Genomic DNA, 51,932 nt, shown 5'->3' on the forward strand with positions numbered 1-51,932 from the left:
TTATCAATCTTTAACACCCCATCGGCTCTGTCCGGTGGTCTCTGCCCGACCGTGAGCTTCACTCATTCACACACGCAGTAGCTGGTCACAACACATGCCTCCATCAAGATCTCGTCATTTTCAGGCCGAGCTCCTGTTGACCTGCCTCTTCATGTTGCCCTCTATCGAGGGTTAGGCCCACAAAGTGACTCAAGCTAGGCAAAGGTTAGCTGACCGTGAGCTTTAGAGCACCTTAGTTGTTTGAGAAGAGTCAACTTAGCAGGAGATGATTCGTCTGAAGGAACTGATTGATGGTTCAAAGAATGCCTTCTCTGAGTCCCAAGAGAGAATCAATTCTCTAAAGATTGAATGGGAGCAACTGCTGACGAAGCTAGAAGAGATCATTTTTTTAATTCAACTCGAGGAAGCCAACTCAACCCAACTCCCCAAGACAGCGAAGGAGAAGAAAAAAGAGATGACTGCCAAGTACAACGAACTCATGACGATCTGGAGTCAGAAAGATAAAGCCATCCTTGGGTCAGCTGACGAGAACAACCGGCTAATTGCAGAAGCCGATGCCGTCCGTCTGGATGCTTTGAATGCAGTTCGTGCGGCACTAAACTTGTAATCTCCACCTCCTCTGTGTCTCTAGCTGGCGGCGTCTCCATTATAAATACTTGGTTGATGAAACTTCCATAGAATAACAAGACCCTCAGTAACTATCCGTCTTCTTCATATGACTCGTATTTTTCTTCTTTATTTTTGCACTATAGGCAATGCGTACCGCACCAGCTTTTGCCTCCTTAGGCTGAATTAGGATCTTCATTTTTTGTTCTAAAGGCGATTCTCTGTTAGTACCGGCTGTCAATCCTGGCGATGATCCAAAATCGATTAAACTTGAACAATAACCTTAATCACCAGGGTCAAGGTCCCATATCGAGCGATGTTTTCAAAGATAGCTGATGATGATTCAAGTATTAAACCAAAAATCACCGGCTATCAAGCTTCTTAAAAATGTTGTGCAATTAAATCTGAATTTGACTCCTTGAAATAGAACGGCTACATTCTGACGAACTAGTCTACGAGAGCAATTTTTAGTCGTTCTATAAAAACCAACTAAGAGAGTTATCAAAATAAACTCTCAGAGCCGATTGCTTGGATCGGCTGTTGACGTTCATCATTGATCTTGATAATGTCTCCTTTCTAGATTCTGCAAGAGAAGCATTCACAATCTTCAAACTCCTAGTAGGCTAGGTCAGCAGTTGCTACACTTACAGAGGTGTCGGCTTGAACAACTTCAACATCATCTCCCTGTCACTGGATAAGGCATTGGTGCATTGTTGAAGGGATGCAACAATTAGCGTGGATCCAGTCGCGACCAAGGAGCAGACTGTATGTTCCTTTACCATCGATGATGAAGAAAGTAGTAGGTAGAGTCTTGCTCCCAATCGTTAATTCGACGCTGACTGTCCCCCGTGTCTTAGATGCGTTACCACCGAAGTCTTTCAACATCATATCGGTCTCAAGCAGATCTCCTAGGCCCTTCCCAAGCTTATGGAAGGTAGTGTATAGCAATAGATTGACTGCAGCACCTCCATCGACTAATATCATAGTCATTGGCTTTCCATCGACAAATCCTTTCATGTATAAAGCCTTCAAGTGCCGATGCTGAGATGGTTTGTCAAATATAACCTGTTGGGATTGGAGGGTCAGCTGAGCCACTGCTTCTCCCAATTCTTCTTCATCATGGTCTTCTCCATAGGATTCTTCTTGTTTATACTTGGAAGGAGCTCTAAATTCGGTAGGTAGGATGAAGACCATATCAATATTAGCCGATGGCTTACCCTTGTCAGTTGTTTGTTTGATGCTCCACGTCTGAGGTCTGTTATACTTTTGAGCTTCCTCAAGCGTTGAACTCTTCTCTTTTGGCTCCTTGTTAGACCTCCTGGACACCATTAGCCCTCTTGTCAAACATACTCTTTTTCTCCATCACGACCGGCCCAATTCTGATCATGCACACGTTTTCCCAACCGATCATGAACTCCTTTATTTTTACGCGCTGATCTATGTCATTGGATTGATAACTCAAACGTTCATGGATGGACCGACGGCTGGTTTGGGATTGTCTAAACTCTATATATTGATTATTGCACTCTGGGCAGTTACGTCTTGTAGGCAATTTCAAACCTTCATTCCAGTAGTGTCGGAAGAAAGGACAATTCTAGTGTAACTCTGCTTGTTCTCTTTCATACCTTTCTTCCTCGCACCGATGCTCATATTCTTCTTCTTCAAGCTGGCGCTGGTAGTCCTTTTCCTTCTGGTGTTGCCACTTGTTCAACAAGATCCTAGAAGTCACATGAGGACGCATAGCACCAGCTCTGGATGTCTCATCTTGTTCATATCGACTCTTTTGCTGGTCGCGCTATTTCTTAGCTTCTTCATACTCATTAGCTGATATTTGAACCTTAGGGTCAACCGACCCATCTTCTCTAGCCTTAGCCGACGTCAAGACTTTCATCTTTCCTTTAGCCAACTAGAACTCTACCATGTGCACCCCTAGGAAATGATGCTTATCTATGTCTATTGTCGGTTTCTTAGCTGGCTCAAACTTGATCCTCCCTTGTTTGATGGCCTTCTGAATGTGAAAAAGAAAGATTCTGCACTCATTAGTACTATGGTTAGTAGCATTGTGGAACTTGTAGTACTTCTTCTCTTTAAGTTCTTCAGCCGAAGGGATCACATGATTTGCAAGTAATCTCAACTGCTTCTTCTCTAGCAGCAAGTCGAAGATCCTATCGGCTTTCTTAACATCAAAGTCATAGGTGTTCTCTGTTTCCTTCACCCATGGACAAGATACAGGAGCCTTGCCCCATGTCCATTCGGCGATCATGACTTCTAGATCGTCTCCATCAGAGTTTGCATCATAGGGGTCAGTCATAGCAGCAGTACCCTTTAAATACTTCTCTTTGTGCAGGGCCTGATGCTGGCTTTCAAATGCAGACTCTCTAAACTAAATGGACCAAGATTTCAAACTCCTGACCGTCAAATTTCTCTCTAATTAATGGAGACGTCCCTTAAAGGGCCAATTCAGTCAATTGGCCATCAGACAGATTCAATGAGTAGCAATGGCTCCTTACTTCTCTGAATCTTTGGACAAACTCAGAGCCTGACTCATTGTTTTTCTACCTCATGCTCGTTAAGTCTGTAATCTTCTTCTCACCCATCCCACTGTAGAAATATGCATGGAACTTGTTCTCTAGATCGGCCCACCTAGTGATTGAGTTTGGTTCTAGCGATGAAAACCAACTGAAGGCTGGTCTAGACAGGGACAAGGGAAATAATCTAACTTTATGTGCCTCCTCAACAGATGCCTCTCCAAGCTAAATGAGATAGCGGCTAATATGCTCCATGGTTGTCATCTCATCTACCCTAGTAAATTTGAAGAAATCTAGGACCCTGTAGTGTGATGGGAGTTGCACAATATCATACTAGGCTGGGTATGGGTGCTAGTAAGAGCCAACCTATCCTTTAGGCTTCAGACCAAACTGGCTCTACATCATAGCTGTTATTCGGTTGACAAACTCTTTAGCATCCATGCTAGCAACTTCTTGTCTCGACTGCCCTTGAGCCTAAGCTTGAGATCCTTATACTTGGACTTATTGATTCTAAGCTGGAAACTGCTAGAGTTGTCGTGCATTATAACTGTAAGGGTTTTGATACCTAGGATATGGCATGAGCTCATAGGTGCTAGCACCAGAAACCAGGTGGTACCCCTCTGGATAGTCGATCTCAGCATTGTGAGTCACATACCCCTGCAATCGACTATTGAAGTAGTTAGGATCAACATTATTGATGATCCTCTGTACTGATGGGGCAATTTTATGGGTCGACTAAGGCGTTTGATAGGAAGTATTGAATCTTCCCTGAGCCGACTGTTGCACAACCTGCCGAGTGGCTAGAGAGGTTGGCTGCTGGACTGAATGTGTGATAGGGGCACTTGGTGATTATTGTGCTGGTGGTTACCCCCTGTCATCTGAGCCTGCCCCCTACCGTCGATAGGGCTTGACTTTGCCCCCCTACGGCTGGCAGAGCTATACCTTGCCCCCTGCTATTTGTAGGGTCTAATCTTGAGACTGTCCTCCTGGAAGTTGCTGTATTGGTGGCTGTTGGAATTGCCTACCATTCGGCTGCTGACTAGTACCGGGTATGTTGCTTCCCACAGCCGAAGGACTAAAGCCATTAGAGTATGCGCCCAACTTGATCAACTGGCGCTCCAAAGAAGATTTCTTTCAAAACATTACCGATTGTGTTGGCCAACACCTTATTGTGATTCGTAAAGGCTTCATGAACAATCTTGTAGACTAAATGAGCAGTAGTCTTTGCTTCAACATCTTCACTTTGTCCATACTGGAGGACGCTTGGCAAGGGAGTCTTCTATATAACTGAATCACGTGACCTACTGTAAGATAGCAGGCACTTTTCTATGAATTCCTCTATCGCTTGCTCAATGAGTGCCTTCTCAAGTCTTCAAGGTTGACCTTGAGGATCGTCTGATTATCCATGTCGATGATTGTGGTCCCACCAGACGTGCCAATCCGTGTCGACGGCAAAAAAATTGACGAGGAGCCGCCGACACACAGCAAGCCGAGAGAAACTGTTTAGAGCAGATCCTGAGTTCTCTCCGGGCTTAAGGTGGACACTAGACAGGATGGTCGTGACCGAGGGCATGCTAGTCAATTTGACCCTGCAATTGACAAGGAGAGACAATTGATCAGTAATTTAAGGTGGAACATGCTGGTGTTTGTCCAGATAGTTCCAAATATATGGCCAAATGGCCAACACGATAAGGCTATCGACTAGAGAGTCGATATCCAGCATGTTCATAATGTAATGTAAACAAAACAAGCATATCGGTAATTATTATTTACTCGGTTGCATGGACCTAACTTAGCCGATGATCATGAAAACATGTGGAAGATGTAAGGATAGGCGTGTAAGCATACATGTGAGAGACATACTACCTTTTAACCGGGACAAAAGCAAGTAAAAGCATATAAACAACCAGTACATCCTCAACAAAGTGGGCTATCGGCTAAAACAGCCGATTCCGATGATCGTGTCGCACGGCATACGATCACTCATCCATTGGATAAAAATAAATCTACAAACAACTAGACTCAATCTATTGTACCGTCAATAGGTCGAATCGTCTGATGCAGCATTGACAGTAGGACCCTAGATCAGAGACCAACGGTCAATAGATCTACTTATATCGCAAAGGAATCCTAAAAGCATGTTATGCACGTGGAAGCTCAAGCCATCGGCTAAATAGCCGATGAGGACATAGTGGGTGGCTGATGCCATGCTCTTCTTAATAGATAGATCTATTAGTCGACAATGTTCAATCTGACACGCTATCAATAGATCGAGTTGTCTGATGCAGCGTTGATAGCAGGGTCATATCGGATACTGGTGGCCAATGAATCTATCTCTTAACAGAACATGACTTCAAGCACCCGCCATGTACGATCGGGATCGAGATAGATTAGTCATTAAAATAGGATCTAACATCAAGAATTGAATTCAACTATGATGGTAATCAGCAGACGATAGATCAAAATAATAAGACTAACAAATCTCAACCTTGATCGTGCAATTGGTGTTATTATATTAAACAATAAACTATTTAACACAATATCGATAACTTTGATCAATTTCAATGTTTACAAGAGATCAGTCGACTGTTGCAGCCTTGCAAAGGTTGATACGAATCGATAACTAATCTATACCGTGATTTGTAAGAGATCAGTCATCTGTTGCAGCCTTACAAATAACAATATACATCGATAACTAACTTATACCGTGACTTACAAGAGATCAGTCGTCTGTTGTAGCCTTACAAGTAACAATACAAGTCGTGATGGATACTAAAAAACAAGCCGGAGGTTAGGTCGTCCGATGCAGCATTGCTTGCCCAAAGAACTCGTCGAAATCTACTCTACTCCTACTCCTAAGGGGTGACCTAAGCCGAAAAGTAAAGGTACTTATTTGGTTGATAGATGAGAGATGTCTATTACAATAGCCGGGTTCAATATTTATACCCGAGGCTTGACTATGAGTCCTAGTCGAACAAGACTGATCACAAAAACTTGGAAAAGAAGGCAAAATTTCCTAAATTACGATAACTTGGACTTCAATCTTTTCCTTCTATGAAGTCCGACGTGTTTTCTTCATGTCTCGTTGTCCTTGCCAATGGGGCCCATCTCCTTGATATGATGGCATCATCTTACTTGGTTGATGGCAACTTTGGTTAGCCGATCTTGCTGAATATTTCGGCTTTCCCTTGACAAATTTCAACCTCAAGGTCCTTTCTTCTCGAACCAAATTCTAGTGTCAACAACCCTCACTTGATGATGATTGAAAGTTATGGCATGTGGTTCAAAGAAAATCAACTCAAGCGACTCAACTTCGTTTTTCATTTGATCTTGAATTAATAGGTATGTCGTAATATTAAGAGGGATGCATCATGTTGATAGATAATTATTCATAAGTGCTCAAGAAAACTCATGTGAAGTTCGAGTGTTTGAGAGCCAAAAGAGCTAACATATTTTTTGCTGAGTCTGGCAATACCGGACGTGTTCGATATTTGCCCTGCCACAGTAACCTTCTCGGTGTTCTCGGTTTGGCTCGTCGGGAGTTCCGACAAGAGTCGGGAGTTCTGGGTGTCAGAAGTCCTGGCAATCGTTGGGAGTTTCGACGCCTCATAGCTTTACTGACATTGTGACCGTTGGGGCTATACGGCCAATACCGGACGATACCGGACGTGTCCGTTATTCGCCAATGGCTACTTAACGGCTATTTTTCAAATGGGCTATAAATACCCCTTAGCACCTTTGGAGGCTGCTGATTCTGCTGATATTCCCACACGTTTTTTAGCCTTGAGAACACTCTCTAACCCTCTCTTAGTGAGTGATTGATTCAAACTTGAAAAATCAAACTTGTGGGTTGAGTGAGATTCAAAATTGAGAGAAAGCCACCCTTGAGCACTTGTGCATATTTATCGATCTCGTGATTTCTCTTGAACTCTTCGGTCCTAGACGGCTAAGCGTCGCCGGAGAGCACCCAAGAGCTTGTGGTGTGCCTCGGGAAGTTTGCAACGGTTCGATTCCACCATCACAAGGGATGGGATCATCTAGTGGAAGGAGAAAAAGGAGTTGGAAAAGACTCCGGCTAGAGTGACCTTCATGTGTCCTCTAGAGCTGACCTTCACTGGGTCGCTCGTAGCCCCCTCAACGGAGAATAGGACTCGACGGAGTCCGAACTTCGGTAAAACAAATACCGTGTCTCAATCTCTTTTTTCATTTGGTATTTATTATCTTGTTGTGTTCCTCGAGCTTGTATACATGTTGCTAGATAGTGTCTGTAGCTAGGAAGCAAGGAGGAAACAATAGGAGCATTTCGAGGACTGAACTGTACAACCCATGAATACCGGACGTGTCCAGTATTTCACCCCTATGCTGATTTTATTCGTTCTCACTTCTAACTCTTGTGTTGCAGGCTTGTGGTTCCTAGACATATTTAGTATTTGTTAGATACTCAGTGGTTGACTCGTGAGGGGTTTATTTCTCTGATTTGGGATTTCCGAGACATCGGAAATTTCTTCACTAATCATTTCCGCATTTTGAAGGGTTGAATTTTTAGAAACGTCTGTTCACCCCCTCTCTAGGCGGCATCCTCGGTCCTTTCAGTAAGTCTTTGTTTTTCTTTGGCCGTACTATTAAGGGTCCAAGGTATTCAACCTAAGAGACTAGAAGTGAGAGCACGGAGATGCATGAAATGGCTAACTCTCACAGACGATAGGGTTGACCCCTGGTGGATTGTCTATTGATTCTGCTCAGTGACTTAGCCCACTAATAATGTAGGCGCCATATGAACCTGCGGAGGACTTCATGACCTCGGCAGATCATCTGGTGAAGCGAATCTAGACTTAGTGACTAGTTAGCAAACTTAGTGGTGTGCCCTCGAAAGCAGGGGCGGATCCAGCGGTGGGGCGGGGGGGGGGGGCTCAAGCCCCCCCTACCCAAACCGAATCAGTGCAAATTACTGTAGAGCCCCTATGAATTTTTAGGCAAAGTTCTACAGTATAGGGGGGGCTGAGACTTAAGATCGAGCAGCAGTGTTGTTCAGTCCCCCCTAAAATATTTCCTGGATCCGCCGCTGCTCGAAAGTTAACACACCTTTTACTTTTCTTGGTGATATTCTCATTGATTACATATTTGTTATCAATGACATCCTTCCACAAGGTTTCATCCCCTAGATAGAAGGCAATCATATTCAGAATATGAACTTGAAGAATGCTCAAATTTCCATCATCCTTGGAGAGACACATATTCGTGGCCACTCTTTGTGATGATATCTATATCTATATCTATATCTATATCTATATCTATATCTATATCTATATTATATATTATATATTTCTTATAAAACCAAACCTCACTCACTTTTCAATCTCTTAATGCAATATCCATGTGCCATCCCCCATTAAAGTGACATATCATCTCGCACTGTGTCACATCGTATCTTTATAAGTGCACATCATCTTTCACTAAGTATAATTACTATTTTCAATCCATCAACACACAAGGCATATCCATATCAGAGTACTTATTTGGCCATCGTCAAATTATCTTCTAATTCGATTTAATATTCTATTAGCTTTTTCTTAGATTCTTTCATTAGTTTATCTATTTTTTATGGTCTATCACAACTTTATTTCTAATAAAGTCCCGCTGTAACGCATGAGTATTCTTTTAGTTTCTTAACAGTGACATGCCACAGGAACCTAGCCCAGATTTCGTCCGCTTTTGTAATCAACCAGTCCGGCAGCTCATAGTGTGACAGTGTAGATTTGAGTGCTACTAAATTGTTGTTTTCACATGTTGGCCGCTACCAATACTAGTACTATACGTCGAGTTGAGTAACGTGAGTTTTTTCTCCCACAAAATGTTAGTAAACTGATTAACTTCACCCTTAGTTTGTAAGTTGAATGGCTACGCAGACAGTAAAATGGATCTTCCTGATGTGGGGAACAGAAGAAATCACGTAACGGCTGCATAGGCTACATAAAACGTACAGCCCCCAAATTCCAGACAGTTTTAAGGAAAAATTCCAATCATGCCCTGTACGCATTAGACTCAGTCAGCTGCCCGTGTACAAATGGGTGGATTTCGTGAAGGATCCTGTGCTGCTGTGCTTTTCTTTTTTTCGAGGGAAGCCATATGGCGCACTTTATTGATTATCAAACATGGTTACATCGTTTACTAGAGTCTCAAGAATAAAACCAGAGGATTAATCGACCCAAATACAGTTTTCCTTCCAAGATAAAGCTACTCTAGCTAGTTCATGCCCCACCTGGGAGCAGTGCACGGTGTCCTCGTGGAAAATGAGAAGAAAAGGATATTTCCCCACTGCCTCCGTCTCCTTTCATCTGCAGTATATACGTATGGCTCGACAAGACACACATCGATACAAATCGCAACACTGGTAAACTTGCAGAGTAAAAGATTACACGTCCAGTTCCTTATGCGGGTACAGCTACAGGTCTTTGGCTGGTCTTGATTCCTTTGATAGCTGCAGAATTGCAAGAGGATCATCAATAAAAACTTTAGTAGCGCACGGTTGGCAACATATATTTGATTCCAAACCTATATGGAATTTCAAATTTAGAGCATGAATGACACTGAGAAGAAACCATGCCTTCAGCGTAGTCTGGAGCCCCAAAAACTGCAGAACCAGAAACGATGGCATTCGCCCCAGCTTCAATAACCTGTCATTTAAAGTAAGGAAAACAAATATTAGCACCTAACTAGACTAGAAGATTAGTTCAGGATTATTAAAGTTAAACACAAGTGCCATAAGATAGGTTAAAGTTAAATGCCAGCATGGAAAAAACCTAAACATGTCACCTTGTAGGCATTTGTCGGACCAACACCACCATCAACCTCAATCCAGGGGTTCACTCCCTACAAAAAAAAACAAAGAAATTAACACTTCAATGCTTTAAACATAAGGGATTCAGGGCAGTGAGTGAGAATACTTGAAAGGAAACAAAAGGATATACCTTCTCTGCACATAACCTTCTCAATTCTGCAATTTTCTTTACTTGACTCTCGATAAAGCTCTGGCCACCAAACCCAGGATTCACAGACATAATCAACACCAGGTCAACAACTGCATGGAAAAAAAGTGAAGTATTGTCATTAGATGTCAGGACATGTGAGCTTATCACGTTACTGATGAATGGATGAGAAAAGAGTCAATGTATGCTAAAGCAACTTCAAATATTTTAATGCAGACTTTATGACTACATGCTGCGTAGCCAAGAGAGTCAAGAGTGTCATTGGTCAAAACTGTCACAAATTATCACAAGCAGCAGCACAATTTGCCTCAATGGTTAAGCTGGCATAAAAAATCAAGATCACTAGCTGAATAACAGGAGGGAGCAGCCTGGTTGATGCTTCACATACCTACTCTTAATGGAGTATGTACTTACTCCAATATCAACCTTCAACAGTCATCATTTACTATTAGTTACCAACTACTAGCTATAAAAGTATACATTGCACTCATGAATATACTATAAGGCTTTTGGAAGCTAATCTGGCAATAATAGACATTCCAAACCTGGTATAGTAACATCGACAGATTTTCCGAACTTTACACATGTCAACTTTGTCAAGATACCATATATGCTGAAATGAGCATAATGATCTTACCATCAAGAACGTAATCGATTGCAGCAAGTGGAGTCGCTGGATTCAAAACAACTCCTGCCTTTGCTCCTAGACTTTTAATCTGATAGATAATGGAAAGACAACTCAGTTCCAACTTACAGTATGCCACGAGGATAAACGACAGCAGTACACCCCAATGGTTGGGACATTCAAAGATCTGCAAAGGAACTTGGTGGGCCAAATAATCCTAAATCGTAACTAAAGTACAGATAGGAATGTGTTTGGTTGTAGGTCTAACACTAGCAAGTAGCAAATGTGTTCCTATAGCTATAGTCGGAGACTCGGAGCCCAGTAATTAGTAATAGTTCAGCCTCAGAAAACAAACACACACACACACAAAGAAAAACACCCATTATGTAATAGTTCATGATGATTAGCTAAATCCTGAATGAACAAAATACAGTGAGGCCCTGTTCGTTTGATCCCTGAACCAAGAGGTTTGGGAGGGGTTGAGGGAGACTAAATCCTCTACAAGTCAAAACCCCCCTCAACCCCCTCCAATCCTCTTCAATCCATTTGATTCTGAGAACAACCGGACAAGGCCTGAAGGGTTTAAGCAAAATATTCATTGAAGTCATTTGTGTTGCACAGCACCATGCAAGGAAAAAAGCCGCATTCATTGTTATATATATCCAAATACATTGAAGTTCCATACTAAATTCTATTATCTGAGCATTAACTTGTAAAGAAAAGGTGGTAGAGATGTTTACCTGATTGACTGTTCGGTGCAAATGGATGGTCGATGTTTGTTCACAGTGGACACTAACAATATCAGCACCTGCCTTGATAAAATCAGGGACTCGCTGCTCAGGTTCCACAATCATCTGTGATAAAAATAACCACATTCATAAGGGGTCAATCAGGAATGAAAGTACTACAGCACATAAAAACCTGACTGGGGCTTCCGGAACAGTACCAGATGTACATCCAACGGAAGATCAGTCACTGGACGCAGAGCATCAACAACCAAAGGTCCAATTGTGATATTTGGCACAAAGCGCCCGTCCATGACATCGACATGAATCCAGTCGCATCCTGCCACCTCCACAGCTTTTACCTAGTAATATGTAAACAGCATGGCAAGATGAACACAAAAAATTCGCCAATTGATATCAAGAAAATGCATAGCAGGGCTTACTCTATTGCCTTATTTGTTGTGAAAGTAGTTGGGAAAAAGTTGCTAATGAGCTGGTGGAACAGGAATACATTGTGTGAGACCAAATTTGCTGACGCAATGAATGTGGCATTACCAAGCTATTCCTTCAATAGTAGCCTAAGTGCCTAACATGCGTGTAGTACATAATCGCAAGTACTCGTCAGGGCAACAAATCATCTAAGGAAATGGAGTTTGGTAGAAGGTGGATGACTGGATGCTAGTATCTCAACGGACCTGATCACCAAGCTTGGCAAAGTTCGCAGATAGAATGGATGGGGACACAATGATGTCACTCTTTGAGAACTTGTCAACCCGAGCTGATGCCCTCACTTGGAATGCCTTCCTGGAAACCATAAAAGAAAAGTAAAGAGATAAGCTCATAATTCAGAACCAATGAAGTCATGAACCAAATTACACAGCATCATCAAGTGGCATGACTAGATTTGTTTGCCCATTTCCCCTGCTCTCTAGTTAACAGGTAACACAGAGAAAATATCACTTACAGTAGAGAGCATCATATAGATATGAGAGCTGTTAACAAGCATAAGCAAGCATGATCTATTACATTTCCAGACTCACAAACTCCTCCATATGCGACATCAAAGTAACATAGCCAGTCAGGACATTTGATCCAGAGCCTACAGAGCTCATCACCAGCAACTTGGGGCACACACTGCAGCCAACCACCCAACCACCGAGAGACATGGGAGCTGTAATCCATGTTCTGCTTCGGCGACTCCACAGCAGGTCAGCAGGCAATTCGCAGCAGCGGCGCACGGAGCCATCGAGGGCGGCAACGGAACAAGGGATCGCTAGAAACTACTGCCGACGAGGAGCGAGATGCGACTGAATCGAAGAGGCCCGCTCGGTGCTATTACCTCCGTACCTCGCACGCGGGCGTCGACACGGCCAAACAGAAAGCAGGGAAGGGGGGACCAACCTGGGCGTGGAGGAGGTGAGGCCACGACGGTGGCCGATGGAGGCGGTCCGCAGGGAGGCGAAGCTGGAGCAAAGCGACGACGACGGCGTCGCCATCTGCCCACCTCTCTCAATCTATCCCCTGTCTCGGCCTAGCAGCTAGCAGTAGCAGCCACCAACGCTCCCGGCTCTTGGGTTGTTTGGCTTCTTGTTGCACGAGCAGCTCTGCTATGCGAACCGAGACGCTTCGTTCGGGGGCGTAAGCGATTTGGTTTTGTGGGGTGAGGGGGCTACGCTACGCCTGACTGCTGCGACTGCGATGCGAGGAGAGGAGAGAGGGAGAGGAGGAAGGCCGACGCCAGTCGTTCGTTATCCGCTCGGCGCTCGGCAGCCGGGCCCCGGCCGCAATTGGGAGCCGCCGGGCCACAAGAAATCGCAGCGATTCCCCCCTTCCGCACTGCGCGATTCGTCGTTTTTTTTTTTTTTGGGTGCGGGGGGAGGGTTTGGTTTGGTTGGTGGCGCGGCGCCCGAGCCCAACGACCGCGGATTCGTCGTCTACCTACCCGGCCCGGCCGCAGCCGCGGCGCGGGCGCCGGGTCGGTCGGTCCCCTCTTCCTTTCCCCCGTCGCGGCGTGTGGGCGTGGGCCGCCTGGCCTGTGCCGCCCACGATTCCGCACCGAAACGCCACGAAATGGACAGGAACAGCATCGGGATCTTCACGGGGGGCATCGGCTGTTTTTTTCCCGATTTCTTCCGCTGTGAGTCCTGAGAAAGATTTTTGCTGACGAACATCAGAGGTGAGATCTAGTATCTGCCACGCGACATAATTCCTAGTATCTTTTTCGGGGGTTTCTGGGAACGAAACTACTCACGCTGCAACAGCGATTGTACATTTGTACTTTCATACAATGTCCTCCCATGCTTCAATCAATGCAACAGCGATTGTACATTTGTACTTTCATACAATGTCCTCCCATGCTTCAATCAAACCAGGAAATTTAGCTATAGTTATAGCCTTATAGGTCCCACGGTGAATTCTTTTTAAGCCCCCTTTGAAATGAAGGATTGAAAAAAAAATTACAGGAATAGAAAAAACATAAGAATATGATAAAGATGTATATGCAAAACAGAGAGAAGCAAGAAACATGAGGTTCAAGTAGATGTTCTTTTCCCATGGTTCTCATGTGAAATCAAGTACAAAGAAAAGTTTGCTACATTTTTCCTGCAGGTAATTCTTACTAACCAAAAGGTGCTAAAGTAACTCAATCCATAAGAAATAAATCCTACATTTTTCCTTTGTTTAAACTACAATCCAAAGGGAGCTTAGTTTCTGACGATCGTAACACATAAGAATGGTTGCTACTACATCAATACTACTACGTCAATAGTTCCTTATATCAGAACGTGTCCGCTCCTGCAACAAGCACAGAGAACTTTGAAGCTGAAAATTCGAATTCAAACTACTACTACCTCAATAGTTCCTTATATCAGAACGTGTACGTTCTTGCCACGAGCAGAGAGAACTTTGAAGCTTACACTTTGAATTCAAACTAGAGTAAGTGTACATTGATTAAATGCTTGGAAGGAGAACAATAGATGAATACCAAATGCGATCTGAGAATTTATTTCAGTGGTATTACGATGTCCAGAGTTCAGACGTGCGCAAAGTAGGAAAACAAAACATTTATGAGCTTGACTCGCTTGGGTTTCCTCTTTCTCCGCTGCAGCAGTAGAAGTGAGGTAGCTTCACTCGGCCGCAGCACCTGCAAACCAACAGGAATATGTCATAACAGGGATGGGCAACAAGGGCACCATTCTTTTAACAAGCAGGAGAGTTGTGTATCATTATAGAAAAAAAGAGGTTTACAACCCTTACAAACATCACCTGCACTCACACCATTGCAAAAGTATTTTTCTGAATATTCGTAACACATGCACCATGAAATTGTACTTGTTAGGAACATTCAGAAGATGGAAGTATTTTTCTGTGACAAACTTCAGGAGTTTTTGCTCTAATTATTCTATAATGACATTAAGAAAACCACATGAAACATCAACAAAATATGAAGATAGTCAAGGCAGGAAACTGAAATGTGATAATCACATTCCATATCATGACCAGCGATATATCATATATTCAGTAATTCACAATCAGACTGTTCCTATATGGCATGACAAATGTCTCCATTAATCACCTAATACTGTCTGACCAAACCTTATCTGCAGGTATTAGTCACAGGACATCCTGAAGGGTGAGGATATTGTTAAAAGCACAGTAATCCTCCCCTGCAGCTCTTGGTCACAGACTTACATGCCATTTAAAGGGAGAGGATCTTGCTAAAAAGTATAGTAGCACAATTTTTTCTCATCTCATCAGCCCAACAACCGTGTTAAAAAAAAAACAGAACTACTCTTGCATAGGAAAAAATGATAATAGAGGTATTAGCAAACATAGCTTTTAGATGTACCTGCAACGAACAATCACCGGCACAGGCTTCAAAGCTTTGGGTCCATTCCTCAAACCCTTCTTGTACTTGGAGACCTGAAATAGTATGAGAGTATAAGGGTATCTACCAACATCATTGCCTCGAAACGGCAACAAGCATAAACCAAATAACTAGTTTCTAAAAACTGGGATCCACAATCAATGCATATAAATAAAACCAATGAAATGATGCAGATTTTACTGAAGAAAATAGAGCAGGCCAGATAGATTCACATGTTGTGATAGAATTAGAATGCAGTAAAAGTAAATGGTTTTCCTACAAAATCAGCCTACTATACAAATATACAAATACTGAAATATGCAATATGATCATAACTTGTGCCATAAATCAGCATACTTTCTGAATGCATGTTCAGTGTTCTTCATACGAATATATCTATTACCCTGATTTACCACACTGGATAGCAGTATACTAATGAGTTATACACATTTGACACATATCAACTTACTGCTCAAATCATCAATCACAACGCATAACAAACAGTTGGTCAGGTAGGTTATGGAAAAGTATCAGAAGCATATGTGTTTGCAAAGAACCTCGAACTAACCAGCCGCTAAAATTACCCCACTTAAGACACTTGTCCCCTAAAATCACCCCACTTAACATACTTGGTGCAGTGGTGCTTCCGTTGTATTAGCCTAAATGCGGAACCACTCCTGCCAGGCTACCAAGCAATCAACACTCCACAACCGGTAGTGGACAATACATTCATACACCTATCGGTTTCTATGATCCACTAGTAAAAACATTTCGCAAGGACACACCCTTCTGCTCACAAGCAATTCAACGAACACCTAGAGCGCACCACGCTACGCCACGTCACCAGCCAGCCACACCCATGACCACCAAGAACAGACCACACCTATCTAGCAGCCTATGTAACAAGAAGAACCAGAAACAATGTAAAGGGTGAGAACCGAAACGCACCTTCTTCTTAGGGACGGCCATGAGCTCCATGGCTGGCCCAGCGGCGGCGCCGAGGCCGGGGACCACGAGAGACTGCGCCTCGGTGAGAGGGGCGGGCGGAGGAGGAGGTATGAGGGGAAGTCCGGAAGGCAGGCGGGGCATCGTCGCCGCCGCCGCACGTCGGAGCCAACCCGCCGCCGCCATGGATCGCCTTCGTGGTTCCGGGTTTAGGAGCGGGTGGGGAAGTTCTGGGAGGGGCGTGGGAATGGTAATGATCTGGCCGTTGAGTTTTTATCGGGCGGGTTAGATGAGATGGAGCGGGGCAGGAATCTGAAGGCGGGGAGAACATGAAATACGTAAACGCCTTTACTATACGTATTACAGTAATATACAGTTTACAAGAAATTCGGCACAAAGAACCCTTGATTGACTGAACTTTAGCCAGGGGCAAAATTTGCTAATAGAACATGCGTATTTTCAGAATCTTCAGCCGAAACCAATGCTTTGGATCATGCACCCCCTTGGTTTGTGCTTGTTTGGCTTAAGCCGTACTTTTCAGCTAACGAATAATATTTTTTCTCACACTAAATTAGCCAATAATACTTTCAGTCATGGCTTATCAGCCAAACAAGCCCGAACAAATATGAACACAAATAAGTTTTGGGAATTTCGTTCAGTTTTCTCGCTGAAGCCAGAACAAAAAGAAGGCTGACACCACCAAAAAGGTTGAAAGGCAAGTTGGATAATTCCTGTCCTAGAAAGCAATATCAGACTATGTTGTAACACCCTAAATCATCTACTAAAACATGTCATGAGCATCATGTTTATGTGTTAATGCATGTGATAGAATGTGTAGATAAATTTCTTGTAACTTAAAATGATCAATAAAAATGCTAAATGAAGGTTGATTCAATAGCTCATGTATATCAAGTAGGGTTGAAAACTAATTTTTATTAAGCGAAAATGCTATAGAACAAGTATGTGATACTTAAATAAAGTTTGAAGTACAAACTTTATAGATGACAATGAAATACTTGTTGTTGAAAAATGATATTGGTAGCTAGTATTTCTACTAGCCTAGAAATTGCAAATTGAAATCAAGTCCAGTTCAAAAACTTAGAAATTTTTCAAGTTTGTCAACATTTAGACATTGCTATGTTTAGCAAATTATTTTGACAGATTGGGTTAAGGGGTGGAGTAGTGTTATATCTCGATTTAGTAGTCTCATATGCCCTCTTGAGCATGGTGAAGATGGTTTGGCTTCTAAAGCAACTGTTTAGTTGTTTTGGGCACTTTAAAATTTGTGCACGACTCGGTCTCGGGCTGGTTGGGCGCATGGGCGTGGTCACCACGCTCGGGCGCTCGGCGTCGCCACGTTGGTCGCGCGTGCGGGCGCTACCACGCGCAGCCGGCCGTGGCTGCCTTTGGCCTGGCTGTGGCCCAGCTGCCGTGGGCCCCGTAGCGCTGCCGCTCGCCCCGCGCCACGACGAAGCCACCACCGGCGCTATCACCTTGCCGTCGTGTCCGCGCACTGCTGCCTCGTCGCACTGCCGACCCGCCTTACGCCGTGACGCTGCCGCTGCCGTCGCATCGTTGTCACGTCCGCGCCTGTCCGTTGTACCCTCTACACCGCTGTCGGCCCAGTTCAAGGCCGCCACTGCCACGCGCACGTGGCCGGGCTCGCCGTCGCCTTGTCATTTAAGACACTGCGGCCACACGGGCCATGCCGGTCGAGGACACACGCACTTGTCCGTAGCGTCTGCACGCGTGCCTCTAAGTTCACGCCGACCGCATCCCGCTAAGGCAAGGACAAGCCGAGCCCACCTGTTGCGTCCCGTCTCTTTCTTTCTCTCTTTCTCCCTTTGTTGTTGTCACCACGAGCCGCGCCATCCAATTTACCCAGCGAGCGATCACATCCATTCAATCCATCGTACCCATGGCTTCACCATCATGTCCTCTCGCTGCCCAACCCTACTAAAAGGTCGAGATGGCAGACTAGAGGGGGTGAATAGTCTTTTCTAAATTTAATCACGTCGGCTAACCGAAATAAATGCGGAATTAAAACAATCGGTCTAGCCAAGACTACACCCCTCTATCGAAGTTCACAAGCACCTTATAAAAATCCTAATTAGGCAACAAAGGTGTCGAGCTAGCTAGAGCTCACCTATCCAATTCTAGGAGCAAGGTCACACAAACCTATGCCACTAGTATTTTGCACACCGAGGAGCTCCTACATAATTCTTGTAAACAAAAGTACAAAGCTCCTAAGCTCACTAGAAATACTCAATAACAAGGCAACCAATGTCAAATTAGATAGCGCAAATACATAGCTACATAAACTAAACAATATGACTAACAAGGTTACACAAACTAAATTAGTCACGCAAGGGAGCTACTTCTATGCTACACAAGCTAGAAGGTTACTAGTGAGCTACACAAGCTAACTAATTACAAGAGCAACTATACAAGCACAATGTATATGAAAGTAATTAGAAGCTTGTGTAAGGGGATTGCAAACCAACGGGAAGAATAATGTTCCTTTGTAAATGTGCCAACACCACCAAGTGTACACCACCATGTATATGTGTGTTAGCTTTTCACAAACATTTTCCTAAGGATTAGCCACTCAACTTGCCACGCCACTCGATTTTAGCAACGATGCAAAGTTAGATCACTCGAGTGGCACTAGATGACCGATATGCAAACAAGTTTGCCCCTCTTGATAGTACGGCCATCTATCCTAAATCCGCTCATCAACTTCTCTACACACCTATGACCGGTGAAATAAAATGCCCTAGATTATATCTTTGCCTTGCGTATTCTATTCCATCTCATCCAATGTCAATGCAACACATGCACCAACACGATCAACAATGATATGATTCACTTCATATCATCATGTGATCATATTGGTTCATCGATCTTGACTTCACTTGCTTTTTACCGTTGCCTTCATCCATCGGCACCAAGTCTTGCTCAAGCTTCACCGCCATGCGGTCCATCTCTCCAAAGTCTTCAACTTGTCCTTCACGCTTACAACTGGTCCATCAAGCCAAGTCATGTCTTGATCTTCTCTACATTGATCACATGACTCAATGTCATGTCTCATGTGCAATGAGCTCCTTTATTATCACATGTGTGAGCTTTGCAACATCTCTGAGCTATTTCCACCTTCATAGCACTAATATATTGCCCGTGCTAACGCTACGGTAATGTCTAGAAAAAAATAAAACATAAAACCAAAATAAATAGCCTCTTCAAGCTCTTGTGATTCCCTATGACTCGTAAAACATCTGTACCCTATGGATTTTAGGACTAACTACTAAAGCCCTCAATGCCATCATCTTCTAGTAAAACCATAAAGTTTTTGAGCACCAATTGGCACATATAAGATGTAAAGATCTTGCAACATTATTAAAGAATCTCCAATAGAAACATTGATAATCACATATTTATGAAAACAAAAGGAGTACGATATGTATTAAAAAATATTTGAGTATACAAAGACCAAACTAATATAAAGGAAAATATTGGAAAAGAAATAAAGTGCAGCATACCTTTATGTTAATCACTTTTATGCTGCTTGGAATTTTCTATATAACAATAGTTATCAATTAGAAGAAATATAATTAACCACACATGAACCTAGGCATTTGACACTCAATAGGTGCCTAAATCAATATCATGGCATCATCACTAACCACACATGAACCTGGGCATTTGACAATAGAGCATTTAGTCAGCTTTCAATTCCATGGTATGATCACAACGAAATTACATTTGACACTCAACAGTTACCCAATACCCGTACATGACCAACACCAAATTAGCAGCTAAAGCAACCATCAGAGCATGGAATACGCAAAACAAATCAAATAATTGGAACCAGAGAACAACAATGCTTACGATCCAATTCCTAGTTTCGGTAAGTCCTTGGGCGAGCCCATGGGTGCAGTAGGCAACATCTAATACCAAAGACACGAATGGAAGGAGGCACATATGTGGAAGGAAGGGATTGATGAAGAGAGGACATCGCACCCTGAACAACATTGCCACCATACACATGTGCTAGACAATAACCTGTATGAAGATAGAGGAACAAATTCAAGCAAAAATAGTATGTATGCAAGCATGTATGCAGATTCTTGACGTTGCTATTCCATCTAGAATGTGTGTTATCAAGTAAAGCACCCTCTAACACCTGGGATCATAGACAGTAGTGATCTGGGAGGCCAATTACAAATACTATTAAATTTTGCCCCAAATTACTACCATGCATCCATAAAAAGCTACTTCGCATGGGTTCAGAGATCAGAATCAAGGGAGGCCTGAGAGAGGGAGGGCAGCATAAATCACATACTCCATCAAGGATCTCATTTATATTAGTTATATAGCACGAGGGAAATTACAAAAATGAAATCATCTGCACCTGTACATAGTCACCTCCATGTCGGTTCAAGAAGTTGCTGCATCTAGATACTAATGCTCAAGTACATGTCCACGTAGTTGTCGAGCGCCACTGGTAGGCCGCGCCTGACCGAGCAGCTTGCCACCGCCTGGAGGCTGCATATGGTCACCTCAGGGTCACCGCTGGTGGAGAATGGGGCGTCGCCGCCACTAGATCCACCATGGGCTGGGGACGGGAGTTGCCATCAATGACTCTAGGGAAGTGACTACTCATGGCGCGGTTGATTGTCTCGCCGCTGCTGCTGGAGGAGAAGTGGCCTTCGTGCCCTCAGCGTCATGTGACTGGAGCGCATTCGGCCTTCTGCTTGGCCGGTGGCCACGCTATCAGTGGGCTAATCTCGGAGGTACGGCGGCGCTGATGGGAAAGTGAGATGAATATATGGTGAGGATGGGCAGGCTGCGCCCCGATGGCAGTGCCCCTAACAGTCCCCCGGTGGCTGTGCCCTCAGCCAGGGGAGGCGCACCCGTAGCCAGGCCAGCGGGTTCGCGATGGTGGCCGGGGGTGATCATGGCAGGGCTAGCTAGTTCGCGAGCGCTAGCAGCGAGTGGGCGCGCCATCGTTACAAGGGGCGGCGAGACCTAGCGAGCGCGACCACTAGCGGAGATCGGGCGTGTGAGTCACGCGCGGCAATCACGGCGTTGCACATGCGTCCATTCATGCGGAAGCAGGGCGGGGGGATGTAGTGGTTGGGGCGTGCGTTGAAGCCCAGGTGGGATGATCCAAAGAACTCTAGCCTTCGGATTGTGTTGAAGTCTTTGAGGGAGGATTAGAAGCCATTGATCTTAATGATGTTGAATTCCTGTGTGCAATTTCTTTGGTGCCTAGTGGATGGACTATCTCAGCGGGGGATGCAATTCTGGGTGTACCAAGCCTTGTTTTGATTCGTCTCTTATAGTAGAGATATGTTGCTCACACACATGTACCTATGGACTAATCTCCTGTGTATCTCACATAAAACACAATTAGTCCACCTAGATTGTCACTCAATTACCAAAACTAATCAATGACCTTTTAATCTCCCCCTTTTTGTTAATTGATGACAACTCTACAAAGATATTGAAAATAAGCTCTTTTAGATTCATGTTGCTTGCTCAAGCAATTTTACCATGTGTAAATAATTTTGGATAAGTACCACAAACCCGAAATGGTAGTATTAGCTCCCCCTACATATGTGCTAGAGTGTTTGATTTGAAGCTCGCATATATGTATAGATTGGAATTATGGGAGAGTAATTACTATCAAATGATGCTAAGGTGTATAGAGTAAACCTTTAAAGCATGATACCAATCGGAGTTGCACCTTTAAGTTCATCCTTAGCACCATGGTTAGCTAGATATTACTTGGAAATAAAATCACTAGATACCTCGTGAGATCAACATTAAAAGCAAGGTACTAGCATTACTTGAAAAGCATACCAAGTGTCTAGCTATCATTCTATGCATGCTAGTTTTCATTTCATCAATCAAATTCTTCAACTAGCATACACCACACAAGCATGCATATTGAATTTAAAAGCTTATGCAATGCAAGCAAGCACATGACTATGCACATATCAAATACAACCAATCAAAGTTCATGAGCCTGCTTCCTCTACTTGTGTGCTTTTCTTGTCCAAAAATTTTGATCCATCTCTTTTCTTCAATGTTACTTCCTCTTTGTCCATGTCCATGTCTAACTCTACTTCTTTGTCTCAATCTCTCCCAAAGCTTTCATATCTTTATACAATCTCTCCCTCTTTGTCATCAATTTCTATAAAAGGTGTGCTTCTTATTGATGCAAAGATTTGCACTTGAGATAGATGGTTGAGGCGTGAATCTTGCATTTTTTATGGACATCACTTGATTGTTGGAATGACACCACTTGTAGCCCTTAAGATACCACACATAGGATCTTTGACCTTGATACCAATTTGTGGGACACCTCTCCTTATGTCATAGCATGGGTCATCCATTTGATAAACTTGAGCTCTTGTAGGTGAGGGATGCATTCTTCATTTGATGATCACTTAACGTTGAGGATCACTTGTGGAACCATTGTTTTGCATGATTGATACCACGTGTAGATGTGATACCATTTGAAAGATTTTTCTAGTGTGAAACCACTTGTTGGATTTATCAATAAAAACCATTTTTTAAACATTTGCTATCTTCATGAGTACCACTTATAAGATATCTCTTGTGAGTTGATCTAGACATCCTTATGAATTCTTGATGAAATACTTAGAGTCTAGATACCTCTTGAAACAAACAAACTAGATATCCATTTGCATTGTTGTATTGTGCTTGTACTATTATCACTATAATGAGCTTCTAGGGTTGACTTGAACTAAATTGATTTGCCTAAACTTTCATGTCCGGTTTGAACCAATGACAAGCTTCTTCACACCTCTTACAAGGGTTATCTTGCCAATGTTGTACTTATCACTTATTTAGCAATCCAAATTAAATCAAGTACTTAGGTTCACTAGCTCATGAACAAATTCATATACTAACCACTAGATCAACTAATCATTCAAGTAATGGTGGTAGGCTATGAATTTAAATATTTTATTTGTTATGCATGATCCTATGAAGCATGTACTATATGCACTAATCGCATACTAGTAAGGGATGAAATGAGCATGTACATTACAATGATACCTTTGCTATGTTGGAGTAGAGGATAGTCACATAGATTCCAATTCATTACTCTAATAGCAATGTGAAGTTTAATTATAAGCTTGGTAAAGACCAATCATGAATATTGAAATCCATACTTCACCCATATGATTTGAGAGCCACTAATATTATCAAGTGCACTATCTTGTTTTGGTTAGCATGCTTCATCTTTTGATCAATGCTTGCATGAGAGACTATTTGGAATACCACTTGTATTGCTATGACTAGCTCTTTTTTGGGTGTTGCTTGCTTTTCTTGATCAACCCTTTTGATTGCTTCAACTAAGCATCTCAAATGTTCCTCAGATTACCACTTCCCTGTTAGCCCTCCAAGCACCACACTTGGTTTACCTACACATAGACGGCAAGCCTCTACACTAGAAAGAAATGACCTCTCTCCAAAGAATCATCCTTAATACTCACTTGAAATGACTTGATTGATTGATCCAAGTGATGAACTTAACTTGATGAGTAATCTTGATTCCTTCTTTAAGTTATTTTCTTTCTACTTGTTTAAGTCCTTTTTTCTACCAAATGATTTCCAATAGTCACTAGAACTTAAACTTCATCTTTATCTTGAGTTTGATCTTGATCTTCCAATTTGAGTACCAAATGTGTGTCAAGTACACTCCACAATCAAATGGCATTGTACTCATAGCTTGCATGAGAGAACTATTTGGAATACCACTTGTATTGCCATGACTAGCTCTCTTTTGGGTGTTGCTTGCTTTTCTTGATCAACCCTTTTGATTGCTTCAACTAAGCATCACAAATGTTTCTCAGATCACCACTTCCATGTTAGCCCTTCAAGCACCACACTTGATTTACCTACACATAGGCGGCAAGCTCCTACACTAGGGAGAAGTGACCTCTCTTCAAAAAATCATCCTTGATACTCACTTGAAATGACTTGATTGATTGATCCAAGTGATGAACTTAACTTGATGAGTAATCTTAATTTCTTCTTTAAGTCATTTTCTTTCTACTTGTTTAAGTTTTTTTTTCTAACAAATGGTTTCTAATAGTCACTAGAACTTAAAGTTCATCTTCATCTTGAGTTTGATCTTGATCTTCCAATTTGAGTACCAAATGTGTATCAAGTACACTCCATAATCAAATGGCCTTATACTCATAGCTTGTCATACTTTTAGATCATCTCAGAACCAAACTTAAGTGCTTCAATTACTTATAAGCATGTTTCAACTTGAGTACCTTTCAATCAAAGTGACTTCAAATAAATACAATAATTGTCACTTTTCTGGTTGATTCTGTACTCTTCAAAGAGAAATCCACATCTCCCAAAGTACAAATCCAAATACCACGTAATTTGGTGGAGATGTGCTTCACTAAGTTATTTAGCAGCTGTAAAAATTTAAGCTTCATTTGACTTTTAGATTGCTACCACATTTCAATTCTTCCACCACTGTTACATGTTGAAAACTGCTGCACTATAGCTGACAAAATTCACTCTAAAACCGAAGCATCTCTTATCCAATTCTTATGAAATTTATACAGCATTTTATACCATAAGTCTACAGAATGTACACAAATTTTTATGCCAATACAATGAGTTTTGATCACTCAAACATGGCTAAGATCATAGCTCACTCAGATTTTCAATATAGGACAAATTTCAATCAGTTGAGCTATACTTCATCAAATGTGAATCAAACTTGAAACCAACTTGTTTGAATACTTTCACAAGACATAAATCCATTCAACCACTCACTAAAAGTCATCTCATGAATTTATCCAATACAAATCAATCTAAACTTGACTACTAATCAATTTATCCATTCAAACATCTTATAGCAAGCAACATTACATATTTATCCTATTTAATCAATTCATATGCACCCAAATGAAATGATCAACAAGAGATATACCTTGGTTAGCTCATGATCATCCTATTATCGAGCTTCAACTCAAATATTTGCAAGCCATCAAATATATCCAATGAATCACCAACAACTTGAATTATAGCACTTGTCTGTTGATAGCACTTGGGCTTCACTCAATTTGTCATGGCATTGGGATAGTGATCATCACTTATCAATACTTGGCTCAACTACATAATCAACAAGATGAATACCATTTGAACAAAGCCTCTAATGTCAATGGTACCTACAAATAATCATCCACTTTTTGATGGTACCCAGACAAGTTTGGGTCCTCTCAAGTTAGGAGCAACATACTTAGATAAAGTCTTAGTATGAGTAGCGGAATGTTTTGCAATAGCAACCATAGAGGTACCATTATCATCCTTCCTAAACATAAAATCATCATCAATTGAAATAGGTTTAGGAGTGTTACCTAGGGGACATGAATATGCCATGTGTCCCCTTTCCTGGCATGAGTAGCACTTTCTCTTTGATTGAGCCTTCTCTTCCTTGCTCATGTTGTGCTTCTCATTGTCTTGCTTCTCCTTATTTGCTTGAGCCTTCTTCTCAATCTTGTTTGGGCAACCCGAAGCTAGGTGACCCAATATGTCACAACTATAACACCTCATGTGAGCAATCTTCTTCATTTTCTCTTCTTTGTTCTTGCTCATTTGCTTTGCATCTTAATTCATCTTTGGACGCATCGCTCTTTCTCTTGCTTTTCCACCCCTTCTAGTTTTCTTCTTCTTTATCATCAAATCATCACCATCTTCATGGTTGATCTTGATTTGAGTTTGGGGTGTCTTCTCTTGCTTAACTTGAGGCTTTGGTTGAGGCTCTTCTAGTTGCTTCACCAATTGCTTGGTTGGGCACATTGAGGTAAGATGACCCTAAGTGCAGCACTTGAAGCACTTGACATGCTTTAGACTCTCTTCTTCCTTCATCTTCTTGAGCTTCTCAATATTTGGGCAATCATTTGCAAGATGTCCTGCTATATGACATCGGTAGCACATGGAGTGAGGCAACTTCAATTGTTGTTGCTTCTTCATCTTCTTTGCCCTTTTTCTTTCGCCCTTTGTTATCTTCTTCTTGAATCCAAGACCACTCTTGTCACCATAGTTCCTTTGAGTCTTTAACATATGCTCAAAGGTGACTTTTGAGTTGTAGCACCTCTCTAACTTGTTGCTCAATTTCTTCACTTAATTTTTGAGCTCATTGTTCTCCTTCAAAAGGTTAGTCTCACAAGACATAGAAGTAAAACAAGCATCTATTTGTGAAGAACATGGCATTTCTAATAAATCATCACAAGAGGTGGATACATGCTTCTTGTCTACATCACAAGGGTTAGCAATAATATATGATATATGATTGATCAATTGACCCATGTGATGAGCTCTCACTAATTTTAGTTTTTCCATTGGAAAGCTCCTTAGTAAGAAAAGCATCGTCTTGTACCAAGTTATCATGAGCAACACTAAGTTCCTCATGAGCCAATTTTAGCTCCTCATATGAAAAAGTAGTAACATAAAGTAGATACTTTTGTTGTTCACATGTGTTCTTTAAAGTGTTTTCATTATTCAATTTCTCAGTTTTAGCTATCTCTTTTTCTAAAGCTTTGATCATACAACCATATCTATCTAGAAGCTTCTCATATGAATCAAGATCAATCACATTTGCAATAGATACCTTAGTGTCACCTTATGACATGAAGCAATGTGATGTAGTTGGAGAGCTTGAAGAAACATCACTCTCATACCCCGAGCATGATCCATCATTATCACCATCAAGTGTGCATAGAGTAGATCGATCATCAACATCATCACTTGACCATGAGGTGGAGTAATCTTCCACAATTACTAAATTGTGGTCATGCTCAACACACTCATATGCCTCCTCCTTAGGTTCCTCCTTCTTGAACTTGCCATCATCCTACGTGGAGGAATCATCAAAGGTGTGCTTGATTGATTCTCATATCTCACGAGCGGTTTCTACATAGTTTATCCTATTAATTAAATCAAAGCTCAAAGCATCCATTAGATAACAACAAGCATGTGCATCAAGTTCATAGAGAACTCTTTGAGCTTTGTTGAGATTTCTATGGTCCAAGACATGGGTGAGACCACTAGTGACAATCCACCAAAACTTATGTTTCTTTACACGAAAATGATCAAGCATGTGATTTTTCCAAAGTATAAAGTTTGTGCCATAAAAAATGTGTCTCACAAACATCTAGCCTACTAGACGTCATCCTCTCGGGTCGGTAAAGACCACAAATGAGAGACCTAGCTCTGATACCAATTAAAAGGTCGAGATGGCGGACTAGAGAGGGTGAATAGTCCTTTCTAAATTTAATCGCGCTGGCTAACCAAAATAAATGTGGAATTAAAATAATCGGTCTAGCCAAGGCTACACCCCTCTATCGAAGTTCACAAGCACCTTATAAAGATCCTAATTAGGCAACAAAGGTACCGGGCTAGTTAGAACTCACCTATCCAATTTTAAGAGCAAGGTCACACAAACCTATGCCACTAGTATTTTGCACACCAGGGAGCTCCTATATAATTCTAGTAAGCAAAAGCACAAAGCTCCTAAGCTCACTAGCAAAGCTCAATAACAAGGCAACCAATGCCAAATTAGAGAGCGTAAATACTTAGCTACACAAACTAAATTAGCCACGTAAGGGAGCTACTTCTATGCTACATAAGCAAGAAGGTAACTAGTGAGCTACACAAGCTAACTAATTACAAGAGCAACTACACAGGCACAATGTATATGAAAGTAATTACAAGCTTATATAAGAGGATTGCAAACCAATGGAAAGAACAATGTTGACACGGTGATTTTTCTCCTGAGGTTCACGTGCTTGCCAACACGCTACATCCCCGTTGAGATAAGCTCCAAGGTTACCGTCGGTCCTCTTGCTAGTGGTGACCCACAAGTCACACTCTCCCTCGTGGAGTGCTTACCACAAGCTCTAGCACTTGACCCGGCCAGACCACTTGTCGCCCTTTACGTCTCGCTCTACTAGAGTTGCTCTTCGTGGCTCCCGCGGGGCAAGCATAATGCCCATCACAAAACTCTTCTCTGGAGCACCGTACAAGTTTCTTGCGGGCTTCAACAGAGACCACCACCAAGCCATCTAGGAGGTGGCAACCTCCAAGAGTAACAAGCACCATCGGCTTGTAAGACGACCATCTAGTGCCACTTGATGCAACCTCACGATGCAATCGCACTAGAATCACTCACTCACTCGATCGGATGAACACTATCAAGCTCAAGTGAGTTAGAGGGCTCCCAAGCACTACCACATAAGCCACTAAGGTTCTAGTGAGCTCAGCTACTGGCCCAAGGCCAGCAAATACTTGGTTTTATAGCCCCCAAGAAAATAGAGCCGTTGTACCCGTTCACTAGGCACAGCTCGGGATGACCGGACGCGTCGGTCAGATCGATCGGACGTACCCTGCCAACGTCCGGTCAACGGATGCACGACATGCGTCGCCCCCGTTCAACCGTAGCCGCTTGATCTCGATAGTCGGATGCCGCGCGCCAACGGTCAAGTGATGACCGGACGCACCTCTGCGCCAAGACCGGACGCGCGAGCCTTAGAGTCCGGTCGTTTCTATAGAGCTCTCTGAGCCTCTATTTTACGACCGGATGCGTCCGGTCCCTGGTGACCAGACTCGCCTCTACGTCCGATCCCCTCTGGATCAACTCAGCGCGCTACGTCAGCGTACGTCACCCTGACCGGATGTGGCCACAGTGCGTCAGGTCACCTCCTTGCCTAGCGTCCGATCACTTGACTGATGCCTGCGCGCTCTCTGCTGCCACTGACTAGACACGTCGGTCCTGCCGAGGCCAGCATACGGTCACTCACAGTGACACCTTCTCACCTCTGTTTCTTCATCGAGTTGATCCTCATCAACTCCAACTTCTCATTTGCAAATGTGCCAACACCATCAAGTGTACACCACCATGTGTATGTGTGTTAGCTTTTCATAAACATTTTCTAAAGGATTAGTCACTAAACTTGTCACGCCACTCAATCCTAGCGACGATGCAAAGTTAGATCACTCGAGTGGCACTAAATGACCGATATGCAAACAAGTTTATCCCTCTTGATAGTACGGCCATCTATCCTAAATCCGGTCATCAACTTCTCTACACACCTATGACCGATGAAATGAAATACCCTAGGTTATACCTTTGCCTTGCGCATTCCATTCCATCTCCTCCAATGTCGATGCAACACGGTGATCCGAATCAAAGATCATCCATGAGAGCTGTATTTTCATGCTCTCTTGATTTTGGTTTCAGATTATTCTTTCAGTGTTCACAAGAATTTTATCAATTTGATCCATGTAATTTTTGAAGTTAGGTTCGTTAAATTTCATATCCATCCTTTTTTTTGTAGTTTGGCAACTGCATGGCTATATTTCATCAGTCATTCTCTTGCATGAAAATAACTCACAATGGGTTCACGAATTCTTATTCAGGATGTACTTTTCACTTGAACTGTCATGTAGGAACAACGAATGTATCATTGTGCCTAAATTTTTAAGGAATTGTGGACAATTTCTGGTAGGTTCAGTTTCAGACTTTCAGCACCAAGCTGATGGATCACAATACTGGATCCGAAGTATGATAACATAATCTGGCGACTCCTAATTGTAATAAAAATGAATAACCTGCAAATACGGTATAAGAGTGACTCATTTTCTTGGTTGGCAGATCACAAAAAGGAACACAAAGGCTAAGCCCCAACTTGTCCGAGAGTTAGGTCAGGGACACCATATGAATGAAAGAAATCTTAATTTCCGGTCACACCAAGATTGTCTCTCTCAAGGTTGGTAACAGCAATACCCAATATATCAGCTAACAAACCCACACAACACTACATACATACATAGCATCCATCACTTGTAGACTGGACCCTTCATCAAGACTACCATGGAGGAAGCTCACCTCACGCCGGCGACGCCATTCTTCCCACTAGCAGGGCTCCACAAGTACATCGCGATCCTCCTCGTTGTCCTCTCGTGTGTCCTGGTCCACAGGTGGAGCCTGAGGAAGCAGAAAGGTCCGAGGTCATGGCCGGTCATCGGCGCAACGGTGGAGCAGCTGAGGAACTACCACCGGATGCACGACTGGCTTGTCGGGTACCTGTCGCGGCACAAGACAGTGACCGTCGACATGCCGTTCACGTCCTACACCTACATCGCTGACCCAGTGAATGTTGAGCATGTCCTCAAGACTAACTTCACCAATTACCCCAAGGTAAATGAGATGAACTCACCGATGTTCAGTCTTCCGTGATGCTGTGCTAAAGGTTCAGGAAATCAGCACTGAAAGTTGATTCCAATGCCTGAACACTGTGCAGGGGGACGTGTACAGATCCTACATGGACGTGCTCCTCGGTGACGGCATATTCAACGCCGACGGCGAGCTGTGGAGGAAGCAAAGGAAGACGGCGAGTTTCGAGTTCGCCTCCAAGAACCTGAGGGATTTCAGCGCCATTGTGTTCAGAGAGTACTCCCTGAAGCTGTCAGGCATACTGAGCCAGGCATCCAAGACAGGCAAAGTTGTGGACATGCAGGTGAACTCACTGCTCCCTTGCCAATGCCAGCATGAGCATTTCTTGGGCACTCTCACTCACTGTGAATGAGTGAATCTGAGGGGGGCTAACAAACGTCCTAATTAACACGAGAGCTACTTTGCGATTCAGGAGCTTTACATGAGGATGACACTGGACTCGATCTGCAAGGTTGGGTTCGGGGTCGAGATCGGCACGCTATCGCCGGAACTCCCCGAGAACAGCTTCGCGCAGGCGTTCGATGCCGCCAACATCATCGTCACGCTGCGGTTCATCGACCCGCTGTGGCGCGTCAAGAGGTTCTTCCACGTCGGGTCAGAGGCCCTCCTAGCGCAGAGCATCAAGCTCGTGGACGAGTTCACCTACAGTGTGATCCGCCGGAGGAAGGACGAGATCGTCGAGGCCCGGGCCAGCGGCAAACAGGAGAAGGTTAGCTTGTTTCGTTCTTCAATTCATCATCTTGGTTGGGATGGACCTGATCCTGATTGATTATATATGTGTGTGACTTGTGAGGGCAAATTAAATGGGCAGATGAAGCACGACATCCTGTCACGGTTCATCGAGCTGGGCGAGGCCGGCGACGACGGTACCGGCGGCGGCGGCGGCTTCGGGGACGACAAGAGCCTCCGGGACGTGGTACTCAACTTCGTGATCGCCGGGCGGGACACGACGGCGACGACGCTGTCGTGGTTCACGCACATGGCCATGTCCCACCCGGACGTGGCCAAGAAGCTGCGGCGCGAGCTGTGCGCGTTCGAGGCGGAGCGCGCGCGCGAGGAGGGCGTCTCGCTCGTGCCCTGCGGCGGCCCTGACGACGACGACAAGGCGTTCGCCGCCCGCGTAGCGCAGTTCGCGGGGCTCCTCACCTACGACAGCCTCGGCAAGCTGGTCTACCTCCACGCCTGCGTCACCGAGACGCTCCGCCTGTACCCCGCCGTGCCTCAGGTGAGCGCGCACGCACGACCTCCGATCCGGGCTCCGGTCTGCGCAGATGTGGCTGCTGGGTGAGTTTGTGAACCTGCAATGCACTTGCACGCAGGACCCCAAGGGGATCCTGGAGGACGACGTGCTGCCGGACGGGACGAAGGTGAGGGCCGGCGGGATGGTGACGTACGTGCCCTACTCGATGGGGCGGATGGAGTACAACTGGGGCCCCGACGCGGCGAGCTTCCGGCCGGAGCGGTGGATCAACGAGGAGGGCGCGTTCCGCAACGCGTCGCCGTTCAAGTTCACGGCGTTCCAGGCGGGGCCCAGGATCTGCCTGGGCAAGGACTCGGCGTACCTGCAGATGAAGATGGCGCTGGCCATCCTCTTCCGCTTCTACAGCTTCCAGCTGCTGGAGGGCCACCCGGTCCAGTACCGCATGATGACCATCCTCTCCATGGCGCACGGCCTCAAGGTCCGCGTCTCCAGGGCCGTTTGATGTCATGACTCGCTTAATCCACGCCAAATAATGTTCATGTTACATATTTTCATGCATGTAAGGGGAAATGATGGGTTTCATTGGTGGTTTGGTCTTAAAATTGCGTCGGATCATGAATGAGAACGACCACCAGTAGTATTTTGCACCTCATTCTTAGTGGAAGTGTGGAACTAGCATGGTAAGTGCATGGTGGGTAGATGCCAAGTTATGCATACAAGTTCATCATATAATTAAGAATACACCTACTAAGAAATTTTCTTTCTTCGCCGGATGCTTGCCCAAATCATGGTACAGTCTGTTTGTATCACCAATTCACCATCGTTGATTATTCTCCTCTACAAACCAGTATCACTTAGGCCAGCGCCAACACGGTAGCTTCGCTAGTGGCTTTGTCTGGCTAACTGGGCTCGAATGCTGGCATGTGCAAAAGTTTGATGCTCCACAGGTGTCTGTGACATGCAGAGGCTGCTACGGCCTCGGGGGAGAGACAATCGCCCACAAGAGAGTGAGGAAAAAAAATGCTTTCAGTGTGATAGAGTTGAAAGTATGTGCTTGCGGTGGAAAAGTAGTAGTAGTCCCACGCAACCTATGACTACATAGAGTAGAATAATTTTCTGAAGCCTATACTCTTGTTGTCTTGCATTGCTAAAATCCTTTAAACACCAGAGTCCGGCAAAACTAGCATGCCTTGTTAAGACCATTACTACCGGGTGTTGGAAAAAAGCTGCTTCTTCTGAGGCGAGATGCTTTACAGTACTCCCTCCATCTCAAATTATAAGGTATTTTTGTTTTTTTAGAAACATTACTTTTACTATGCATCTAGGCATAATGTGTATCTAAATGCATAGCAAAAATTATATATCTAGAAAAATCAAAACACCTTATAATTTAAAATGGAGCAGTAGTTACGACAACTCTCCATTGTGAGCATCTAACCACTCCTCTAGGCTCCGGCTACTTTAGCAAGTGATGACGTTCCTAAAGTTTTTTTTCGTCAAGGATGTGCTATTAGGGACTATTTGTCAAGAAACCTAAGTCTTCCATGACGATTTGCCGTGGATGTTACCGTCATGGGCGTGCTTCCCCATCAATTTTGCAGCTGTCAGTAAAATTGTTAAAATCTTGATTCTATGATGTGATATTACGAGATAGGTAATTTAAAATGTTGGACTCATATACTCTTATAACGGCCCTTTGTATTAAAAAATTAGGCTAATAAACACTAAATAGGTATATGTAACACTAGAGCATTTTAAGCTTCTTTGTAGCTCGTACACTACCATCATTTCATTCTCTATAGAAAATGATGGTAGTGAGCAAATATGCAATAAACCATTTCCACCAAGTATCAACGATTCTTTCTAGGTCAATCTCAATAGAGATTTATAGAAATAAACTGACATGTCATAGTACTAATGAAGAAAGAGGTGATAAAAGTTTAATGGGATAAAATATGTTTTATAGGGATGAAACTTGTATACACTGTTTTCAACCCGTGACAATCTTGAAAACAGGGACATAAAACCACGCTGAGACTTCCTTATGGCTGTCTGAAATCACAGTCCTTTAGGTATGGACTAAACACACGGCGTAGAAGACTGCATCATCTTGCAGCGTTTTGTCGAACACTAGGCGAGCGGCCGCAGCCGCGTGACAATGAGAGAGTGGAGGAGCAACTCATCAGGGCGGGGCCGTCATTCGGGATGAGGACAAGCCCACAAGCAGTGAGAGCGGAGCGATCTTTGGAGACACTGAAACCATTTGCGCCGCGCTTGCGACAGCGATGCTGCGCAAGTCGGGCACCCAGCGCCGGCAGCCGGCGTTATGGCGGCGATGCCGCAGCCTCCGGCAGATCAAGCAGGTCCATGCGCTCATGGTTCTCCGGGGCTTCCTCTCGGACCCCTCGGCGCTCCGCGAGCTCATCTTCGCCTCCTCTGTCGGCGTCAGGGGCGGCACCGCGCACGCCCGCCTCGTGTTCGACCGAATCCCGCACCCCGACCGGTTCATGTACAACACCCTCATCCGCGGCGCCGCGCACAGCGATGCGCCCCGGGACGCCGTCTCCATCTACGCGCGCATGGCCCGGCACAGCGCCGGCAGCGGCGGCGTGATGGTGAGGCCGGACAAGCGCACCTTCCCGTTCGTGCTCCGCGCCTGCGCCGCCATGGGCGCGGGCGAAACTGGGGCGCAGGTCCACGCGCACGTGGTCAAGGCCGGGTGCGAGTCGGACGCTTTCGTCAGGAACGCGCTCATCGGCATGCACGCTACCTGCGGGGACCTAGGTGCCGCGGCTGCGCTGTTCGACGGCGAAGCGCGCGCAGACGCCGTGGCGTGGTCGGCGATGATCTCTGGCTTCGCAAGGAGAGGGGACATTGGTGCCGCCCGGGAGCTGTTCGACGAGAGTCCTGTGAAGGACCTCGTGTCTTGGAATGTGATGATCACGGCATATGCGAAGCTGGGTGACATGGCCCCGGCGAGGGAGCTCTTCGACGGGGCTCCTGATCGTGATGTTGTGTCGTGGAACGCCATGATCTCTGGGTACGTGAGGTGCGGCTCGCACAAGCAAGCAATGGAGCTCTTTGAGCAGATGCAGGCCATGGGAGAAAAGCCAGATACTGTCACGATGCTCAGCTTATTGTCAGCCTGTGCCGATTCTGGTGACCTGGATGCTGGCCGCAGACTGCACAGGTTTCTGTCAGGGAGGTTTTCTAGAATTGGGCCTGCCGCTGTTCTTGGAAATGCGCTGATCGACATGTATGCAAAGTGTGGGAGTATGACGAGTGCACTAGAGGTGTTCTGGTTGATGCAAGATAAGAATGTCTCGACTTGGAACTCGATCATAGGAGGATTAGCATTGCATGGCCATGTCACAGAGTCCATAGATGTGTTCCAGAAGATGCTGCAGGGGGATGTCAAGCCAGACGAGATTACCTTTGTTGCTGTCCTTGTTGCATGCAGCCATGGCGGAATGGTTGACAAGGGGCACGAGTACTTCAACTTGATGCAACAACGATACAGGATTGAGCCCAATGTCAAACACTACGGTTGCATGGTTGACATGCTGAGTCGTGCAGGGCTGCTCAAAGAAGCGTTTGAATTCATCGGCACAATGAAGATCGAGCCTAATCCTGTCATATGGAGGACCCTACTTGGGGCTTGTAGGGTCCATGGTGAGATCGAAGTGGCTGAGCATGCGAATCGGGAACTTCTAAAGGCAAGGAGTGATGCAAGTGGGGATTTTGTGCTTCTGTCGAACATTTATGCATCAGCTGGAGAATGGCTGGGGTCAGAGAATATGAGAAAGTTGATGGACGACAGTGGTGTCAACAAGGAGGCAGGCCGTGCAGTTGTAGATGGCAGTTCGAAGGATCTAATACAATCTTCTAGACTGTTCTAACTGCATTCTGTATTTAAAAGTTTTTTCATCTGTCTATCAAGCTTCCAGCTACAGGGCAAGAAATTGAACACCTCGTCCTGTTTTTCTGTCAATGAAGAGAAAAATGGCAGTATCACTGGTTGTGCTATCATTGGCTCCAATCGTTTTTGAGACATCGCTGAATTTTTTCAGATATATCCAGCTAAAAGGGCATGTAGGTCTGATCAATACATGTGCATTCAGCTATCCTTGTTTTTCAATATTAAATCCATGATCTATGTAGCCACAATAATCATGCAAGGAAAACACACTTTAACCTATGCAGCCATGAAGTGAAATCAATGATCTATGGAATATTGTACACCCTACCAAGAAAACCAGTTAAACTAGCTCAAATGTGATGGTGATATTTGCAAACCTGTACTGTTTTCTAGGTGGTCTGGGTGGCTGCAATCCTGCATGAATTCAACCACAGAACTATGAGATGGCTAATGTGGCATGATCATAGGCCTTCTGATGTAGCAGCAAAGCATTAGAAAAGTTTGCACAGGATCTATGCATTTGGATTTTGGAGTTCTGCGTCGTCTTAAGGGAGTGACAAAAATCAGGCGATACAACTGCATAAATGATTATCTCGAGCAAGAAAAGGAATTAAATTTGCTTTATGCAATAGCTATTTGCTCGTTAAGGTTATTATTACTAAATAGCTGAGTATACCACTTAACTTGCAAAGCATCATTTCAAGGGATTCAAATAATTGCCACTATCAGATAGCGAAACTTTGCAAAAAGGTTCATAGTCTAGGGTTATGACTAGTGGCACCTCTAACATTTGGTTTCGAAAAAAAAATCTATGTCTCCCACAATACACTCCTTAATTAGTTATTTATACTTAAGCAAGAAATCCAACATTCCAGTAGAGTACATTTAGATATAGATATGACTACCAGTCATATATCCACAATGCATGAAGATTGACACCAAAGAGATTAGTATTGTTCATAAAAAAGTCATCTTTTATCCAAATACACATCAGCTTCCTCCATTATGGAGCATTGCCGTGCCGCCTCAGATAAAAGTTGGCAGAGGGTGTAAGAAGCACCAAAGCTAAAGCTTGGAGATATGTAACAGAAGAAACAAAGCCCCTAACAAAGCCAAAGATGACCACACAGAAACAACACTTCTTCTGACTGTACCTATGTGCATTTCGACAAGCAACAGAACCACTCTTTAGAATGATAAACATTAAAACGAAAGGATGATGAGGCATACTTTCCTTCTGAAAGAAAAATTTCTTCAGCTATAAATACCTCAGCATGGGCCATCCCCATTTCACCATCACAAACAATTCCAGATCTTGTAGAGCCTGTCCAGTTAGTTTGAGGCATGTTGTGCTTTTTAAATGCGCACTTTTCTGTAGTATTTTTCACGAAGATGCTGACTTGTTAAATGTTCCTTTCTGTTTTAGTTCAATGATGTCGATGGCTTCATCTTTGACAAACCATTGGGTTGTTGGCGGTTCATCCTGTCATGAATACACGAGCAACAGATCTGATGATTGCTTCAAGGTATTGACTTGGAATCACAATGTGATCAAGGGGAAGCAGTTCTTGCCCAGAGAAAAGGCTGCTTTGACTGTCGCCCGAGCTGTACCAAAAGATCCCAAGAAGGTAATTTCCTTATAGCTAAGGAACTAATTGTAATATATGATCCTATGCCCTTATATTACCTTTAAAAATTAGAAAAAAAATGTTGACTTTAATGCTTGGAGATAATTGAATCACAAAAACAGAAAAGTGCCAATAAATGCTATCCTGCTAGAATAATGGAAATATAGATTATGCATTCCAAATCAATGTATCAAGTAATGCATTTCCGTGTAGAGGATAAATGATCTAAAATTTGAGAAAATCATGTTGTCTCTTTATTTTGTCATATTTTGCTATGGGGCATCAAATGTATGTGTTGTTGGCCAGTTCACACAGCAAACGGTCTCATTGGCCGGGTACCATTACAACAACACGGTTCTTTGCTCCTTAACACAGCATCCACAAAAATAATCATTTGTCCATTCAGGGAGAGAGAAAATTGTAAATCAAAATGAGAAGTAAATTCTACAAAATTGTTGGTTTAAAATGCCTTCACTATCTAAGCTTACTGTAAAATTTGTATTGAAACAAAGAAATCTAATAGTTACGTTAAAAAATGATAGAACTCAGACATTCATTACAACACATTCTGAAGCATGACAAAGATGGCAGTGATATTTACTCATGGTATTAGGGCATTCACCTCCGTATGACAACAAAGTGGTGGGAGATAGACATGAAGGACAACATGATAAATATCAAATCACAGGACGATTTTGATGAACAGCTTCTGATGGCCAGAGATAAATTCACAGTGGTGCACTTCTTTTCACCTAGCTGTGGAGCTTGCAAGGCCCTACACTCTAAGGTAAAAGAAGACAAGCATGTAGATTCAACAATTTTACAATTATCAAAAGGAAAAACAATTACATGTCTTGCCATAAAATAATATATAATACCTTTTTTGTCAAATTTCCAAAAAGGTACATCAGTTTGCCGAGATGCATCCAGGACTGCAATTTCTTATGGTCAACTATAATGAACAAACAGATATCTGTAAGAGGCTCCATGTCTGTGTCTTGCCATTGTTCCGCTTTTACAGAGGCACCAAAGGTCGTATTTGTAGCTTCAGCTGCACAATTTCAACTGTAAGATTGGATGGTCAAATCTGTATACATACTGTTAAACTATTTTTAAACTAAGAAGTTCATACTGTTTCAGATTCATAAGTTCAAAGATGCTCTGAAAAGGCATGGGGTTCAGACTGAGAGTCAAGCAGCAGAAAAGGGGTTGGAAGAATATGAACTTAAGAGCTTTGACCCACGTACTGATATCTCAAATGCAAGTGATGCTTCACCGAAAATGGACAGAGATGATGGCCCCAGCGAACCCAGCAATGACTAAATCAGTATGCTGCAGATTGCCCAGTTCTAGTTTTGATGTATGTGCATGGAAGCTGAGTATTCAAAAGATTATGGCCCATATTGTGCTTATAATGGCCCTATGTTTAAAAATTTGAGGGCCAATAAGCATAAAATGGGTATGAATTTCTAAATATCAAAGAATTTTAAATGACGCTGTCAGTTACCATATGCAGTTTTTTTCTCGAACACAAAGAATTGCATGTCAAAGGATTAGGAAATAGAGTTTGTTGAAGCTGACTTTAAGTTTTGATAAGTTACATTCGTGCCTGTAAAAATCATGAACTACCTTTAGCATTAGAACTACCCACTACTTCCTACCAGAACAGCTTGCAAGGCAGCACTGCTATACTCTGTCATTCACCGAATCACCTCCTGCAAGAGGCGCTGAACTGATGGCCAGACGTTGTTGAACACAGTCGTTCTGGTGCTTCTCAATGTTCCAGGCAGCCAAAATGACCAGCGATGTCATGTGCGTGCAGCTGTGATCAATAGCAATTAATAGATGGTTGGGGATTAGTAGTTATGGCTGCAGCAGTAGAGGCGCATGCAGCTGCCAGGAGCACGGCAGTAGAGGAGCATGCGGCTGTAATCAATGGCAATTAGAATTCTGGGGAAGAGATTAGAGTTAATGTTGGGAGAGAAACAAGGAGCCAAAGGCTGGGCGCCTAGGGGCTGAGCTCCTCTATTTATACCCTGTAACCAGTTGAGATTGAATCAAGCAATGAACAACAAACAATCCAGTCACCCCCAAATATTCTAGTCTCCCTCCACGCCGACTTTGCCCGGCCTTCCTCTCGGCAATGGTTATCCTCTCTATCCCTGATATGAACTAAGGTTCATAACAAGCAAATTGAACCTCTTGCACTTTTCCTTGCTAAGGATAAGTTCAGCCTTGTAATACCATTCTGCGAACTCTCTTTCTGCCCGATGTAAGGCTCGGGCTGGGAGGCCATACCGGATGAAGAGGCGATGCGTTGCTAGACCTCTTACGCAAACACATAGGTGGTCAGCAGATGCTTTATGTATATTCCTCAGCCTGGTTGCAGAGTTGGCAACTTGCCAGTTACAGCATCCATGCTGCACTTGGCCAGCCTGTCAGCAGTCCAGCAATGGTTCAAGATGACTAGCCATGGAAGAAGGTCTGGTGTGCCGAGCTCACTGAGTATTCGCTGGACAGGCTGTGTCTCCAACGGTGTATGTACCATAAAAAGTTTAGCATGCCAATTACTACTGTAACATCCACTTAGAACAGGGAGTCAGGGAGGGTCTAGGATTCAAATTCTTATGATTCAGTTCAAATTTTAACTAGAGCCTATTTCAAAGCAATCCGCCTCATCCAAGCACACCATATGTCTGAAGTAACCACACCACAAACTAACTCCCAAGTTTTGAGTCCTGATTACCCAGCAAGGCAATCTCACCTATTGCGGCAAACAGACCAGAACAGGCATTACATCCCTATATGTTACATGTCTAATTTTGTAACTTAGTGGAGAAAAAAAATTCTAAAAAGGAAATAGAAAGGCCTTACATGACATTAGAGCAAAAAAAAAATGCAACATCAGACGACATAATAAACCCCCAAAAAATAAGCACACCATATACTATATACAATGCAGGATTCAGATAGACAGATCATAATCTTGTAATGGTGATGTTAATGCAGAAAAGTTGCACTGGTACTAACACTAGCAGAATTGTTAAACAAAATTTCATCCTTGCATTTGATACCACCAATAGTTTTCTATAAAGGAGAAGTAGTACCTCACAAATCACAATTGTGATGAAGAGGTGGTATGGTTATCTCTCACTCACAGCTGCTAACCTGCTGCCCACAACACCACAGGGAAAGAAACCTCAGCTGCAACTGACTATGCATACGTATATTGAAGAACAAAAAGCAGGAGCAAAAACCATTGCTGGGGTGACAATATCAGTGTTGTCTCTTAACACAAAAACGGTAGTCCACAATGCCAGTAATGAAAAGCCAACTTTTCAATATTACTGTTTTTGTTCTTAAGAGAGATGATGCTATTACCTTTGCATGATCCCTTTAGCAGGGGCACAACCTGTAGCCAAGTTGCAGGAACAAAGTTGTGATGGCTCAGGTAATGAGTTCAAGCTCCCTCTTTTGCTACTTAAATCAAAGATGCATAGTTTTTCCTATGTATTCCCACATTTCAGTGAACCATCGATCCTAGAATAGAAAGTTCTAGTCCCAGTGTTGCATAACCTTGGTTTCACTGAGTTTTATCAGTTCCACTAGGGTTCAACTTGACAACAATCATCAGTTCACCATTTTCTGGAAACCATATATCGCCTTATGACCTTTATGGGGGATTTGCAGAAAGAAAAAGGTTTTTCAAAATGGGCTCTCCATGTCCTTCAGTTTTCTCATTGGTACTGCTGAAATTGCTTATAATAGACCAATGCATCTCAAAGTTGGGCACTTGTCCTGCTTGTTGCATGTCATGCAGAAGTACCGCAGCTTTCTGTAGATTGCTACTTCTGCAATAGTTATCAAAAACAACTTTATACATGCCATAGGATGGTGCAGATCCCAAGGTGGTTAGCATTTCCAAAACCTTCCTAGCATCAGAAGTTCTTCCCATGGCACAAAGGCCACGTACAAGTGCATCACAGGAGATCTCACTTGGTTTTAGACTTGCAAACTGCATTTCAGCATGAAAATCAAGTGCCTGATCAAACTCTTTCAATATACAAAGTTTATATATAACAGAACTGTAACTGGCTTCATTAGGAAGTCTTCCTTTCTTTAACATTGTATTTAGCAGATAAAGAGACATTTTCAAATCTCCTAGTATGCAGAATTCCTTGATTAGATCATCAAAATTGCTTGAACATCCGATAAACTCACTTTTGCTCAGGTTGTTCAGACATGATTTTGCTTCCAATTGTCTCCCTAATGAAAGGAGACATGAAGTGAGGGTGGTCTTAATGATTAAACCATGCTTCCATCCATTGCACTCAATCAAGTGAAATAATGCTAGTGCTTTCTCAAGGTTTCCTAGCTTGCAGTAATGACTTAACACTATTCTGAGACTGCGGTTGCTTGGTTTTAGTCCCTGAGCAATACAGGCATCAAGTGCATTAACTGAATCATTGGTACCCCCGGATTTGTGAAATCCATAGACAAGGAAGTCATAGGTGGTTTTGTCGAGAGAAATACCATTACTTTCCATGTCCTTCAATAAATCATGAACCTGTGAGCTGTTTCTTCTTTGAAAAAGATAAAATATTAGAATGTTGCATGCAATTAGTTCTCTTGACTTGTCAGCATGTTGGAACAGTGCTCTAAGGCTTGAAGCACTAGAAAAACGACTCTGCTCACACATTCTGCACACAACAAAGCGGTAGCTAGATATAGAAAGGGTGCCATGCATCTTTAGCATCTTGCAAAGAACTGCATCTAACTTTCGCCAATTTTTTAGCCAACTATAGACTTGAAGTAAAGAATTTAACAAAGTGGCACTGAGCTTCCCAGGAGTTGATTCTTGCAAGACTGGCACAACCCACTTTATATTCCTTGTTTGCACTAATTCCTTCACGATGCAACCGCAATATGAGAATTCAGTAAGTTTCACGGTTAGCATAGATTCTACCAAGTTCTTGGCTCGATCTGCATCCAGCCATGGTAATGAAGGCAACACAGATCGGTAAGCAAATGCATCTAGTTCTTTGTTTTTGCTAAGCCACATGTCATACATTCCAATTGATTCAGCAGTCTTCTGCTCCTTTAGGAAGCCCTCCATCACATAAAAGAATAATGATTGATCCACAGCCACACCCTTTTCTTTGAGAGCCTCCAACATTGCACATCCAATGCTGGTATGACCTGTCCTGCACAACTCTTTGAGAAGTGCACAATATGCACTGAAAAACAGATCATGATAGCAGTCAAATAAAGGGTTCATAAGTTTCAGTGCTTCCTCAATCACTCCCCATTTGCACAAGTAACTGATGAGGTCCATCATATCCTTGCTATCAGGTGACCATCGGTACTTTGTTGCAAGATTCCAACATTCCCAAAACCCTGCTATGTTCCTTTCTTCGCATAAGCCTATCATTAAATAAGTATATGTATTGTGACTGAGTGACAAGTCTTCTCTCAAAAAATTTTCTAAAACCAGTTTTGCATGAGCAGACATCCCATTCCTACTCAATGTTTGGGCAACCAAATCTAAAGTTTGAGCATCAAGTTTGTAAAATATATCTGGCATCTCCTCCATAAGGTCAATGGCATCTATTACATAAGCAGGGCTCACACATAAGGCCTTGAATAGCTCAGAGCAGCTAGCTGATGAAATGTCATATCCCCATTGAAAAGCTTCATCTTTCAAAAGAAGACCACTTGCAACGTCGCCTTGCTGAGATGCCCTGACTAGCTCTGAGTTAATATCTGGGTGAAGTGCACTATCCAAAATCTGTGTCAATGAAATCTCAAACATTTTGGAATCAGTGTCCAAATACAGTCCATTGCCAACTGAATCAAAAAACTCAGCTTTTGGGAAACCAGTGGAATTATCTCTCTTGATTTTCACCCCTAGGTGATCTAGATCCAAGAATGATAAGGCCTTAGAGAGCACACAGTTTCCAGAGGGAAGACCATTTACACCATTGGTTTTCATATCCCTCAAGACTTGTTCAATATCATCAAACTGCCTATACCTGCAATATCCTGCAAGAATTATCTTATATGATGAAAGATTGGGTGTTACTTCTCTTTCAACCATGTCTTCGAAGACATACTTTGCATGTCTATATAGTCCCTCCCTGAAAACACCACCTAAAATAGCATTATAAGCACGCACTCCAGGTTGAACATGCCTAGCAAAGCACTCTGATAAATATACAAGTGCAGATTTCAGTTTCATTTCTCTACAACTATGAAAAATGAAGATTCCAAAAGTCGTAACATCTGGAGCAAACCCTAAGGCCTCCAATCTTTGGAAGACCAACCATGCCTGATCAGTACCAAGATTTGTGCACGAAGACGCAAGGATTCTGTTGCAAAGACGCAACTCCGGTAAACACTTCCACTCTTCCAAGAAATTCATCATATCCCCAATATCCTTTTTCTTGTTAAATTCTTCAACTATATTTGACAAGGCCCCCTTGCTTAATTTAAGACCCAAACTCTTTAATTGCCGAAGAATACCAAGAGCTTGCAAAAGTTTACCTTTCTTGATTAAAGCCATGACAACAGAATCAAGAATATCTCCTTTGGTGCATGAACCGAATCCAACTTCAAGCATGTCCAAATATACTCTTAAAATCAATTCATCCTTTCTGTTTCTGGTTAGAAAATGAAGAAGTACTTGATAGCATGAAGCTGAAGGAATCAAATGCTTGTTCCTTGCATAATCATAAAGTGCAACTGATTTCTCAAGATTGCGTGCCTCTGAATACGCCTTGATAATCTGACTGAATAGTTCACTTGAAACAGCTAGAGCCATATGATCAACCAATGAGAGCAGTAGCGATTCAGCTTGACTGAGCATATGAGCATCTGCAAGTATGGATACCATCGTCTCATTTGACCTTGGCAGATGTTGGAACTCCTTGCTCTGCTGCGATGCCCACCTGTACAAATTCCATAGAAATCTTGCATTTCTCACTTCTGCGGCACTGGTTCCAAAACCAATCAAAATGTCAAGAAAATCCTTAGGCTTCAGCTCAGATACACGCCAAAATCGGCGGAGGGTCTCCGGTGAGAGCCATAAACCAGGCTGAAGAGCATCTAGCAAGCTGCACTTCCCATCAAAGGTGTCCCCATTTCTCTCAAATATATGAGAGCACTTGGCTATTACTAGACTCCCAATACCAGAGCACGATTTTAGTGAAGAATGGGCACCGTCTTCAAACGTGTGTTCAGTTTTCTGCTCCAAATTGAAGCCAGCATCCTCTGGAGCGCAAGCAAATATTGAATTCCGCTTCTCCACGACGCGGCTGCTTCCATCCCTCAACAAACTCCCTTTGTTGGTACTCAGCTCCGGGGCATTATTGGTGAACCCTCGGCCTCCAATCTTCGAATCTCGCCTGACACCCGGGCTGGAATTGATTGAATCAATCAATTAGACCGAAAGAAACATCAGTACAGGTGGTGAGATGAAAGCCCTCGCTCGTTTACCTCAGATGTCGGAAACGGATTGTGCGGAGGAACCGCCATGCCATCGACGTCTACTCCGCTCGGATCTCCCAGCCCCGCCTCTGAGCAAGGCCCCGCACACCGCATCTGATCAGCGAACTGAGCCCTTTAGTCCCGCATCAAAACTTTACACCCCGTCACTACGTAGAGTATTAAATATAAACTAAAAAATTACTAATCGTACAGTTTACGACTAACGTGTGAAGCAAATCTTTTAAGCTTAATTAGTTTATAATTTAATAATAAAATACTATGGTAACACATATGCTAATAACGAATTAATTATATTTAATAAACTTACTAATAGATTCTGTAATTTATTTTTTTATTAGTATGGGAATACTGTATTTGTATATGCTGAAACTTTACACGCTGCATCTAACGAGGCCTGAGGCTAGCGAGAAATTGCGGCAGGAACACGATGCTGCTCCCAAGCACTTTGGACCGCCTTGCTGATGGCCCGCACGTGTTTTGGTTCGTGGCCCTTTTACGGGTTTGGTTGAGAAATTTCAATTGTTTATAATAAGTTAATAACATTGAATTTATGTGTCTCAATGCTTTTAACGTTCAGTCTGCATGCCTTTCAAAAGTTGGGGACTTGCTCAAATTCAGACGACGGCTATTACATATATTTTATGTTGAAATTATAGAGTACTTTATAATTTTATAGACATAATTTGTAGTTTTCAAATAAAAAATTCGTTTGACAAAACCATAAACTCGACAAAATCAGATCTACGTTGGTACAAAGATAATTAATAATTTATTATTATTTTTATAGTTAGATAAGGATAATTCTTTTAAGGAAACTGGAGAGGTTTGCACCCCTACAACAATTTATTAAAAAGTAAAAGAGAGTTGCACAGAACAGGTTACAAAAGAACAGGAAGGCCTGCCACTAGAAGCTAAATTAGGAAACCCAAAAAGAGACTTAAAAACAGCAGTGGTAGCACCGCAGAAGCAACAACTGGAATTCATCCACAAAGTTGTGCTTGGCCAACTGAATGCTTGGGTTGATCTGCCAAAAAAATAAATCATTCCTTGCCTTCCAGATTGTTCAACACATCATAATTATGATTTCCATGAAAAGGGGCACTTGAAGTTGATCTTTGAAGTTCTGCAGATTCTCAAAGGGGTCCAAAGTGGAGTCAACCTGAATATTGATGAGGTCCCAGCATTGAATGGCAAAAGGACAGTCTAGGAAAAGATGAGATAGTGATTCCTCCACAGTTGCATTGCATAAAACACAATTGTAATCCTATAGCAGCATGTTTTTCCTCTTTAGAAGCTCTCTGGTGCTTATTCTGTCTTTCAATACTAACCAAAAGAAAACCTTGTGCTTGGGCTGACAGGAACACCCCCACAGCCACTTGTAAGCTGGATGAATGTGTACCTGACCACTTAGATGCTTGTAAGTTCTCTTGACTGAGTAATAACCCGAATTCCAAATGTAAAACCAAATGTCAGGTAAGTTACTGACACTGAAGCCATCTAAAATGCTTTGAAGCTGAACCATCTGCAAATATGCTTGTTGTGACAGAGGCAAATGAAATAGACTATGCATGGGTGTAGCAGCCAATCCTTCAGCAGTGATGATTTTCTTCTACTTTGCAAAAGAGTAAAGCTTGGAGAATTTTTGGGACAAGATTTCGTCTCCCCAAAGATCTTCCCAGAAATAGCGAGGCTGACCATCTTTTATCAGGACTCTAGCCATACCTCTGAACTTGTCCAAAAACTTGAGAACATCTCTTCACCAAAAAGATCCTTTTTTGGTGCCCCCAGGTAGATTTCCATTGCTATAGTATTTTTCCCAAATCAGTGAGACCCAAGGGATGTCTACTTTGTTGAAAAATTTGTGCAAGTGTTTCATGAGCAAAGCTTCATTCTGAGTCTTCATATCCAGTACCCCTAGTCCGCCCTGATCTTTATACTTGCAAACACTTTTGGTTTTTGTTTGGCATTGAAGTCAGCACCCCTCCAGAGACACAGTTTCCTGAGTTTGTCAATTTGATCTATCAGTTGCAGCAAGAAAGTGCTCATGCAGAAAAGTGGGCATGGCTGATAAGACTGAATTGGTGATTTCTAATCTTCCTGCCTGATTTAGGAAAATTGAAGTTGCATCTAGCCTTCTTTCACATTTATTCACCAGGGGGGGGGGGGGGGGGAATCAATAATTCTTGGCTTGGTTAGACTGAATGGTAGCCCAAAATAAGTAAAAGGGAGGCTTCCAATCTCACATTGGAAAGTTCTTGCAAGGTGCTGAAGCTTTTCTGGACTTGTATTGATGGGTACCATGAAGGACTTAGCATAATTGACTCTCAGACCAGTTGAGTCACCAAAAGTTTGCAGGAGAGCCTTAAGAGTCCAGAGCTGCCTACCACAAGCCTCCATTACCAGAAGAGTATCGTCAGTATATTGGATTATTGGAAAATCATCATTGTAGCTTAAGGGTATTGGCAAGTTTAACAGCCCCTGGTTTTTAGCCTTATTGATTATTGACTGACGGATGTCAGTAGCTAGAACAAAAAGGAGGGGTGATAAGGGGCCACCTTGTTTGACCCCTCTCCTACAGTGAAACACTTTCCCAGGCACCCCATTCAGAAGTACTGAAGAAGTTCCTGAATCAAGGATAACCTTTATCCAATTAATCCATCTTTGTCCAAAACTCTTTGCTCTCAGGATGTCAATCATTGCTCCATGTTCTATCTTGTCAAATGCCTTTTCAAAGTCCAATTTCAGAATGATGAGTTCTCTTTTAGACTTGTGGCAAATGTGAATGTATTCTAGAGCCCAAGCCAGGCAATCCTGGACAGTTCTAGATTTGATGAAGCCATACCGATTTTGGTGAATGAGGCTCTTGATAGGTTTTTGCAATCTGTTGGCCAGAATTTTGGTTAACAGCTTGATGGAAGAATTAAGCAGTGAAATTGGTCTATAATCAGACACCTCTTGAGGGCCATCTGTCTTTGGGATTAGCACAATATGAGAATTGTTGATGCTTCTCAAGCAAGTGTGCCCACTGAAGAAACCTTCACACAACTTGAAAAAGTCAAAGGAGATCAATGACCAGCATCCCTTTAAGAATTCATTGCTAAAACCATCAGGTCCTGGGGATTTGTTGTTAGGCAAATTTAATACAATCCCTTCTATTTTCTTCCTTTGTAAAAGGTGTTTTCAACCTTTCTAGATTTTCATCAGGTTGCAAGAGATGTCCAAGGTCAAAGAATATTTGGGAGAACTCAGTTTTGCCCATTCTTTCTTTAAAAGTTGTCCACAGAATTTCAGCCTTAGCCTCATGGCTAAAAACCTCATTGCCCAGATTATCCTTCAGACATGTGATGCTATTTTTCCTATGCCTTATTGCTGCATGAGCATGAAAATTTTTTGTACCAGCATCTCCCTCCTTGACCCATCTTATTTTCCCCCTTTGCTTCCAATATGTTCTTTGTTGCTTTAATAACAAGATCAATTTTCCAGAAATTAGATTCTTGAAGTTCCACTCAGGCAGTGATAAGTCTCTGTAAAGTTCCACAGTCTCAAGCAAGTTCAACACCAGTTCGATATTTTCAATGGTTCTCTTCGGTCCTGGTAGCTGCCCCTTCCAGTTCCTCAACTCTTTCCTAAGGTTCTTAAACTTTGTTGTTATTCTTTTTGCTGGGTCAATTATGTGATCAGGAGCTGACCACCCATTTACTGCCACCTGTGGGAACTCCTCATGACTTAGCCAGTAATTTTCAAATCTGAAAATACTTGATTGAGGGATTGTTGTGCTGATTTCAACCACACATGGCCAGTGGTCAGATGTCTCCATGGCAAGGGTTTTGGCTAATGAATTTGAGTATTTGGAAGTCCAAGAGTTGGAGGTGAAAAACCAGTCCAGCCTTTCCAGGAGTGGTGGGAACTGTTTGTTTGTCCAAGTAAAGTGTCTGCCATGAAGTGGCAGTTCTACCAGCCCTAGCTTGCTAATGGCTTTATTAAAAAGCAAACATTTCATTTGGGTCAGCTCCCTCTTTGTTTCTATCTTTTGGCCTTCTGATTAAGTTGAAATCCCCCACCACCAACCAATCAATGTCATGTGGCATATCAATCTCACCAAACCATTGTAGAAACTCTATTTTACCAGATAGGGTGCAAGGAGCATAGATAGTAGTTAAGATCCATGTGTCATTGCTGAGCTTAGATGTGAACTCGATGGAGAGGGCAAAGTTGTTGCTGAAAACCAGGTTGCCAGAGAAGGCAGCACTTTTCCAGGCTACTAGAATTCCACCTGAGGCACCAATGGAAGGAAGGAACTGAAAGGCATCAAAGTCTGGGGGGCAGAAGTTTTTTATGTAGTTGCTGTCAAAGCTCTCTCTTTTTGTTTCCTGGAGACAAATGATCTCACTTTTACTCTCTATAATCTTGTCTCTGATTGAGTTCCATTTCTTGTCAGAATTCACTCCTCTGACATTCCAGTTCAAAATCTTCCAATCTTTGTGTTGTGTCATGTGGAACAAGTGGAGTCTGAAAGAACAAGGGCAGGAAGACAATCTTCCATGCAGACACCCAAAACCAAATAGAACAACAGAGAAAAGAGTAAAGCACCAGCAAAACAGAAAAAAAGCAAAGAAGCAATAACGAAGAGCAACCACCAGAGTTTTACTTAACAACAGGTCCATCAGACACCAATTCAGATTACAAAAGGTAGGACTTCTAATAGGTCCGGAAATAAAGGGCAAAACAAAATAAACAAAATGCCCAAACCACCAGCGAGATTTAGTGGTCTTCATTCTTGTCATCATTCCTATCCTCAATCTTGTCCTTCTTGCCATCCTTGCTCTCTTTACTTTTCTTCATTTTCTTGCCCACTGGCTCAAGCCTGTTCTTGTTCATCAGGATGTCTTCTTACAACTTGTCAGCCTGCAGGTTACAGAGAGCTGTCCCTAACTCCTACAGAGAGCACGGTGACAGGGTCGGTGGTGAGGCATTGCAACCAAGGCAGTTCTTGACTTTACAGATATCAGTTTTGAATCCACTACTGCTTGCTCTAACCCTGCTGCTTCGCCTGACTGCAGAGTCAACGACTGGAGTTGCTGCCCTGGGTTTTCTTCCTCTCTTCTTGTTAGGGGACAGTTCCTCCACTGGATCTTCATCAATGGCTTCCTGTCTTCTTTTTTTGTGTGATTGAGTGATGGCATATATGTATCCAACAATAGATACACATGAGGACATGTGCTCTTAAAGGCGATTTTTTCTGGTTAAGGGCATATGTCCCCATATGCATCCATTATTAAATGTATATGGGGATGTGTGTGTGGGTATTTAACAATGGAGGTATATGGATCATATCTATTCTTGTGTCCACCAAGGTTTGTGTCCCTGCAGAGAAGGATTTTTCTTTATGTACCCCAATTTGTCAAAAAAAAACTAACACCATTAAAATCAATGGCTCACAGGTCTTTTCCGCAGGCTTCACGATGATCCAACGAACACGGTCATGGTCACTTCGAGGTTTCAATGCTCCTTCCCCCGACCAAACATATACGCTTGGGAGCCTGGTAACGTTTTGTTTCTCAATTTTCTTTATTTTTTACAAGCACTTTGAACCCCAATACTCGCCACTCTAAAAATTCCTTGTTTACATCCCCTTTACCTTTTATTACAGATATAGAAATATGTATATATGCTACCTTTATATATTGTTGTTCTAGGCCGTAGCCTTAGAACCCTGGTTGTCCTCCAAGCACACTAGACCAAGGAGAAAGAGGCTGACGAAAAGACGAACAAGGTAACCACAACTTTATACCATCAGTTAGAATTAGGGTTTCCAAAAACCTCCCTTTACAACCCCCGCAGGGGTGCTATTTATATGCTTCCGTAACATTTACATGGACACGAATGCCCTCTCAACCACCTCGATTCGGAAGAATATTCCCACTTCACCGGGGGCTCTTTGGTCTTTTCCTCCTACAACTTCCCTGGGCTCCAACTCCCCCATCGCGGCCCGGTGGTCCCATCCGCTGGAGCAGACGACCGGACTCCCTCGCCGCCTTCACCCCTGGAGACGAAAAAGGTAGAAAAACTTCTGCAAGATAAGAGGAAGTTATTTTGCATGAACCCAAAGTAAGCCGCATGCTTTTGCCTTGGGCTGGGTTTTCGTCCAGAGAGGCAAAAACCCTATCGCCACACGTTTGCTCCTGTGGCGCGCGGAGACGTTCGTAATGACTGACTGGTCCTTTTCGCCATTGAGGGGGTGCGAAAGGGCCGTATGTAAGCCAACATCCCTTTTCGCCGGCAAGGGGGTGCGAAAGGTGGAGGGCGTAGCCCAACATATATCATCGTGATGAAATGTGATCTATTTTTTTTTTGTTAAGAATTAAGATCATCTGCAAGAGTTTCCAAAAGTCCACTTCCAATCTTGATTTTTTGGCAAAAGATTGAAAAATTGCTCTCCAACAGCTTCCAATCTTTCTATATATGGAAAAAAAATCAACCTAATCAGGTGGAAATATACGCGTGTCTATCGATCGGCCAATCCAAAGGTGGAAGAATATGGAGAACGATAAGGAGTAAGACAGGGTTCCTAATATAAACATACAAGAGAGAAACAAAGTATAAAAGTGATCAAGGTGATTTGCTAAATTGTTTTCTTAGGAGCGAGATTTTGAAAATTATTGAATGAACCCAACAAATATGCTACCAACGTTTTTTAGCCGTTTGGAAAACTAATTGATTTACCTATTATTTTTTGAGAACTATTGAAAGTGCTCTTAGAGGCATGTTATACATCAGGCGCTTAAAAATATCGTGACTATGCCTATCAAGCGACGATGCTAAGTTGTTTTGACCCATTGGCTCATACTATGCCTTTTGTTGCGCCTTCAGATGACAACAGTGGCTCCATATTGGCCTCTTGCTCTTGCCTCGGCTAACCTTCATCCTCGACAATCTCTTGAACTTATCAACCCGGCTTATCAGTTATGGCACAATATTTTTCTTTTACATCAAAACAACATCAGCCGGCTTATTAGCCGTAGAAACTATTGACCGAACATGACGTGGTGGTCGTGTCCTTTGTCCAATCATTGTCGTCCTCCTTTCATAGCCAGCGGCGGCC

At 43.1% G+C, this 51,932-nt stretch overlaps 6 protein-coding genes across 16 annotated transcripts; 3 read left to right on the forward strand and 3 right to left on the reverse strand.

Moving 5' to 3' along the window:
• Positions 1-9,235: 9,235 nt before the first annotated feature.
• On the reverse strand, positions 9,236-13,183 carry LOC136535653 (ribulose-phosphate 3-epimerase, chloroplastic). Of its 2 annotated transcripts, none has more exons than XM_066527992.1 (9): positions 12,872-13,183; positions 12,166-12,274; positions 11,692-11,832; positions 11,486-11,599; positions 10,758-10,836; positions 10,103-10,212; positions 9,948-10,004; positions 9,739-9,808; positions 9,236-9,612 (listed from the first exon to the last, which is right to left on the reverse strand). In XM_066527992.1, the coding sequence occupies exons 1-9, from the start codon at positions 12,964-12,966 to the stop codon at positions 9,563-9,565; spliced, it is 825 nt and encodes a 274-aa protein (XP_066384089.1). In that variant the 5' UTR covers positions 12,967-13,183; the 3' UTR covers positions 9,236-9,562. The 2 variants fall into 2 exon arrangements, with proteins under 2 accessions (XP_066384089.1, XP_066384088.1); XM_066527991.1 differs by lacking the exon at positions 12,872-13,183 and adding an exon at positions 12,497-12,830.
• A 1,190-nt stretch (positions 13,184-14,373) lies between these two features.
• On the reverse strand, positions 14,374-16,538 carry LOC136535654 (uncharacterized). Its single transcript, XM_066527993.1, has 3 exons — positions 16,284-16,538; positions 15,318-15,391; positions 14,374-14,612 (listed from the first exon to the last, which is right to left on the reverse strand). The coding sequence occupies exons 1-3, from the start codon at positions 16,464-16,466 to the stop codon at positions 14,534-14,536; spliced, it is 336 nt and encodes a 111-aa protein (XP_066384090.1). The 5' UTR covers positions 16,467-16,538; the 3' UTR covers positions 14,374-14,533.
• Positions 16,539-30,207: 13,669 nt separating this feature from the next.
• Positions 30,208-32,279, forward strand: LOC136540596 (cytochrome P450 704B1-like). The gene is made up of 5 exons (XM_066532598.1): positions 30,208-30,540; positions 30,644-30,859; positions 30,989-31,285; positions 31,388-31,801; positions 31,896-32,279. Exons 1-5 carry the CDS (start codon positions 30,214-30,216, stop codon positions 32,277-32,279), a joined length of 1,638 nt encoding a protein of 545 aa, XP_066388695.1. The 5' UTR covers positions 30,208-30,213.
• A 1,584-nt stretch (positions 32,280-33,863) lies between these two features.
• Positions 33,864-35,676, forward strand: LOC136535656 (pentatricopeptide repeat-containing protein At5g15300-like). Its single transcript, XM_066528001.1, has one exon. The coding sequence runs from the start codon at positions 34,063-34,065 to the stop codon at positions 35,674-35,676; it is 1,614 nt and encodes a 537-aa protein (XP_066384098.1). The 5' UTR covers positions 33,864-34,062.
• Positions 35,677-35,733: 57 nt separating this feature from the next.
• Positions 35,734-40,093, forward strand: LOC136535657 (thioredoxin-like 1-1, chloroplastic). Of its 5 annotated transcripts, none has more exons than XM_066528005.1 (5): positions 35,734-35,873; positions 37,123-37,324; positions 37,938-38,111; positions 38,227-38,391; positions 38,465-40,093. In XM_066528005.1, exons 2-5 carry the CDS (start codon positions 37,127-37,129, stop codon positions 38,645-38,647), a joined length of 720 nt encoding a protein of 239 aa, XP_066384102.1. In that variant the 5' UTR covers positions 35,734-35,873; positions 37,123-37,126; the 3' UTR covers positions 38,648-40,093. The 5 variants fall into 5 exon arrangements, with proteins under 5 accessions (XP_066384102.1, XP_066384103.1, XP_066384104.1 ...); XM_066528006.1 differs by having other exon boundaries at positions 35,776-35,869; XM_066528007.1 differs by lacking the exon at positions 35,734-35,873 and adding an exon at positions 36,237-36,344.
• Positions 36,629-44,946, reverse strand: LOC136535655 (pentatricopeptide repeat-containing protein At5g15280, mitochondrial-like). Of its 6 annotated transcripts, XM_066527998.1 has the most exons (7): positions 44,819-44,946; positions 40,706-44,739; positions 40,432-40,492; positions 38,203-38,375; positions 37,947-38,106; positions 36,965-37,301; positions 36,629-36,850 (listed from the first exon to the last, which is right to left on the reverse strand). In XM_066527998.1, exons 1-2 carry the CDS (start codon positions 44,860-44,862, stop codon positions 40,998-41,000), a joined length of 3,786 nt encoding a protein of 1,261 aa, XP_066384095.1. In that variant the 5' UTR covers positions 44,863-44,946; the 3' UTR covers positions 36,629-36,850; positions 36,965-37,301; positions 37,947-38,106; positions 38,203-38,375; positions 40,432-40,492; positions 40,706-40,997. The 6 variants fall into 6 exon arrangements, with proteins under 6 accessions (XP_066384095.1, XP_066384096.1, XP_066384092.1 ...); XM_066527999.1 differs by having other exon boundaries at positions 36,629-37,179; XM_066527995.1 differs by having other exon boundaries at positions 36,629-37,301.
• Between the last annotated feature and the right edge of the window lie 6,986 nt (positions 44,947-51,932).

The sequence above is a fragment of the Miscanthus floridulus genome, chromosome 2 (assembly GCF_019320115.1).
Source record: "Miscanthus floridulus cultivar M001 chromosome 2, ASM1932011v1, whole genome shotgun sequence".
Lineage (NCBI taxonomy): Eukaryota > Viridiplantae > Streptophyta > Magnoliopsida > Poales > Poaceae > Miscanthus > Miscanthus floridulus.

Coding starts and splice junctions, on each gene's coding strand:
- LOC136535653 (XM_066527991.1), bottom strand. CDS start 12,636: ATGTCTCTCGGTGGTTGGGTGGTTGGCTGCAGTGTGTGCCCCAAGTTG. Junction 11,833..12,165: donor TTGCCAAGCTTGGTGATCAG/GTCCGTTGAGAT, acceptor ACATATTACTAG/GTAAAAGCTGTGGAGGTGGC. Junction 10,005..10,102: donor GAAGGTTATGTGCAGAGAAG/GTATATCCTTTT, acceptor TTTTTTTTGTAG/GGAGTGAACCCCTGGATTGA.
- LOC136535654 (XM_066527993.1), bottom strand. CDS start 16,466: ATGGCGGCGGCGGGTTGGCTCCGACGTGCGGCGGCGGCGACGATGCCC. Junction 15,392..16,283: donor TGGCCGTCCCTAAGAAGAAG/GTGCGTTTCGGT, acceptor ATACTATTTCAG/GTCTCCAAGTACAAGAAGGG. Junction 14,613..15,317: donor CCGGTGATTGTTCGTTGCAG/GTACATCTAAAA, acceptor GTTGGTTTGCAG/GTGCTGCGGCCGAGTGAAGC.
- LOC136540596 (XM_066532598.1), top strand. CDS start 30,214: ATGGAGGAAGCTCACCTCACGCCGGCGACGCCATTCTTCCCACTAGCA. Junction 30,860..30,988: donor GCAAAGTTGTGGACATGCAG/GTGAACTCACTG, acceptor TTTGCGATTCAG/GAGCTTTACATGAGGATGAC. Junction 31,802..31,895: donor TGTACCCCGCCGTGCCTCAG/GTGAGCGCGCAC, acceptor ACTTGCACGCAG/GACCCCAAGGGGATCCTGGA.
- LOC136535656 (XM_066528001.1), top strand. CDS start 34,063: ATGCTGCGCAAGTCGGGCACCCAGCGCCGGCAGCCGGCGTTATGGCGG.
- LOC136535657 (XM_066528002.1), top strand. CDS start 36,971: ATGGGCCATCCCCATTTCACCATCACAAACAATTCCAGATCTTGTAGA. Junction 37,325..37,937: donor TACCAAAAGATCCCAAGAAG/GTAATTTCCTTA, acceptor TCATGGTATTAG/GGCATTCACCTCCGTATGAC. Junction 38,392..38,464: donor TCAGCTGCACAATTTCAACT/GTAAGATTGGAT, acceptor ATACTGTTTCAG/ATTCATAAGTTCAAAGATGC.
- LOC136535655 (XM_066528000.1), bottom strand. CDS start 44,862: ATGGCATGGCGGTTCCTCCGCACAATCCGTTTCCGACATCTGAG. Junction 44,740..44,818: donor ATCCGTTTCCGACATCTGAG/GTAAACGAGCGA, acceptor AATCAATTCCAG/CCCGGGTGTCAGGCGAGATT.